The sequence below is a fragment of the Lepeophtheirus salmonis genome, chromosome Z, assembly GCF_016086655.4.
Source record: "Lepeophtheirus salmonis chromosome Z, UVic_Lsal_1.4, whole genome shotgun sequence".
Classification (NCBI taxonomy): domain Eukaryota; kingdom Metazoa; phylum Arthropoda; class Copepoda; order Siphonostomatoida; family Caligidae; genus Lepeophtheirus; species Lepeophtheirus salmonis.
In genome coordinates, this window is record NC_092584.1 from 18,308,514 (window position 1) to 18,375,283 (window position 66,770).

The 66,770-nt window shown below is 31.1% G+C and overlaps 1 protein-coding gene across 4 annotated transcripts; it reads right to left on the bottom strand.

Moving 5' to 3' along the window:
- Positions 1-9,479: 9,479 nt before the first annotated feature.
- Positions 9,480-50,349, bottom strand: LOC121130231 (uncharacterized). 4 transcript variants are annotated; one of them, XM_071893697.1, is made up of 4 exons: positions 49,919-50,333; positions 49,786-49,861; positions 11,958-12,178; positions 9,480-10,125 (listed from the first exon to the last, which is right to left on the bottom strand). In XM_071893697.1, the coding sequence occupies exons 3-4, from the start codon at positions 12,153-12,155 to the stop codon at positions 9,859-9,861; spliced, it is 465 nt and encodes a 154-aa protein (XP_071749798.1). In that variant the 5' UTR covers positions 12,156-12,178; positions 49,786-49,861; positions 49,919-50,333; the 3' UTR covers positions 9,480-9,858. The 4 variants fall into 4 exon arrangements, with proteins under 4 accessions (XP_071749798.1, XP_040581920.1, XP_071749796.1 ...); XM_040725986.2 differs by lacking the exon at positions 49,786-49,861 and having other exon boundaries at positions 49,919-50,349; XM_071893695.1 differs by lacking the exons at positions 49,786-49,861; positions 49,919-50,333 and adding an exon at positions 44,791-44,833.
- Positions 50,350-66,770: the final 16,421 nt, after the last annotated feature.

Consider the following 66,770-nt stretch of genomic DNA (forward strand, 5'->3'; position numbering starts at 1 on the left):
GGCAAGAGATCAAATCAATATTAATTAAGCAATGTGTGTCTTTCTATTTGTATGAATATATGGGTTAATTACTTTTGCCTTAAACTATTTTGCCATAGGGCATTTTGCCTTAAACCACTTCGCCGTAAGACATTTCCCCTTAAGGATATTTCGCCTTAAATATAAATAAATGTGGTTTATGCGTCGTTATTATTTTTTTTTTAGTTTAAATTGATGTCTCCCTTGAACTTTTTAAACAAAATATGTAATGTGTATTACTCTAAAAAGCATTAAATGGTTGTTTTTTGTTGGAATAATGATGGAATCACCCCCAAAATTACAATGCATACTATAAAAATCTTACTATGTAATGAGTTCGAACCCGAAACAAAACATTTAATATTATTAAAATAATAATAAACAAAGCTGACGATAACTTTTTGAATGGAAGAAATGCTAGACTCTTCTCCGTCATTAACTTATTAATTATCATTAGACATTATGGATTATTCATATTGGGAAAGAAGGATTCATGAATAGACGACCATGCATAACATGAGGCAAGATCAGGGATTTCCACTTCGTTATGATCCAGGATGTCCCAGAAGAAGAAGTGGTTGTCTGTGGTGAGGCAACCCACAGAAAGGATTCGAAGAGACACTCAGAGGTTGGGTCATAGGGGAGTATGAGGAAATGATAAATGTAGGAAAAAAAAAAAAAAAAAAACTCTAAAGCTCAGTACAGTTGGAACAATTTTGAATCGAAATAGAAAGGATGCTCTTCATCCTTTCATGAAATTTATTACTTATGCAAAGAGTACAAAATAGTTTGTTACTTATGGAACTCAAATACCTCGAATGGGAATTCATACCTTCAATGGATCTCAAGCCAAATACTGTAAACCATTACAAGCTTATGCATGAATAGCTAAACAACAAGAACGTATAAGCCCAATTTATTGATGTATTAAGGCGAAATGGCTTTAAGGCGAAATGGCCTTGGGTAAATAGTTTTAGTCAAAAGTACCGGTCACGGAATATGTGACAACAAGTCACTGGCTGTACTGTATAAAGTGCTCCATGAAGTATATAACAGACATATTTTGATCTAAGAAATAACAATGTGGTCGAATTTCTGACATATGTAGCTATGTGAATAGTGCACCCTGGAGTAAATCATATAAATATTTTTGCTATAAGAACTAATGATATAGTTGTATGAATGAAATATTGCAGGTTTTTGCATCAGCAATTTTTCTGTCTGTTATTGTTATTTGCTATCTTATGTACTTGTATGTATATCATTTCATAATCCATATTTAATGTGCATTTTCAGTATATGTGAGCGCTCTAAAGATAAAAGTACTCATCAGTTAGCCCAAAATATTATTATTATTTTTTTGTCAAACTCTTATAATTTTTCTTTCATACTTGAGGAGGGAACACGTCATATGAATTGATAAAAGTATCATTGTATATTGAGTAGTTCCGTGTGAATGTGTTCATGAAAAACGAAGAGTCACACTGAGGATATCTTGGATAATTATCTTCTATACGATAATTAGGAAAAAATTGGTCTTTTAGCTTTTGCCTAATTACTCCGGGCAATGCCAGTTACTACCAAGAGCATGTATGTTTATATTTCGGCACTAGGTCGCCTTAAAGTATTTGCCCTCAGAACATCTTGCCTTAAAACGATTTTTACTCGAGGATATTTAGGCTTAAAATATAAATAAATAATGATAGAACTATCCCCAAAATTTCAGTAATTTCATATGATCGAAATTTCACTGCATAATGAGTTCGAACCAGAGACAAGATATTTAATAAAGTTAGGGTAATAAGAAAAATAAAAATAAACAGGACAACGATTCGAACGGTAGAAGTGCTAATCACTACTCCCTTAATAAATATCATTGGACATGATGAATGTTATATTAACTCATGGATATTAAAAAAAAAGCATAAGATGAGGAAAACACATGAATGCATTATTATTCCAATAGAAAACAGACGTTTAATGCATTTGATTGTACTAAATATTTTATCATTCATAAAAAAATTCAAAGGGAAAACCAATTTCAACCAAAAGTAAACAATAGCGACGTAAAAACTTCATTTATTTATACCTTAAGGCGAAATAGTATTTAGATAATATAGTTTTAAGGCAAAATGAGTTAAGGCAAAAGTACCGGGTACTATAGTTTGGTTTTTTTCCCTTCTGTATAAAAGGCAGAATGTTAATTCATTTGTCACATCTTGTTTTTCTGTCGTCTTAACTCCAACTGGTGCTCTGATATTTTGTATGGATGACTATGACACGGTGTTGTCTCTTGCTATGACAAAAATATACAGTGGTTACATACTGTAGAAATTTCTGTTTTGTTTCTCCTAATCAGTGTTCTGAACGTTGATTGGTTGATTTAGAATTAGCTCTCGGTGCAATTCATGCAATGATTCAATAATGAACTACCAACTGATTTTAGGTTTTTTTTTCTTTTCCTGTATAGAGGGAATGTTGCAAGATGCAATAAAGGTAAGAACATGAAATTAGTCTGGCAAAAGTAACTAAAAACCGAGCTGGAACAAAATTCGGACTCATCACTAGTACTCGTATATATGTAACTAAATATTTGAGTAAGGCTCTATGATTTTCCTTCTTCATATGTACACAAGCATAATTCCATCTCACGTTCTTTAAATAGTGTAATTAATCTTCTCATAAGTAGGCAGATTTCTAGTTAATGTCCCAAGGAATTTGTTTGGCCTTTTGTGTAGACTCTAAGTAGATGTTATGTTTCTCTATAATAATATATTGCTTGGGTATACATATTAGTTCAGAATATGCAATTAAACATATTATGTCTTTAAACCCATAAACTTGGATATATAAAGAATAAACTGTCATATATTCTTCTCTGGAGGTGATTTTCGCTCCTTTTATATATTTTTTTTTCTCCAAATGATTTATGGTTATTATTATTTAAGAAAGTGGATAAATTTTTTCTAAAGTTCCAAGATAAAGGTGAGGTGTTGTTTGTTTTTTGTAATACATAAGGTTTTTAAAGTCCTACTTAAAAGTGTATTTTGTAACCATATGTACATAGCCTAACTTAACGACATTTAAACTTCCTAAAAGGCAATGTTTTGAAACGAAATATCTCGGAGTGTATATAGTTGTAAAAAAATATGAGTTACCGGTATGTTAAAAATAGAAATAATAAATGAATGGGGTCATCCTGACAATTGAAAGAATCTTTTGGAAGTAGAGCAGTTTAGCTATTATGACGTTTTGTTAGATCAGCTGCAAGTAGTCGTGAGTGGATAGAAGTGAAAAAAAAATTATACTCCGTATTTACAAGGACATACAAGCAATTACTATTCTACGGACGTCCATTATATTTTACAAGGGCTTGGTTTGCAGAGGTTTTTTTGAAAAAACAACTCAAAAATCCATAGCTATTCACAAAAAATTCCAATATTAAGAAAATTGAAAAAAAAAATCCAAAATCTAATTATTTTGCTCTGCTGCATAATTTACTCGAGTAACGAGAAAAATTCTGGTAAAAAGTAGCAAATTCCTTCATTTGAGGGAGCTTAACCCACTTTTTACGGACGCCCCTGTACTCCAACGTCGATCTTCAATTATACTCAGTGTCCAACAAGTGCTTACATTTATCATTCCTAAACAAAACCTTTATGACTTATATGTTCTCTCTTCAACAATTAAAAAATAACCATCACAGCTTTACATAATAAAAACTTATATTGAGGTTGCAATTAAAAAAAGTATATATCACTCTACAGATCATATTCTATACAACACTACCTATTAACAAATGAATAAAAAAAGAAAATGTGTACCATACGTTTTTTTTTTTTTTAAATTTCTAAACTGTGTTTTTTTTCTACAAAAATCCCATCTCTACGTCTTACAATATCAAATAAAATAACTATTAAGGGCAAATAAAATTTAATATTTCTGTAGTTTTAATAAGGACATATTAATATTAAGAAATATCATATATTTGTTGTCAGTTGTGGATTTGGTTCTGTTCTTAATGTTGTTTAGTTGCTTTTGAAGTACATTTTTGAAGCTGGGAAAAAATATCAGCAGTTTATTGAATACATATTCCATATGAAGGAAGATTTGGCTAATTACAAGCTGAGTTTGAGGTCTTTTTTCTACTTCTTTTGCGAGGAAAAATTGCAAATAATTTGATACCTATTATAGCTCTAGGTGATAATCCTCCCTCCGCCTATTGGGATGTTTGTCGCCTCTTTCCTTACAGTCTTTTTACATATACCTCTATCAGGTCTATGTTTCGAACAACCATCAGCAAGTACAGCAGATACTTATACTCTTGAATCGAATTCAATCCGAACTTGAGCCCAATATAAATCCTAACTCTTAGTGTTGTTGTGTTGATCCCAATTAATTTGGTCCAGTTCAGTCTTAGGGCTCGTCCTATTATTCCTTGAAAAGTTGATGGTTTTTAAGCCAAAAAAAAAATAAAGACCAACACAACACTACTTCAACTCGACTCGGACTTGAACTAAAACCGTCAAGCTTGGGATGGGAACATTATTTCTTGGAGTTAGTCCTACAGGGACCTACACTTATAACTCCAAAACTCACAGAGTTAATCTCCCTCATTCATGAGGACACACATAGGTGGGTACTTTACACTTATTTATTCACTCTTCAAGATGAGAAGAATGGCTTTTGAATAATTATCAGCAATTAAAAATTTCACACCCAATTTCCCTGCTATATAAATTACTAGCAGAAGTTGCCCACCATTGGCTGGGTTAAAAATAAGTTAATAATATGCAAAATGAATTGTTTGTATTCTTAAAGTACTTAATTTATTCATTTTTTTTTTGTTACATACTGTTGTAGAGCTTGCAATTAAAGGATATTCTTGGCATTCCTCTGTGCTAATCTTTCACTGACTCTTGTTGCTACTGTGTTATCCCTAATTTGTTTCCGAACTTTCCTCGTGCCACTACATTTTGGATCCGATTTGCTTACCCCTAGTAGCCTTCCTTTCGCTTTTAGTTAATTTTGAGGGGGTCAATAATTTATGCCTCCAGTTGGCACTTTTGTTCCTGCTACTACGTTTGCCTTTGCTCCAGTCAGGTTTGTCAACTCAGGATCATAGACGGAGAGGTTTATATCGAATCGAATCGAATTCACTCTCAAGATCATATTCTATACAACACTACCTATTAACAAATGAATAAAAAACAAAATGTGTACATATGCTGTTGGAGGAGTCACGTGTTATATGCCTGTCATGGTAATTATTATATTGACTTATCGTTTGGTTTATCGTGATATGCTTAGCTGTGCACAATGTGTGGTAGATTGTTCCAAGGAGAGCGCCGATGATGAGAGGATATTAAGGGGCATGTATTTTTTAATGTAATGTAGTTATCCTGATATAACTGGATAATAATGTTAAGACTTTTATGGATTCTAAGTTTGCCTTAAATACGAAGAATTATGATGCACTGACCATTCTGGCGGCGGGGTCTCTAAATTTGAACGTTCCTGCATAAAACCCAGAGGTCGTTGTAAAAAATATGTATAAGGATCTGATTGGAATCGAGAAAAAGTCATCAGATCTCTCATCAATAAAGTGGGCTCGTTGACTATAGAGCTGAGAGAGGGCAAGAACTTGTTACTTCGTCACACCAAGACTTAGCAAACAACCTTGACAAGAGAATATCTCTCTCCAATACCGCAGACAGAGATACAAAAATGATTTAGAGGTGCTATGTCCGTTGGTGGCTGCTGGTTCGGCTATAAACTACAGCCCCAAGAGCAAAAAAGTCCGGAGAGTATAGTTATACCTGTTTTAATGGATGCATCATATTACAATAACTGCACAGGCTACACTAATGGCGTGAAGTAGAGATCCGAGGCCATTCTGTACTTAATATAACATAGTTCGGCTGAGAGTATAGGGTCACATATTTTAATAACATAATCTTCACATTTATTTATAGCCTTCATAAAAATGTGGATTTTATCAGGATTTAGATATTGCCTACGTAATTTCCTTTTATACAATTATTCGGAACATTCATACCCACGTTTATGGACTAAAATATTTTGGTCTGGTTGAATGAGAGATGAAGAGGCCGTTTCAGTATCGCTATTGCAGGGTGGTTAGTTCCAAGCCTAATTCATTTTAGTAAATGCCCCAATACTTTCGTATCTCCTTAGATAATTGAATTATGATCTCCGTGTTTCCTTGAAGTGGTCTACTCGCTCCCATTCTCTGCAAATATTTTTGATCTTTATTTCTGGTACCAAGTCTTCCCATGGAGTTTGATTAATTGTGTACTCAAAGTATCCCTTACAGACTACATGTTATAGCAGTAGCTCGTGATACAATTGATCGTATATTGTTTTAATATGCATATATTCATAATTGATCCAGTAAATATTAAATAGTGATGCATGAGATATCCAAGTTCATAAAAACTAAATGAAAACAAAATTAGTTGTAAACTAAAACCACTTAGGAAATAAATAAATCGACAAATGTCGATTTATTTATTTATTATCATTGGAGATTGAAGAGTTGTAGATCTTGTAAATAGTATGAGGGTTCTTCATGAGACGATTCTCTCTGTTTACGATACGTATGATGTATAATGTGAGTATCTTCCCATAAATAAGGTAATTTGATGAAACGTATCCAGTAATAATTTATTTGAGTGTTAAGTTCGTCTTCAGTAAGGGATAAGACTAATACATACAGTATGAGTGAGAAAGTTAATTCATCTGAAAATATAAAAAAATAGGGACTAAATTATTTTTGATACTCATAAAATCCTGTTCATTCTTACCACGAAACACTAAACGGCTTGAGGCATACTTGATACTTCAAAAGGAAGTTAAGAGTTCTCATTAAGGTCCAAGTCAACCCATGATATATGTATTTGCCCTTATACTCAGCAATTTAATTTCCGTCTTCCGAACCTTCAATGAGCATCTTCTAAAAAGTAAAATCTATTCCACTTCATATTAACTCCTCTTAATTATATTTCCAAACTAAACCGCCCCTCTAGCGGACAAAAAACCATGACATTCTGTACTTTGGAAGATATTTAAAAGACTAAACTTACATTTTAAAAAAACTACATTAAAAATTGCAAATGTAATAAATGTGTATTTAATTTCATAAATAAACTTTTAATTAAAAAAAACCAACCTATTTTCTTGAGTTGAAGCAAGAGAGAGAAAGACAATGAAAATCTTGATTATAAGTCTGAATTTTTTTGGACAATGATAATGTTTCATCTTTATTTGAAATGAATGATAAACTGGATTTGAATTGCGTTCCAAAAGGAATTTTAGTTATTTGGCTTCAAAATGAAGCTCAATTTTGTTGCACGGAATAAGTTTGCCGGCAGGTCATAGATTCCCTTTCTATCTTAAAATTGGAGACCGCGACAGTGGAAAATTGAAATTCAATTATGGAAACCTTTTACTAATAAAGAAATTAGTTCGTGAAATGAAGCGACGCGTAAACTATATTATATTATTTGAGTAAGAAGAAAAGGACTAGGAGTCGATCCAAGGACTGAGAATGAGGTCGGGGAGATCGCATCTCATTATGCAAAGTACTACGATTGTTTCTATGATATGATCTCCTTCAGCCTCGTTCCTCAGTCTATGGGTCAACAACGAGCCCCTCCTCCTCCCCCTTCCACAAGAGAAAAACTCATAACCTTTTCCACATAATGATACCACCTTTTATCCACTTCATGATCCTCCCAAAGTCCTAATTGTACAAATATCTCGAAAAAGTCGAGGTCCTCTTCAAACGCAATTATATATTCGCTTCGCGAAGTTATTTCCTTTGTATTAAAAGGTTGGGATAATTGAATTTCAACTTTCCGCAGTCGTGTTCTCTAATTCCGAGATAGAAGGTATGACGTGTGAGCAAACCTACGAAGTGTACCCTTGTTATAAATAACAAGAAGTAAAAATTCAAAAATTAAATATCTTTATTACCTACTTATACACACACTATCAAACACAACCTACAAGAAGTTTCAAATATGTATTTTAGCTTTTAAAAATTGTATTATTCAAGTATTGGTAAAATAATCAGAAGCTATTAACTCATTCCTAAAGTCAATAAATTTATATAACTTTACAATATCCCTTAAAATAGTATTTAGATTATTATAAACTGTTGATATATTTTTCAAGATCTCCAATAATTAGATTCAGTTTGATCGTATCAGTTTATTTAAAATTCGAAAATTTATAAATCAAATTTTAAGGCTCCTATGAAAGAATTTATTCCCCTACTTTAGTTCATGTGCTTGTCTTAAATCTTCTTACTTTTTGAAGTCAAAATATGAAAACAATATAGATGAATATAAAATATTAAGTATTCTTTTATTTAGTTTATTGATATTATCCATGGATTTGCGTAAGAAAAACAGAAAGACAAGATTTTTTTAAACAGAAAAGTTGAAGTTACCCACTCCGGATCTAAATTATCGTCAAATGAATTGCTATATTATATATCCCCATATTTCCGTACACTTATGCTGATAGTGATCATTCTTCCTCCAAAAACTCAGCGTACTTGATTATAAAGATATCGTAGATATACAATGTAGCTACTTGCATATTCTTATGTCAATCCCTCGTATCATGTTAATTAGGGAAACTCGTATCCTATTAATCTTGGGAGTCAGAAAGGGCATTTCAATTGATGAAGGATCAGTTTGGTGTTTTTCATCTTCCTCTCTTGCTCAAGGAGGATAATATCCAGCATCCTTTACTACTATTAGTAAATAAACTTACAATCTAGAATAAAAACTTTGACATACTGAATTCCCAATTGAATCATGACCAATTTTCTTCAAACTTGTAATGAAGATTATATATGATGAGGCCATTACATTTTGAGAGGTTCAGGTGAAGATAACACAAAACGTTAATTAAAAATGCATAATCAACCATAATTTAGGAACAAATTAAGATAGTTAACTCAATTTGATTTTATGGCGGAGAGTTTGTGCTCTACAGAGTACCCATTCTTGTTTTAAATATTGTATCCTTAGCCTAAGAAAATGAATCTATTGGCAAACAAACCCCACCAATTGTGAAACAAAAAAAAAAGCTCTACATCTAATCATTTGTAAAATATTGGATCAGAAAATATTTTGATGTCAGCCCATATCTATCAAAAACATAGTATCTCAATCACAGTTGAAATTTTGTTGATGAACCTTATTTTGCTTATAGGTATACTTTGACATTCATAAAATGATATTTGCAGGAATCATTTATAATTTATTATGGAAGTATAGTTTTGAGCGCTATATATCAATTTCATCCTAATTATAAGCATGATGCAAGCCATGGTAAAGATTATAAGAAAAAATCTACATATATAATGAATGTGAAGTTAAGAAGAACAAGGTCTCGTCCATGTAAAGTCAATAAGTTGTAGACGACAGTATCTTATAGTATGTATGTATGTATTTCAATTATTTAAAAAAGTATCTAAAAATATATGCAATCAAAAAGAAAAGAAATGATGAATTATTTGACTATGTGGGTACGTTCACTTCGTGATATATAGGATATGCAACATGTTATATTAAACGCTATTCCACGAAATTAAAGACAAAATCGTTATGTTGGTGTTCTTTTTTTTTTTTTTTTTTTTTTTCTGGCTCTAACATTTTAAATCTATGTAAAGAAAAATAAATTTTTCACATATTGTTATGACATTAACTTCAGTAGTGTATTGTACATTCAAGTATTATCAATATACGAGGGGAAAATACAATCAAAGTGAATATTATATGAAGAGATTTATCATTTATATTGTGGCTATTCAGGATAAGGTGGAGGATAGTCCGGATTGTAGGGTGGGGAAGGTGGATAACTAGATTCCAAATTGATGTCTCCGGTTTTATCAGTCAAAATATTCAAATCTAGTTGGCTTTTGCTGTAACTAGATGTCGACATATTGTTTAACTGATTATCCAAGCTACGGAGTTTGTCTTGTAAATCACAGCTTCGTATATGAAGAGGCATCACCTCATCTTGTTTTTTAGAGCGTATTTTTTCGAGTTCCTCTTTGACAACGTCGACACGCTGTAAAGTAAAAAGAAAGATAGAATTGGTCAAAATAAGTTGTGTGTGGATATACAAAAAATATTATGTATTAGTACAAATGTTTTTAAATATTTTGAACGACACCATCAGTTGGCTATTTTTTTAACATAATCTATCCCAATGGAGCAGCAAATAAAAATAATGACTAGTTTATAAACATAAACCGTACGACGTCATCAAATATTCATTTTCAAAATGGGAAATACATGGTCGGGGATTAATTTTACAGGGAATGTACTTATAGGGCATAGTTGTAGATATAGATACTAAACAAAATAGAGCCACAACATGTATGTAGGTATGGTACTCGTATAGAAACGCAGGGTGTTTTTTTAACCAAAGTAGGTTCAAAAAAATTATCCATAAAATTTGTTTGTATTTATTAAAAAAATAATTAAATCACAACCCTATATTCAAAGGAATTACAGACATTTAAATTTAACCAACTTTTGTTTAATTAGTAATTAAATAATCAACTTGAAAAAGTATTTATATGAGTTTCTTTGAGTATTTATTCCACGCAGATTATATTCTTTACTTGGTTTACAAATACAATATTAAGATACACATATACCCGCATGTATAGTATATATACTAAACATTTTTAAAGATGAAGCCTATTTATACTTAGCAACACTAGTCCAATTAGAGTTGCTTTTTTTTTCTTCAAATTTTTGAACCAAGCTCAAAAACTTTAAATAATTTTGAAAAAACAGAGCAAATTTGCAGTAACTTTTTATCCCAATTTCAAAAAGTTTATTAACATCAGACTCTATAGTAGACAAGCCAAAGAAAAAGAATAAAGAGTGATAATAAATCTTCATGCACTTTATCCAATGAATTCAAAAGTTTCTGGAACTGGCTCCTTTCGATATCCAATCCGAACTATATCGCAATTGTTGTCCCATTATATACATAATTTTTACTCCAAGCAAGATTTAGTCCATCAACAATTTGACTAACAGCTACCAACATGCACTCCAGCTCTGGAGGACAAATACAATTGAACAAATTTTTTGCTAGTCCATGCAACTCCAACATTTTGGAATGCCTTCAAATAGTTATTAATCTACCAGACTCCACAAAACACCTCTCTCCTTTCAAAAACAACTCTCACAATACAAACAGCTGTATTTACTGTCATTATAGCCAATAAATGCAGAAATATTAGCTAATTACAAGTCAGTTCCACTGGTAAAAGTTACTTTTTCTGCATAAATCTACTCTAATATTACCCTGATATTCTCATCAATTTAGGATAATTAACCAACAATGACAATAGCCATCAATAGTATTTAGCAACTGCAAATTTATTTTGGAAAGGTGAAATAGTAGGAATAACAGTTTTTCTCCCAAAATTCACCCACAAACACCATCCAAATTTAGCTTAAAAATGTAATCATCAGTATTTTTTTTATAGTTCACCAGGCCTTTAATAAAGTCAGAAAAGATTTATTTGGCAAATCTTAATTATCAGTACAGTGTCTGATGTTGTTGAATTTCAACAAATATTTTTTTAAATTAATATTAAAAGTTAATGCCAAATTACACTGTTTCCCTGAAATTGTTGAAAAAGGAAATATGCGCAAACAAAGAAAGTCTGAGGGGATTAGATTCCTTTTATAGGCATTGCTGGACTCATTTGAGAGTAGAATACACCAAGGACAATCTTACTTATGTGGCTGGTGTTGTTATGTATAAATAAATTTAATGGGACATTTTTGATTCCGAATGAGATGACATCACTCTCAGTTTATTATAGAACCTTAAGCATCAATAAATAAAAAAAGCTCTATAACAAGCAACAATACCTTGTTTAATTTTTCCAATTCTAACTCTAGTTTAATTTCAGCTGGAGCAGTTTTTGCAAGCTTTTGTTGAATTATCTTTTCATTCTCATCAATTGCCTTTAGAAGCTCTTTCTTTTGTTTGTTCAAGATCTTAACAGCCTTGTCTTCATTTTTTTCAATCTTTCTCATTCGCTTTTCTAGTCCACTTAAACGATTCATATTGGGATCTGAAGTCGTGCGATCTAAAATACAAAAATGCAAGAGAAATAATATAATTTTATGTCTTCAAAAAAAAAAATCATAATAATAATAATAAAATCCCTAAAACATTTCCAATAAAAGAAATATCACATCAATAGTAATTTAATGTAAATATACATAAAATATTAGGGGGAAAAAAACATTTAACAAATATTTTAAATCCATTAACTACACTTTGATCAGGAACTTACTCGACATACTAAAGAAACAGATGTGACTGTATTTAGTTCACTAAATGTCCTGCATAAATGTGTCCTTTACAACAAGTATGAGACAAAATAAATTAAAAATTATGAGGTAGATTGAATTGATATCATTTTACATTTTTTTCGAATTCATTTTATATTTATGTAGGAGGAAATATTTTGTTCTAGGGATAGATCCGAAAATTTACACAAATACCGACATGTGTTTTTTTTTTGTTTTTTTCAACTGATAACAAAATACAAAGTTCATTGTTATGTTAATGATGTAATGACAAGAAATATAAATTAAAGGAACTGATGGGTACACTGTATAAGTTTGCCGGCACGTCAAACTTTCTACTTTCCATCTCGAAATTGGGTACCGCGTAAGCAGAAAGTTCAAATTCAATTATCAGTAGCTTTACATGATAGGGAAATAACTTTACTTAGTTAATGCGACGCGATAATAAAGTATGTACATTATTGGTAAGGATGAAAATAATATAATGATGGAAGAGCTTTTTATTGGTGCTAACTGAATATATTATTTTTATTTTTTAAAGATATAATTATGATTATTCTTGAGGACAGAGTATATGAGTACAAAGTAATCATGATTGGGGAGGTGTATGTTTATTTTCTTTCTCTCATGGCTACTTGCAGCTGATCTAATGAAACGTCAGTAAGGCTGAGCTGTTTACCTTTCAAACAACCTTCAAATTTCTTTTGTACAACATACTGGCGGATATTATTTTCATCCATGATATTGGAGTAAGAGGATAAGGATCACGACTCTTTCTAGATATTCGGAGTCATTGAGTATATCTCTTATGGAGTATTTGGAGGAGGGATCAGAGGGACTAGGATTCAATCCCTGGGCCAAAGGATGAGTCTGAACTTTTATTTAATTAAGTTTGAAGTAATTAGAATATTTACATCCTTTGAATTATAAATTCTAATGTATTTGCTTATGTCCGTCAAGATAAGCCTTCTGCAAAAATATCATTTGACAGGATGAAGGTCTTAGATTTTCTGAAAAACATCGTTGGAGACGAGGACACCCTCATCGGTAGACTTTGCACACAAGATCTTTGGATTCTTTGGAATGCCAAAGATCCTGCAGGAAAGTAGTAGAAGAAGGTAATCAAAATTTCCGTTGTACGGGAAGGTGGGTTCACAAATGGGTATTTCTTATTAAACAGTTATTGACGGATCCAATTTTCATTGGGAAATTTTGTTCTCAACATATTATCGATAATCCCGTAAATATTTGGAAGGAGGGGAGTGTTTTGGTAAGATTGGAGAAATAGATGAACCAAAATTTGGTATGACTAAATATCATGGAGGGAGATACTATAATGTCATTTGGCTCTTTGGAGATGTCGATCGGGATAATGAAGATTGCTTCTTAGTTTAAGTGGAAGATTGTTGAGCATGTTCTACCGGAGCAACTGTCCTTTTTGAAGATTGAGCAGCCTACTGTAACCTTATGAATTACTTCATTGTTTAATGTTGTACATTAGTGTAACTTTGTGGATCCATTAACTGTCCTGATACTACGGCGATCTTCGTGTAGTCACTTCAAAACTATGCTTAGGTGGTTAGAAATAATGAATACATGGTGGGTGTTTTTTTTCAGACACATCTCAACGAGTTTATTTGGAGAAAGTCTGTAAGGAATATTAACTCTTTTTATAAAATTATTGACGACATTATAGACCAATATCCGATTTCAGGGATTTATTAATTTATTTTCTTAATGTTCTTCTACTGTGCACTTGATTTTGTGTTTCATTAGTGAATGGATTTGATGGCATAGAAGTTCCTCTCCATGACAAGGCTTGACATAATTTTTAATTTGATATACTGTACCGACTGCTGAGTAATATGGACAGATTTTGACGTCATAGAGTATCACATGGGTACTCGTAACAATAACAGTTTGGAAAGGCGATATATAGCTACTCTTGGTAACAATTATACTCTAGGACGTCACTATTAAAAAGCATGGTGGAAGTCAAACATCAGTCGGAAAAGCGTTATAGTATAACCTTGTACATAAATGCCTATTACATTCATTTAGTCAATCGATCAATCAATCTGAATATGAGTTATGGAAGCTGTGGAAGAGCTATTTTATAAATATTATACCCAAATTTGGATTGTATATATCTGTATCCAATCATTCCCGTTGGGAAGGCTTACTCGTTAAACGAATTGAACATTATAACTGCTTCATATGCGATTATATCCGGTTTAAAAAAATAAAAATAAATTGTTATTTGTTCTTTTGTTAAATTTTGAAATCTACTAAATTGCTGTGGTAGCTAAATTTTTAAGTGTAGATTTTGCTTCCACAACATTTTTGAATATTGCTTTACTTTTGTAACTTCTAAATTTCTTGCTTATTAATGTTTATATATATTGGTCATTGCATAAAAAAAAATCATTTAAGTAAATTATGCTTCTTCCAACTTACAGTATGCCCTTCGAAACTTCTTATTACGAGAAGCATTCCTTAATAAAAATACACAGCGTAAAAACTCCTGCAATTGTCTAAGCCTACGTAGAAACTTATTTGAGCAATTGTGCTCGATAAAGCAATAACACAATTAACCGATACTTTATTTTATTACCTACTAAGATTTCATATTAGGTAAAAAAAAAATAAAGTTAGTACAAAAAACTGAAAATTAAGCGTAAAAATTATTAAATTATATTGAAAATGTCGAACAAGACTGAAAGAGACAGATTTGTACACTACAACTCCAGCCAAAGTTATTCCTGAATGTTATTATTATTTAATGATTCATGGTAGAATCAAGAAAAGTCGTTGTGCCTCACATAATCTGATAACTTCTCCTCTGGGCTCATCCCTGAGTCCACGGATCGACTCTGAGTCTTTCTCCTCCTGAATATTCCATAATAAACAACTTCAGAAACATCCTCCGCATAATGAAACCTACTAACTTCCTTGATTTTATGGATTTCCATCATGTGGCCAGTCAAAAAAAACAACAAGATAGAATGAAGTTTCCCATTGTTGTCTGTAGATTACAATTGTATTCTTCCACAAATTATAGTAAATTTCTATCATTAAATTATTCTGATTAATCCTTTGGACGTGCCACAAATGTCACTTACAGTAGCCAGAATGATATATTGATATATTTAATTTGAAAGGGACGATATTGGGGCCAATATAAATCTCTAATATCAAATAAAAGTTCTAAACTAAGGCTATAACTATTGTGTAATTTAACTAGTTTCACAAATTTGAATACCAATCCTATAATTAACTCAAATATATCCATGAAATATTGTCCACTATGAATCTATGCAGTAAATAATATCCAAGGATTTCCTTCTTTTCTTGTATTTTGTTTAAGATTGCTTAGTTTCGTTATTTGTGAAGAGGGATGTTCATCTATTTGTGCTACAAAGTGCACGGCTTCACTAGTTCTTAAGTATAATTTCCTCAAAAATAAGTGCATAAATGCTTTGAATGAGGAAGAAAGCAAACTAATTACTAAATCACATGAAGCATGTTTTGAGTTTACCTACATAAAAATTAAGTATTCTTGTTGAATGCATTTAAAGGGTATTAAGAATTCAAAGCACTATTAAAATTTGCACTTTTTCATGAAGGGCTTAAGTATTTGTACATGCATATTATATTGATAGAACTTATAGTTTAAGCTATAAATACTATAGGTGAATTAATATCCATGTATGAAACGTTTGTTGTAAGGTTATAACCTATTTATAAGGGAAGAGAAATATTTATACATAAATAAGTATAGATTGCTTGAGGTCGCTGATATCACATATTTGTAGGTCAGCTCTTGCCGGAGAATTTTATACAACTATAAATTTGAAAATCAATATATACGAGGGCGGTCGATTACCCGCACTGACTTAGACATAGCCGTGGGGTTTTTTTTTTGGTTTTTTTTATCACTTTTACAAAGTACAGGATCTATAAAGCCTACGTTTAAAGTTTGAAGACGCAACGTTTCTTCGTATTTGTTTGGTAGCTATCATTGAATTTGTTAAAATGGGGAAAATCGGTCATCGTTGTGTGATATATTACTTTCATTTAAAAAACCTCAGCCCAACCAATATTAAAGCTGGTGATCCTTAATCTACTCTGGGATTGTGCTCCTTTGCTTACACAAGTAAAATTTTGCCTAGCTGAGTTTAAACAAAGGCCGCATTAGCTGCCAAGATGAGCATTGCTGTAAACCTGAGGATTTCTTCAAGAGTTATCTTCTATATTTTTAAAGCAATTTTTTTATGTTTGTCGACTCGTAACTGCTCCAGTCCATGCTGGGTACTAATATCCATACGTGGACTAAATTCTCACTTCAACATGACCAATTCTATTTTTATCCAATTATGTTCAAACATTTGTGTATGGATTTATTTTTTTATTTAATCATAATAAATTCAAAAACGTTTATTTGATGTCAGTTAAATGAATTCCTATTAAGATACAACAATTCAGAAAAAGGTTACTCTTTAAATTTGCTAGCATTTTATAATGTTATTGAAAAAAAAGAAGATAATAATAACAACACTAACCTAGCTTACTTATTACGAAAATAAATTACAAATGAAATCCCTTTATCACCTTGAACATGAGTAGTGAAAGATTAATTTTTATCAGGTGATAGAGAATTGTAATTGAAGAGGAGAAGGAATTGATCAATAGAGTACAAATTTATTTATTTATGTAAATTAGATTGAAAGAATCGATTAGTCAGTATATTTGATAATGAGTAGTTACGTGCGTGATATGCTCTGATAAAGAGTGTTGTCAATCATTCTATCACTGTACAATACAATAATATACAAATATATATTATCGATACAATTGCAGATATGATATATAACATATGAGTGTTTTTCAATGAACAATATTAGACAACATACTCAAAGATAAAAAATAGAAGTTTATTAAATCAATTTATCTCCCCTTATGGATTAGTGAAAGCTCAATTGATGATTGTCTCTTATTAATATGTAAGGAGAGAGAGCTGGAATAATTCCAACAGGGGACGGTTGTAACATACTCTTTTTATCCAACGGTTGTCATCAGTAGAAAAATGCTTAGAATTATAATATTTACAGTGAAAGAAATATGTATTTTATCCCTTGCCGATTTTGTAAGTATGTCCAAAGATGAAGATTTATATGGGATTGAGATCCGGATACTAGCTAAGCCACTCCATGACCTTTGTTGCTTTTGAGTCATTGTCATGAAGACCCGTTACACAATCTATTTTCTGTGCCCTCTCCTGAGGGAATGAGACCCCGTACATAAGCCTGTCGTGATAATACATTTGTATCTATCCATATATAATTAGCAAAACATAATACACAATAAATACAATTTAAACACTAAATAAAAAGGATGGAAACCAGAGTGGACTTCAAGAAAGAGTATGCATTTGGCTCAGAGATACAGGCAACACTGCCAATTAGAACCTTTATGCAAAAAAAGTGCAAACTAGCAACAAAAGTATGACTGAATGGGGATGCCTCAACAGGTGAAATGTAAATCTGTAGCTTCTTTAGTCTTGCAGATTCCGAGCATGAAATACAAACAACAGATTATAAACTTTAGATATCCAGTTACTTTGAAGCGTGCAGATGGAATTTATTGCAGCCGCCGGAAAAATTATCATTCATTTTAATTTATCGCGCAATTAATCGATTTATTGGATATTGCGACAGGCTTACTCATCCATCCTCCCTTCGATGGGCTAAAGTCGTATATTTTCCTTAGCAGAGAAACACCCACAAAACATAATGTTTCCACCCCAATGCTTTACGCTGGGGATTCCGCTTTATAACATAATAAATTATATACTATGTAAAAATATAAAATGTTTTTATTATAATGAAAATATGATTTTTTTTACAGAACTTTAAAACCACAGTCCAAAAAATATACTAGGATCCCCATTAAAAATCAATTCTTAACTTTGCCTTGTCTCATCCTTCCGTTTTATTGTACAAACTTAAATTAATATTTGATTATCAACCTCACTTCTAAATTTTTTGACCTATAAGTAAAAATGAGCAGATATATCCAATTCCTTGCAATAACATGAAGCAACAATACCAAATTTGTCTCTACACATAATTGCATTTTATGCCAATATCAATGCATTTACAGGTTTATTTATTTATATAGTATATTGTATTAACAAAGTACTTTATCAATAAAATGAGCAATTATTTGGATAGCTGACAAATCTTAATTCATGTTATACTTCACTTGTGTTGTAAAATAAAAACGTCAGTAAATGTTGATAAATTTATCATTTTAGTCAAAAGTTTTCCACAGCCCCTGAATGTTACTCAAATGTTTAACTTTTTAGCAAAGGTTTATATATTTTATAATTAAAACTGTCTGGGAGGGTGAGTGAATGAAACTTTAATGATTGACTTTTTAAGTACACAATTAGAGGCATCCTAATATACATGCATATATATATATATATTTCCGTATGACTTACAGCTTTCGAGGTTCATTATATTATAAGCAACAATATATGATGGAATTAATCCTTTTTTTGGTTTTTTTCTCTTCATTATTTACAAGGTTATTCAACCTTTTTGTTGCATACTTTTAAAAAATGTCAAAATAAAAAATGTATTGTATTCGACAAGTACTTGAAATATATAATAAATTGTTTTAAAACATACAGAAAGAGGTCGAGAAATACTCTTGATACAAAAAAAAATTCAAAATGGATGATACAAAGAGTTGTAAATTATTTTCTTTTTTTTTCGAAGAAACAGTTTGAACAGTTATTTTTCATTTTCCACAGCTGTAATAGTTATCCATTAATAGGATTGCGAAAATTGTAGAAATCAAGGTTAGTATATAAAAAAAGTACCTGCTGCTAACCTGCAAGTTATTAGTGCTCTTTATTATAGGTACTATTTGATATACAAGAATAGTCACTAGGGCGCCCTCTATCCAGTCAAAACCTGCAGGATCACAAATAGAAAGTCGATCTTCTGTCAAAAAAAATCAAATTACTCCGTGGGTTCATTTTCTTGTGATATAAACTTGGCTTTGAGCTTGAATTCTTCACATTTGATCTTTTTTTCAGTCATAGCAACTTTACAATTCCAATTTTTTGCGGCAATACTAGCACCGTACATATACGGACAAGTCGTGCCGGACGTTGAACAGTCCCTATTTTGAAAATTCAAATATATTGGTGAAGAGGGAGACGCACAATAGTTCTTTTTGTGATCTCTGTCTCTTTATCAGAGTTGCCAAGATATACTTTTGATTCCAATTACCACTAATGAGGATTCAGATAATTCCCACATCCCTACTCATCAATTCCTGAGGGGAGAACATCTAAGTTTTAAATAACAATGTGTGTGAGGAAATAAACGAGGAAGAGTTTCACTGAGGTTGCGTTAGAGAGTGTTAATCCTTCTTGTAAATAATATGCTCTGCCGCCAAAAAATGAACGTTGTAACCTTAGCAATTTTAGTCAGGTAAAAAGCTCAGCTTTCATGACGTTTCATTGGATTAGCTGCGAGGAGCTATGAGAAGAAGGATTTAAACACAAATACTACTCTGTATCTAGCAATGATAGAGGCAGAAATTACTCCGATGTCGATCCTGAATTCTACACTGAGTATTTGCTGCAGGAGTTTAATTCTAAGTTCTTTGTTGGACTCAATGTTACTCGGCATCTTTCACAATCTAGTAATAAATTTATCTCATCTTTATATTCTATCCCTCTAAGAACAAAATAATAGTGATCATAGCTTTAGAAAATAAATAACATCTTTTTAGATTGCAACTACAAAAAGTAGAACTCTTCCATAATAACATTTTGTTTCTCTAGTGTAATAATCCCTTGTCGGATTCAAAGTAGAATAGTCAATGAGACTTGGTTATTTTCTACACATATCGACAGCTCATGTTTTTGACTTGATATATATATATATATATATTTTCCAAACCAAAATATAAAAAATAATTACAGACTAATAAAAGTTCATTCAACCAAATTATGCAGTGGAGTTTTAATTTTTTTTTTAATGTAAAAAACAAATACTATATACATATATAATCTTGTGGAAGGCCCTTCGGGTACGAATACTGGACTAGACCAATTAAATAAGGATCGACACAACACTAGTACAAAGATAATAATAATAATAATAAAAAAAAGCGAATTTAATAAGAATGGAATTCAAAATTAGAAAAGAAAAAACGCTTTCTTTTTTATCAGAGTAGTATATGTAGACTCGCAAAACTCCCTATCAAATGTTAATGCAAATAAATATTTATTCTAATGAATCTTTTTTAATTAAGATTTTCTATTTTTTTAAAATATAAATGTAGTTTTTATAAAAATAATAATAAATAAAATGGAATGAGTTAAAAGTTTACAAAAGAACTTCTGTCGATTTTCCATTACTGAAATTAATAAAAAGTATTCTATACATATTTTTTTTTGTACAATTATTACTTCTTTCCTTTAAAAAAGAATTACATACATAGGATTTATTTTAGTTCATTATTTGCATATTGAGTTTTAATTAAAAGGTATGTGCATGAATTATTAATTTCATATGCAAATATACATCAAACATAATTAATGTGTATCAACTATGTTTATATACTTAAAAATAATAGTTACTATTACTTGCAAATATAAATTATGAGGAGAGGGGGTGCAACAACATAAAAACAATCTTGAATAAAGTCCAATATATATTTTAGCTTCATCTATAGAGAGTTAAGAGAGCAAAGTTTATCTCTTTGGATTCTCTAAAAATATTTTTTGGTCCAAGAAATAACAATGGAGTCATATTAATGAAATCTTGGAGGCCCTTAAGTTAACCCACATTACATATATACAACCAAAGGTGAAAATCCAGTGTGGTATGGGCAAGTGAGAAAAAAATCCCCGAAAATCAATATGGTAACCCTGTCAATTTGAAAAATGTTTCGGAGAAGAGAAATAATAATGCTCATGAGGTTTCATTAGATTAGCTATAATCAGCTGTGACAAGGGAGGAAGGAAAAAAGGATATAAAGAAGGGCATTTGCTAGAATTACTACGATGTCGATCCCCAATTCGATTCTGACTCCAACAAGGGTTTGATTGAACTCAAAATCTAATACAACATATCTACATTATCTATATTATTCGAAGAAAAGTTGGTATGTTGATCGGTGCCCAATAATCCGAGTAATGTCGGTACTCCCACTAGTAAATTTCTATAAAGTATTTTTTTTTAAATAGTACTTTTTCCTAAACTCTCCATAAATTGTGTAAAAAGAGGAAATAACTGGAATCATCTGGTGGGCCAAAAGTAATACCGAACGATGCCGACTCCTGCAATAGGGTGTCTAATTGTCATCTTTTCCACACTTTGCAGTATCAAGTAGGATTCGTATCCTTTTTTCCAAAAAATCTTGCGGAAATGGTACTCCAAGGATACCATTGTGAAAAAACAGTGATACTTTGGATTATTATCTAGTCTCATGCCAGAAAAGTGCTTGTAAAATAAATTAAAAAAAAAAAAAACTTGAAATTTAAGGTATTACTGTGGACCCTCCGTATATACTAATAGAAATTTTGAATAAAACAAGTTTCAACCTACTTTTGATGACTTCACTTTCTAATTTGGTGTATTCATATATTTTACTGAAACAAACAAAACGATTTATACAAGACCCACACAATATGTTAAAAAAAATATCAATAATTAATCTGTTGATTGATTTCTATATTATTTTTAATATGATCGTCAACACAAAAAGCAAGCGAGAATTATTTTAGTTCAAAATTGAGTCTGGATTGCAGTTGTATTCTTCCGACGAATGATCCTCCATTTTTATCAACTAATCATTCTTACTTACCCTTTGGGTGTCCCACAAGTTTCACTTAAAGTAATCAAAACTGATCACCACAATAAAACAATGATCAATAATATTTGAAAGGGACCATATCGGGATCAATAGAAGTATCTTAAGTCAAATAAAGGTTCATAAATATAATTAATATTCTTGGCTATCATCAAACATCCCATAAATCTGAATAATTAGCCTATAATTGAATGAAATACGTCTGAAATATTGGCCTGTATATACATACGAAGTAAAAACAAATTGGATTTTCTCCTTTTCTTGATTTTGTTCAAGATTGTATTTATGTTGACACAGCACATATGTACAATAACTGTGCATATTGTATTGTGGAACATAATTTATTTTTAAGTTTGTGATTAATTTCATAATGTACAGTTACAGCAGCTCGTTGTAAGTGGCACACTTAATTACCACAACATGAAGAGATTTGTGCGTGGTTCAAGTTGATTTATCAAATCAACAATTATTAAAGGCAAATTTGGCTTCATGTACATAACATAATATATTGTTATGTCACAATGGTATTTCCCAAACCAACACACATTCCCATGTATTTTTCATCCGCTAATGATTTTCTACATCTCTAATCACGTCGTTACCTAACTAACACAACAACTTATAACATATTTTGTGTTCAGCTGTCGATTATCTACTTAATTTCTCTTAATCAGTGTTCTGAACGTTGATTGGTGGATTTGAGTTAGCTCTTGTTAAACTATGAACAATTATCAACGGTTATTGGATAATAATTTCACTTTGGATGAATAGCTAACTTTCAACTGATTTTTCGTCTTTTTTTATATTTGTATCAGGTGAAAGGTTGAGAGATTCAAAAATATAAAAAAGTGTACTATCTTTATATTAGTATTCTGGACGTTGATTATTTGAATTTGAAGAAATGTTTGTTTTTAAAAAATCAATTCCGGACCGGGTCTTAACAAAAAAAATAGTTTCGTTTCGACGTCGTCTCGTTATGCATAAAACATTCGTTGACGAATGCATTACATCAAGTCATAGCAGAGGAAATTAACTCTGATTTACAGCCGAAAATAATAAATTTTATTTCCTAGCTTTAGTCAAGGAGCACTCTTTTTGCTTTTCATTTTTTCAAACCAATTTGGTCAAAACTAAGATCCATTTTTATATTTAAAACAATCGTGTATTGAATATCGCCGTATAAAGTAGGACTTTCCAACCAGTGTGTCGTAGAGCTTCATATAAAGTGCCGCGAAGGCAGCCGTACCATACTATTCTTTATTACTATTTAGCAAATTAAACAGGTAAAGCCTAAAGGTGATAAGATGCCAAACCCAAAAACTCTCCACAGTGTTGAAAAATGAGCATATGGAACTATTAGAAGACAGCAAGAAGACTTTCTTTCATTCTGGATACGGGCTTTCTGTAAAAAAACGGCATTCAAATTTATGTCACTTTTATTTGAGTCAAGGTTGTTCATTGTGACTTTCACAAAATCAAGCGCAAGGAACAAAGTGAAAACATATTTGAATACTATTCCACGTGTAATCCTCTAACCAATCAAACAACGATTATTTCCCAGAGGCAATCCCAAATGCCTCATTGAGGAGTATTTTGGAAATTACAGCTAGCTGACATTGGCACAACACATATTTACATCCCACTTTATTATTTATTGTATAAACATTTTTGATTTTTGTGTTATTTCTTTAGGAAGGTGAGATTCGTAAATGTTTTGAAGATCACAACCTGATATTTATTCAATGTTTCCTTTTATTTCACAACTATTTCCCTACTACAAAAAAATCAGCCGTAATCGATCAGAAAAGGAATGAAAAAAAGTACATCTTCTATGTATAGAGTGGTCCTTAGTTTACCCATATAATCTAGTATCTAGTATTCCATTTAAAGTTCTATATATTATGACCCAGAACGCGTCAAATATTTTTTCTAGTCGACAATCTGAACAATATTTAAAATTTTCCATTGTTCTATATAGTTATACATATCTTCTACATTAATCAAGCAAAGCTTGTCAATTTCTTTAATTGTCTATGGATAACTCATACTTAACAACAAGCGTCTGTAACTATAGCTCACCGCGTCATATTAAAAAAGAACAGGAGAGTATATTTAAAAAAAAGGACTTTAGATGTGATTTTGCAACGAGCGCGTGTACCTAAAGCTCATCAGTTTATATTAAAAAAGAAAAGATACATATGTATATATTTGGAAGTAAATCCTAAGCATATTTTAGCATGCGAGTTTTTTTGTTGTTTAGCAATTTGGACATTTATTTTTATTTTTCTCAAACTGTTATCATTATTAGTTCATTCTTGAGGAGAGGACATCTAAGTATTATGCAATTACGTGTCTTCATGAACAACGTAGATTAACACTGAGGACTTCATGGGGAGTTATCTTCTATATTTATAAGGCAAAGTGTAATAGTACGTTGACACCTAATAACTCCTGCCAATGATAGTACTCAATAAAAGTATATATTTTTATCTTTCAAAATCTAATATCATACATATGAATATAATTGTACTTTTTACCTATCAATTATAGTTTTAAATGTATTGAGTCCGCATCATTAATAGTAATATGAAGCAAGGGATTGTGATATTTTTTCTTCATATCTTTGCAAAAAATGTACATATATACATATATAATATTACCCATGTATTATTTTACTCATAGAATCTCTCTAAAGAATCAAGTCTATCCATCTTTGTTGTATTATTTGCATTTTTGTGCTTTGTGGATCCTATAGATCAAAAGAATATTTTTTTGCATAGAGAAGAGGACATGTTCTATTTGCAAATACTATTGATATACCTTTAATATAATTAATAAATAATATTTATAAGCTACTTGTATGCAAATAACCCATATTTTTTATAGGTATTTGTATATAATGTTTCATTAGTATTGAGCAGTCCTTCAAAAAAAAATATTTGTGTACTCTGATATACTCTAAAGCAATGGTTTTCAAAGTACAGGCTCCGACCCAATACTGGGTCGCTTGCCAATTTAAAATATAAACATATTTTTCCTTAGTTTTAAAATAATATTAAAGTTGGACAAATAACTTATTTCCGGTAAGACTTATTTGTTTGTAGAGTTACATACTATGCACGACGCACTACACCTGATCACAGCGTAGCATTTTCGAATGTAGCTAATCCAACCCAACCATGTAACGTTACTGCATTCTGGATCCAAACACTGTCAGTTTGTTGTTGCTGGGTAACTGACTGAGAATTGATCATTTTGTTATCAGAAAAAGAAGTTCGGAATCAAATGCATCTACGTCAAATACAACAAGTGTAAGTACGCAGCCGGAAACAGGAAGTTCTAATTCTACTAATATTACTGCCAAATCCACGTCTGAACCATCAAGTAAAAAGAAAAATAAATAATGAACGCTACAGTATAATGATTCCTTTTGAAAATTTGGTTTCATAAATTGCGCTAACGCAAATCAGGATCCTAAGGGCCAGTGTGTTGTACGCAGCGAGGTGCTTGCTAACGAAAGTTTGAAACCAACAAAACTTAAAAGACATTCAGAAACAAAACACGGAGAACTCGTGGATAAGCCTATGGATTATTTTCAACGGAAGGAACGTGAATTAAAGTTATCGGCATAAGTTCTTACTTGCTCAACTATTTTGAATGACAAGGCACAACTGGCCTCAAATTTAGTTACATACCGTGTGGCAAAAAGCGAAAATGTATCATAAAGTGGCTGAAAACTTATTCTTCCATCCAGCATCTCTGGATATGGTGTGTACCTTTTTCGAAGACAAGTTTGCAGAAAAATTGAGAAGCAGTCCTCTCAGTGACAAGACAATGCCTTGGAGAATATATGACATTACAGAGCATATGGAAGCCCAGCTTATTACTCGGTTACTTTCAGGCGTGGATTTTGCTATCCAACTTGTCGAGAGTACATATATTTCAAATTGTGCGACCCTGTTAGATTATGTGAGGTATGTGTGGCAAGATGACTTTATGGAAGATTTGCTGTGTTGTCTGACTTTACCAACAACAAATACAACAGGACCACATATATTCGGAGCGCTGGATGACTGTATTGTTGGAAAATGCAAATTGAATTGGGGTAATTGCAAAAGAATACCAAGCGATGGTGCAGCAAATATGAACGTTAGAAATAGCGGAGTTGTGAAAATAATAACTGAGGCAGCTGGTAATGATGTTGTTTGGAATTACTGTTTCATTCACCGTGAAGATTGGGCATCCAAGGGTATTTCCCCTGATGTTATGGCCATACTGAAAGAAGTAGTGGAATTTTTTAATGCTATGAAAGGAAACTGGCTGAACAGCAGGCTTTTGAACCGGTATGCTCAAAAATGGGAGCAGAGTACACTCATATACTGTTTCACACTGAAGTACGGTGGCTGTCGAGGGGCAGAGTACTAGCAAGGGCGTACGAACTCAGGAATGAGATTCACATTTAAATTTGTTTAACAATGTCAATTGGTTAATAAAGTTGTCATATCTCTCTGACATTTTCTCAATTTTAAACGAACAAAATTTGAAGTTACAAGGAAGATGCAATGATTTATTCCGACACTACGAGCATATACAAGCATTCCAAAAGTCGTTAGATCTATGGCAAGCACGACTAAAAAAGTAATCGTCCCAGCTACTACATGTTCCCAACACTGTTACAACACACTAAGGAGAACCAAATCTGTGAAGAAAAAGTGAATGACATTAAAAGTGTCATAGAGTAACATCTCGCTGCTCTGTCTGACACTTTTAGTAACTACTTCCCTGCAGAGAGTTTTGAAAATCTGAAGGAAAAGCTTTGGGTGAACGATCCTTTTGCTTTCGAAAAACATGAATCAATTATGGAACTAAGCATGATGGATAAGCAAGAAAACGAGTTGCTTCAACACACCTGTGATATCACACTGAAAACAAGCCAAAAGTCATTAAATTTGTTATCGTTTTGGATCAGTGTTTTAAAAGAATATACAATGTTAAGTTAGATTAGTCTTCTATTGTTAACAATAGCCGAACAATAGCCTAGTACGAACTAGGATTTTCGACTTTGACAAGATTAAAAACAAAAGAAAGAACCCGAGTCAACAGCGACCTGACATGCGAGTAGCGCTTTCATCCTGTGATCCAGATTGCAGTGAGATCATGAACAGAAGGAAGGCCCACCCGTCAAATTAGGTAAGCAAAAGCTTTTTGATCGTTTTTTTAAATTTTTATTGAATTTAAAAATATTATACAAGTAACGTCAATGTCTAATTTTAATTATTACTTTAAGTAAAACAGTTAGAGCTAGTATGTATCAATTGCCAGGCTTTGTTGTGATTTTATGAAAACTAGTCAGAAGATATTATTTTTTTTGGGTCGCGGGGTTAAATGTTTCTCCGCGAAAAAAAAAATTGAAATCCACTGCTCTAATGTAAAGTTTGGTGACCTAAAAAACAAAATAAATACGAATTACACCTTCTTTTACTAATATTATGGAATATAGTGAACCATTGGAGCTCCAAAAAGAACCAACAAATTCAAGGACTCCAACCATACTGTCTATTAAAAATATATCTCCTCATGGCCGGTTTTAATATATATATATATCTGACCCTAACATGTGTTAAAAATATTTTATTAAATAGTTATGGAATCGGATTTTCATGTTGTATTCAATAAATTAACTATTACAGGGTGAAGCGAAAAAAATATTCTACACTTTCAATCTAGAATTTTATCAAGATGTATTTCAGCAATCAGTTGTTATAGGGTATGTCAATACTATAAAAATAACCAATATGATATCTTGCCTACTCTTATCATCGATGTAGTCCCCCTTGGCAGCAATGATGGCTTCCAGGCGGCCACGGAAGTTCTTGAACCCATTGCAGATGTAGTTGTCAGACATGCCATCCCAGTACTGGACGGACGGAGCAGGCTTTGGACTCATCATGCATCCAAAAAGTGAAGTCCAATGAGTTGGCATCCGGTGAGTAGGGGACACATTGTCTGTGGCCAGAAAGGAAAGTTGTCCTCCAACCACTTCTGGACCTTTTTGGACGTGTGTGCAGGCGCACCATCCTACTGGAGCACCACGTTTATATCCAAATTCATGTTAGAGATCTCCAACTGCTTTGCAATCTCCGTTGGTTTCTTGTCAGTGTCAAAAAGTGAACGGACCCAAATTCGTTGGTGACATTTTCTCGGCTTTTAAGACACTTAGGAAAATCTAGTTCTTTTTTGTTTATATTAAGTATTTGACCACAACAATTTTACCGCATTCACAAAAACCATGAATTATGTAGTAAAACGAAGTGTGAAGATTCTTTCGCCACACCCGTTACAATAGGGGAAAAAATTGGAACGTCCCTAATAGATTTAAAAAAAAATAAAAACATTCTAATAATCTCATGTGGATTTTCAGTACATGTTACTTTGATTATATTCAAATATTACTGTTGATCATTGGCATCAAGTAGTATTTAATGTTGATATTAAGTTTATATTTATTTTTAAAGACATTTGATGGAGTTTTATCAAGATTTCTTGGAATTTTCTACATTTTATGCAGTAAAAGTATCAACTATTAGCCGACCCAAGAAAGTGATATCTTCAATTATGATTCAATTTATGACGTCAGTGCAAACGCTCAATAATGACAACGTATTACGACTAGCGAAAACATGTGTGATTAATCATCTTTATAATTCCTTGGAGACTTATCAACTACAAAAGGTCAAAGTTGCATAATAGCTTTGTTTCCAAGTATTAAACACTCGGCTTGAAACTTAAATATACTGATTTTGCAATAAGAGGTGCTATAAGATTCTTTTTTTTTTAATGGTTGTTTTGTCATTTTTGAATCATGCAAAGGACAATATTTTAGAGACTCTCTATCACGGTCTTATATGAAAATAAAACATATTACAGCGTATTTTTCTTGTTTGTTTTCTATTTTTTGCTTATTTTCCCAAGAAGGCCTGTGTTGAAAAAAATCATTGGTTGGATTCGAATTAGTTATTCTTAAGCTTTTATGAAAATCCAAATAATATTGAATAATAATAATTCCATAGATGGGAAGAAAATAATTATCTAAGTACCAACTTATTTAGAACCTTTTTTCTGTTTTATTTAGTGAAAGGTTGTGAGATACAATAAAGGTAAGAATATACGTTATTTTGATCTACAGGCCGCTAAAGGGTAATTGAATATTGAAAAATATAGTTATAAGTATGTTATTTATATTGAAGTATAACGTTTTACATTGTAGAAGACTTTGTAGATTTCAATCCCGTCAACGTGTCCAATATTGGATGAAGGACAGCTCCTAAACAAGATATGAATACAAGTCAGAAGACATTGATTAATCCCTTGGATAGATAAGCCAATACAAAGAAATAGAAACCTTCAACTAATTCCTATATAAACAAAAATTGCAGCACGTAAAATCCAAAGGAAACAGTATTGGATCAGAGTTAAGCAGGCAAAGATTTGGGGACCCAACCTTGTCTTTATTTGAATTCTGAAGACTCTTTCGCATGTATGTAAAGAAGCCACATACTAACACCGTGTATAAGACAATTGGAGAAAGTTTACTTTAACTCAAGTCAAGGCACGATCTCAATGTGGGGGGACCTATTGGTGTTACTCAGTTTATCAAACATGTCCTTCTTTTATGTATGTATGTCATATAGATAGAATAATACAGTAGCGCTTCAAATATGTACAATACATAGATAGAAAGAAACCTTCAATCGATTAAGGATTCGAGGGGGAAATCCTAGGACTTAACACTGATTACTTGTGTTTACGATCTGATTCCTTTAGTAAAGTACAGTTATTTCAATAGAAATACCATAAAGTTGATACTTTAAGTTGGGATATCTCCATCATGGAGGGTTAAGCCCTTTGCATTATTATACACTTATGCTGATATTACTGTTATTTGACTATTCAATGATTATATAATCAATTGAAATACCAAATATATGAAGTGTCAACATAAAAACAACCTTGAACGTAAATCCTAAACATTAACCATACAGCCAATATTTCATAGACCTATTTGAGCCAATTATAGGCTTTGTATTCAAATTTGTGGGATGAGTTAAGAAACCCATAAACTGTAGCTATATTCTAGAATCTTTATTTGATTTAAAAGATTTATATTAGGCCCGATATGGCCCTTTTTAAATAAAATCCATCAATTTCTCATTCTATGTATGAGATATCAATCAATTTTAGCAACTTTTTTTTTTGTAATGTTCTTTTAATTGGTTAGATAGACTTTCACTGATTAATTAGAAGTAAAATCATGGAATTACATTTACTCCATCCAACCTAGGAACCTTTTGATGAAATCCATATAAATACTAATGTATATAACTTTCTCTAGGAATTACCTGGGTGCAAACATACACAAATTAAGTTCAAGAGAATAACTTATCCGAAGCATGTTGTCCATGAGCTACGGCGATTGCATTTGACTACTTTAAGTGCAATTTGTAGCAAATCCAAGGATTTATCAAAATTGACGATAATTTGACGAAGAATAAATACATATGTAGTCCACACTTAATTTTGAGAAAAAAACATGCTAACTAGCTTTTGTGTTGACGGGTCACATATATCTTTCAAAAAAATATTTTTTTAAAGCACATTTCAGTCACACTTTAAGAAAAAAATCATTGTTGGTGCCTGGGTACATATATCTAGCTAATCAATGATCGAAAATGATGGATAATTATTATTATAAAATAGAATGTGACTAAGTAACGCGTACATGGAAGAAATAAGGAATTCAAATGGATTTTGAATTGTAATATAATTGGTCTACATATGTTATTTTCCCCTTCGGTATAATTATTTGTAATCGTTTTGCTAAAGGTGTATTCACAATACATAGGAAAAAAAACCTACCTAATACAACGACGTAAAATTGATAATATTTGCAGAAAAAAACCTTTATAATGAACCCACGTTCATGATAAGAGTTGTACCAAATATTATCTGCTGGTATGTAAAAATAAAAGAAACCAAAAATTAACATAGTAATCCTGACAGTTTAAAGAATGTTCACGAGTCACGAGAGCACACGTACCTGCCATTCAAAATATATTTGAGTGACCTAAATCTGATAGGATAATGTAAAGAGACTATAAGGAAAGAGGCCGCCGGCATACCAATTGGGGTGGGGAGAGTTATTACCTAGAATTCTAAAAGGTCTAAAATTGTTTACTGCACTCACACCCCACACCTAAAAAAAAAATCAGTTTGTAATTAGCCAAATATTTCCGACTATGGAATAATTATTCAATAAATGTATAATTTTTTCCCCAGCTTAAAGAGTTACTTCAAGTATAACTAACCCACATTCATAAAAATTGAGAGCGGATAACAAATATATATGGCATTTTTTTTTTAATGTAAATAAGCTATCGCCGTGGTTTATGTTCATCTTTTGATTCGTAGCATTGTTAATGATGGGATTTTGTATATAAATATTACACTTATATCCTAAAGTACAAAAGTACTATCCCTGGACATTTTTAATTTATTTTTAGATAAAGGTTGTCGGAATGGATGAACTCGAACATTTTTTGTTTGCTTGTTTCATTGTAGTGTAACCGACTCGTAACTTTTTTCCTTACAGGCTATATATTTATGACGTCTAGAATAAAGCACCATTCCCCCCTTGTCGGTGTTTGTCCAAAACTTTATAGGCCCTTGAATTGGACGTCCTTAATTTTTAGATACCCTCCCCTGTATGTTATTTTCTATTTTTAGGGGCAGGGGGCTGCTTGTTTTTTGAATTTTTTTTTTTGGAAAAAAAAAAAAAAGAAATCCTTAAAAAAAAAATTTCTCCCCTATTTTCTCATTAAGTTTTTTTAGTATAAAACCAAAAACTCCTTCGTTTGGGAGATGCTACAGCCCCCCCCCACTTGCAGATGTCCGTACAGATATACTTCATATTGAAAAGGTTTTGTTGATCAGTGTGAAATAGTGATCAGTTCTCAATGACAACGAAATATCCCATACCTCCTTATCGTAAGAAATCTTAAATCAGTACCTCCCCCCTCTCTCCCAGTCAACTGGACGTCATAAATGCCTCACCCTTAGATATATTCGAAGTAATCTATATTAATATAGTTAGGATGGATGGATGTTTGGATTGATAGATATTTTGATTTTATAAGGACGGTGTGTAAAAATGAATAAAGTCTCGAAGGCGTTTAGGTCACTTCATATATTATACAGCCATATACTGTATGAGTTGAGGACTGATTTTTAAAAACGAGCATATCTAGCTAAAGCTTCTATTAGAAAAAAAGTACATTATACAACTTTTTTCGTGTAAAGCAAATATTATTATTACTTCATTCTTGAGGAGAGAACATGAAAGCATTGACTAACAACGTGGTAGGGTACTCATGAAAAACAGAATTAACTAATGGTTTCTTGAGGAATAGTCCTCTATAACATTAAGATAAAGTTTGTCTGTTTGTTCACGCCTAATAACTCCGAGAAAAGGGGTTACTACCTTTGGTGTATATTAAGATAAATTATGTCCAATCTGCACATCATATAATATTAATATGTAGTTGTTAATTTAAGAAAATACTTCACTAATATGCTATTGAACGTTTTTATTGACGACCTGAATTGCATCATAATTGAAGGAGAATCCGTCTTGGAGGCTAAAGGTTGATATTTTTACTACATGAAATGATCATATTTCCAATAAATCTAGACGAAATTCAATCAAATGGCTATAACAATAAAATAGACTTGACATCTGCATTGAATACTATTTAATGGCCATGATAACATTGATATTTGAATTCTACTCAAAATACTTATAACATGTCTAAATTTATATCATTTTTTTGTTGTTGATCGACTAGGGATAAGGAAAGTAGGATAATTAGAGGAAAATAGTTCATTCTTTCCATTGTAATAGTTAATTTTTATCTGCAATATGGAAATAAGATTGTCTAACGATTTAATAACATATTAGTGTCCGATATATAATAAAAACAGGCATTAGAGGGATATATTTTTGATAGAGATAGAAAATTTTAAGGTTCTGTTTTTTGGTCCTATTTTGACATCCAATATTGTTCCTTAATATTAATGAAAAAAGGTTTTTTATTCTTTTAAAACTTGTTTGTTTCTTCAGAATGGAGGAAATCAACAGTACTGACGTCACGGGAAAACGCTCTGTAGAATATTGATACTTAAGTAAGGTCCTAACTCTCAAGTCTCGACATCATTTAGGAAATGTTAACGGCATACTTATCAAAACGCCCCCCAAGGTATTACTCCACTTGTTTAAAAATTATCTTCATTTTTTTTTTTCAAAGGTATCCGTGGGAGACACTTCAATTAAATAATGATCTATCTTTCATAAGAAATGTGAACATAGGTAAATATGACAATAGAAATTATTAACTGCATTTATACAACTTTGTTACTTCTGATTTTGACAAGCTTTAATTTATTTTAAATGCAAGCAAAGAGGCATTTTTTTCACTCGAAGATACTTACAAACTTCATAGCATGCCAAACCTTAAATTCCATGCAGTAGTAATAATATGTCGAAATCATATCTTTGTTTGCAAATACTACAACAGATAATGTGGTTTGATTTTATTTTTCTTTGATAATAATGATTTATATATTGTTTGTTTCATGGCTCAATTACAGTATTCGCAATGACAAATAAGCTCCTGACGTTATAGCAAATGACCTTTTGATATAAAAGTATCAATTGCTATTATTTCTATAATATTATCCACATATTTCTTATTAGTCACATTTCCACTATAGAGAGGGTCATTAATTATATCAATTTTTCATGTTTTTATCTTTCTCTTTGAGGCATATCTGGAATTTACACATGTATCTCGCAACCTTTTCTTTAAAAATAATATATTTAGCTCACTATCCGTGTCTGGAGGATTTGCTTTGTACGTTTATCCCTCAGACAATAATAAAGTGAATATCACTCATAAATGTTACTCAGACATAACGTTAAAAGACGAAGCGTTGTGGGACAAAACTTAGAAATGACAACTTTTTTGAGGATATTTCAAAACAAAAATAATTTATGAAACAAAGAAAATGCAAAAACAAAAAGATCTGAGGGCATGATGAAATTGCAACCAATTAATATATATTTACGTTTTAAAAACTTCTTCGTAAGTATAGACTTTTGTAGTACATTTTATGAATGTGTTTAGTGTGTATATAGATCTAGTTGCAGTTATAACTAAAGTGTTCATGTTGATTGTATTGTGACTTCCAACTATTGTGGAATTATCAAAGCTAAAAAAGAAGGGAAAATACTTTTACATTATGGGTGGGTGCGCTGTGTATATCTAATTGATAATGAAAATCGCAATAATATCTATTGAAAATGTGAAAAATAGGAACATGAAGTTGCAGAGCGATTACAAACAACAATTTAATTAGCATCACCAAAATTCATGCCCTCAGAATTCTTTGCTTCTCAATTTTTTTTCTTTCAAAATATTATGATATAAATTTGTCGTTCTACATTTAGTCTTTTGACATTTTTGTCCTAGTACTACTTACAATAGATCTATTTCTAGGTTCCCTATGTACAATATTTCCTTATAAGAGGTATTTAGTTAATGAAGATGAACAATTTATATAAAATAAATGGGGATTAAGCCACATAATTTAATTATCTTGTGATCTTTTGATTTTATTACATTTATGAACCAATTTGTTTCTTTGTTATAAGGTCATGAAGAGATATTGAAATATCTACTTACATCATGGATTATCTACTAAATATATGTAGACTTCTATATCTACCATAGTCCCCAGCACTTTTAATTACCCGAAATAATAAAAAAAACTAACTAACACCAAAATGAAAATCTTCATCATAAACACTTGACTTGGACACTTTTACAGTGAAATGGAAATCAGGAGGATATTATTTCTCTCTGGTACCTCTCCTAACGAAGGTAATTTTGAGATTCAGAGACTCAACCCCATTCCCAGCAATTTTAGCAAGTCATCTGTTGAAGAGGGCACGAAAATTCAAGAATTATCAATCAACTCTCCTCTACGTCTAGGTATAGTGAGAGAGACTCTCTAGGACCCAGAAAAGTATTTCCCCCCTCCCTCCGATGTTCAAGCTAGAACTCTAATTGCATGGAAGCTCTAAAATTACAATGGCAATCTCTGAGCATGGAGACGGACCACATGAAAATTATGTTGGATGGCATTAGGCGCTCATCATGGAAGACCCAGAAATCTTGTTTTAATCGTTTTGAAAAGTTTGGTGGTAATCAAGTTTTAAACACTTTGAGGGCACGTGACGAACTGGTAACTAATTATCTGTTTATCTTTTTGAAACATAAATTATCTTTATTATAGATACATTTCCTCTCACCGTTCAATTATTTTGAGACATCAAGTAAATTGCCTCCAGTTACGAGGAGATCCCAAATATTGCTCGATTCATGAAAGGCATATTTAATAAAATGCCTCCTATACCTAAATATAAAGCTACACTTAAATTATGATAACAAACTTTTTAAGGTAAGGTAAATGAAACGGAGTGCCATTACCTTAAAACACTTTCGGTAATAAAATACAAATGACCATCTACATCATTTTGTAGAACCCACAAAAATAGATAAAAATAACTATTTGTCTTTTAAAATATCAAGTTTCTGAACGATTTAAAAACTCAATATAATCTACTAATTACAATTGATATACTTAAGTAAGGGAAACATAGTATATTCACTGATGATATAGACATATATTTATATAAATAATTTCACCAACTTAAATAATCAATCACTAATAAGGATTGTTCATTTCTGAAAGGTTCTGAGACTATATATTTCTTAAGATTCTCTACTTTACTTGATTTTTGTTCAAGAATAATTATATGTTGACGCATCACATTTGTAAAAATGTACAAAATGATACAATTTTACAACGTAGTCATTTAATACAAGCCTCAAACAAATTTGAAATCTATTTTCAATTTTAATTCATTACAATGAAGGCTATAAAATAATCAAATTATTCAGTTAAATTATCTATACTTATTGAAAATCTAGTGCGTCATCACAAAAGTAATCTTGAGTAAAAATCACGAAATGTAAAATAATATTTTATTACATCATAAAACGCCCCAATATTTTATAGACAATTTGTTGGCTTTATATTAAAAATCACTAGGACAGGTAGATATATCTAGATGGAAATGTTCGCTATAGTCTATAGCTTGCTTTGATTTTAATAGTCCTAAACATTAATAACACAAGTCATAATTTCGAATGTAGGGCCATCGACATCGGGTAGATATGGCCTCAAGTTTTTTCAAGAGAATATATTTGTAGAAGTTTGAATAATTGATTGAGGAATAAAAATGAAAATTCACTCATTGGAGCCCGTTAACAAAAGCAAGCTTGAATTATTATATTCAAAATTGAGTTAGTGTATTACATTTTTATACGAATTATCGTCCATTTCTATCAACATTTTTTTTCATATTAACCCTTTCGGTGAGTCACAAGTTGCACTTAAAAGTATGAAAAATTGATCATCACAATAAAAGAATTATAAATTGATAGTTTATATTTGAAAGAAGACATATCAGTGTAAATATTAGCCTCTTAACTCAAATAAAGGTTATAAACTATAGCAAAAACTGTAGGGCATCTTTAGTCATCCCTCAAATTTGATTAGTAAATCTATAATAGACTCAAATATGCCTTTGAAGTATTAGTATGTATGCATGTATGAAGTAAAAAAATTAATTGGGATTTTTTCCTTTTCTTGATTTATGTTCAAGATTGATTTTATGTAGACACAAAACATTTATGAGAAAAATCTAACTTCTTACTTTTGCGTTAACAAGCCATATTATGTAATTCTCACGACTTGGCCTAGGAATAAAAACCATAGAGTAGATTTTGCAAAGAGATTAGTTTAGAAAAAAATAGTGATGTCTCATGTCCTTGATAATAATTTGATTATCATTATTAAAACATCAATCATTAAGATCAAAAGTTGATCCATCCTTTATCTTACGTTCAAGTTAAATGCATATTTAACCACGCATATTTTATGCTTTCACAAGTTGAATTCGATTAAAGTAGTAGGAAATATTGTTGAATGAGAAACATTATATCCGTTTAGTTAGCACATTGATTTCCAACCTTTTACACTGCAGACAGGCCTATGACTATAGGAGGGTGCATTTGGGAAGGGTTCTACACTCCCCTGACTAGAGGCGTGTTGTCGTTTTTGTCAATAAAAAGAGTTCATTGTAAACTATTTTTGTTGTTATCAAAAATTTTCTGTATTCAAAATTGTGTCTTTATTTTTACGGAGAAAGAATTATGATTAAATGATTGAAAAGTTATTGTTTAGTCTATAAAAACATTTAACTGACAAAGATTTTTCAAAACTTTGTTCTTCAATTTGAAATCTTTCTCAGCTGCTGGTTAATACTCACATTTTGTAAATGTAGCTTGATTATCTTTGTTTATAGATGTTTATAGTGTTTATTTTATAAGTGTAGTTTATTAAACATATTAATTTTAGGAATGAAAGACAATTTTGTGTTTTTTCGTTGATTTATATAAAATACTAGCTGATCAACCTTAAAAAAAGAAAAATATTTCGATCTAAAAAGCTTTAGTTAATAAAAACTATTATTCGTCAAAATTGACAATAAAGATTCTTTCGCTTTTGAATATTACAGGATACGGCAACATAACTTCCTTCCTTATAAAGCGTGGCAATCATGTTGTAGAATTAGTAGCAAGGTGGGCGTGCTAGTTGTCTTGAAAATTGCTAGTTGCTATCATGTTTAGTGAGGAACGTGCGTTTGCTGGCGAAAATAAATATTGACAAAATGGTTCAACATAATATTTTAGAAAATTAAACTAATTGGAATTTATCTCATGAGTTTTAATCAGGGTGCAATTTATGAAATCCGCTCATTGCTTCAATTTCTAATTTACAAAAAACGATTTTTTCAATTCATTTTCATAATTTGATATTCGCAAAATTTTCTCAACCCCACAGATAATTATGAGCAAATGCTCAAATTGATGCTATCAGATCCAGCGATATACAAGGACTCCAAAATTATAAAATAAGATATGTTGCCTATTAAATTATGCAACTTTTTTATAGAAAAGTATCCCGTAAAAAATTCTTAATGAAAAGTAGCTTAATGAGAAACAAAAATAAAAACTTTTAGTCTTTTAACTTAAGAGTGGGAATCGAGTTTGAAAAACAATTTAGTCAAGAGTTTGTAGGTCTCGCGATTGACATTAAAGTATTATATATTAAAAAATCCAAATATGTTGGGAGTTAGACAATTATACGACACTACGGAATTATTATTCAATAAATGTTGAGAAGTGTTCATAGCTCAAAAAGAGCTCACTCTAATTAAACCAATCAACGTTCAGAACACTAATTAGGGGAAAAGAAGCAGAAACATCGACAGCTGAGGCCAAAATCCACTTTATATTTTTGTATAAGCGAGGTAACACCGTGTTTGAAGCAGTTGGTATATTTGTCTCGAGACTAAAAATCCCTTTAAGTAATACAAAAGATGATTGTATTAGCTTTTTATTAGTCTACTTTAAGACTAAATAGACTGTGATCTACCTCATATGATATTTTGGTGTATTTCACAACACTTGATAAAAACTATTATTATTATTAAAAATGGGATATTGGCTGGATTTTTTTTGTTGTGAATTAAATAAAAATTTAAATGAGTTAGGAAAATAATAATATATTTTTCTTTATAAAAATGATTTATTTTTAGATAAAGACAAATCTTACTTTCTAAATAAAAAAAATCAACTAAACATCGACACAGTCACGAAAAGGGACCCAAAAAGGCATCAAACTTCTACAAAAAAAAAATTAAGCCCCTTTATCATTATTTTTTTTTTTTTTTTTTTTTTTTTTTTTTTGGTACATCATATTAGAATCAGAAAAAAGGAGTCAAATTTGAAAAAAAATATTGAAGATAATTCTTAGAAAAATCGTTAAACCAACCCTGGTAACAGATACAATAATAAATAATTGAATACTATGTAGTACTGCTTAACATCCATCACATCTTGTCAGTTAAACAGTAAGTGATAGTATCCTATCACAACCTCTTAGAATATTAATATATATAAAAACGATAATTATGAATAATATTGTATCGGTCCTTATTTATTCGTTCCAGTCCAGTCTTAGAACTGTCGAGCCTTGGAATTTTCCATAAAAATATCGATGGTTTATTAAGACAAATAAGATATATGAAATATGTATTAAGATTATTGCACATATCTTACAAAAAATATTATTTTCTTCATTATAATACAATATTATACGAAAATATCATATTGTTACTTATTATATAATTTATTCCATTATATAACAGAATAATTAAACTAAGGAAAGACACCTTCATTGACGTCAGAAGGGATCCATTTTACCTTTGCAATGACCGACAAATGGGATTGGACTGGACTGGAATATGGACTGACGCAACACTAATTACAACTGTTCAAACATTATAAAATATTAAAAATGCAAGCTCAAACTAAATTCAGAAGAAAATGAAGTAATTTGTATTTTTACACAGAAATTCCAACTTCCTCTTAGTGTTAATAATTTGAGAACCAATCAAGTTTTGATTGGATAGAGGTCGTCGCCCTGGTGACTATTCTTGTATATCAAACAGTCCCTAGTCATGATACTTTGATAAGATACAAATATGGGCTTGACTCCTTTTTGAACGACATTGATGAAGAATTTCACTTGCAAATAGATAATAACATCATCCTCTAGAGGGTTTTTATTATTATTTTCATTGTTCAACTTCCTGTTGCAGGAATTTCACGGTTGAAATGTACCGTATTTTACACATTTTATGTATAGTACTTATTTGAAAGTGTTTGTTGTTGATACTATGATGGACTTGACGACTCGTGAAAATCAAATAGGTATTCTTTCGCTTAGTATAGTCTTCAATAGTGAAGGCATTTTCTTAATATAAAGGATTGACTGCTTAAAAAAGTAAGTAGGTATTGAAAATGGCTTGATATATGTATAGAGGGAAATATTTCATTCTAATCCAGGTTCATTCATTACCAAGGCTTGTCAAGTTTGTTTTATATATATAGTTGTTGCTTTTTTAAAGAGACATCCTGCAAACATTACTAATTCGAAATTAAATGAATGAACCCCTACTTTATAACTCAAATACATTTGTTTCTCAGGAGTCAGTCTTTTTGATCAAGTCAAACATTTACCAACAAGGGCTAAAACAAGATGCAAGTGAAACAAAAAAGCTTTCAGGGATACGGGTACATCTAACCATTTGTAAAATATCGGATCGGATCGGAAAATAATTTTCTGAAGATATCAAATTGGAAGATATTTTGATATCAGCCCATTTCTAGTAGGTATTTTGACCTGCTTAAAAGACCTAGAATAATTGCATTATTTAAGGCTAGCCGAACTACCCAGCATTGCTCAGAGTTATTAAGCGTGGATGAAATTAGTTTTTGTAATATAGATATTTACTCCTCTTTCTTTTTTAATATGACGCGCTGAGCTTTAGATACTCGTTGCTACATTGTTATTTCTTAGATCAATCAGTGCGAAAATATTAAAAGCATACTCAAAAACTAATTATCAGAATGCAAAGAAACTATAAATTAAAAGAAACTGTTTATAAATTGTACATATCTGATGTGTCAACACAAAAACAGTCTTGAATCAAAATCAAGAGAAGGACAAATTATGCATTTTATTTTCCCTAGGTACTCCTTAAATATGCCAATATTTGATTGGCATATTTTGATCAATTGTAGGTTTTGTATTCCAATTTCTAGGATAAGGTGAAATAACTAAGAATGTTAGATATACTTCCTTCATTTACTTAATGAAACTTAATTTGACTGCGATATAGCCTTTTAAGTAGAACTTGTGATCTTATAATTATGTATTATTTCTAGTTTCAGTGCAAATTGCGGTGCCTTCAATGGACTATTAAGTACAATTTTTTAAGAAAATGATTAGAAGATTACAAAATATGTAGTTCAGGCTAGATTTTGAGAAAAATAATTCTAGGTTGCTTTTGTATTGAGGGGTGTATTGACATATGTATAACCAAGTATATAAATTTCAATTAGTTTTGTGGGTATTTATCGTAAATCTTCAGTGTCAAAGTCAATGAACCCACCATAACAACATATCGCTGAATAATACAGTTTCTTAAAGCATCCTTCTATTTATAAAGTGGAAACTTATGAATTCATAAATAAAACGTCATATAATGCAAAAGAAAAAAAACCCTATGGATGCAGATTTATATTTTGATTAATGAACAGGTTGATTCATGGATTTATACGTATTTCGGGATATAAAGATTGATTTATAGTTAATGTGAATTAGATTCAATAAATAAATATTTGTAAATTACAACAGGAGATATCAACTCACAAATTGACCAGAGGTTGGAGCACGAGACTTGACTTGGACTGGAAAGTCGGGTTTTTTTTTTTTTTGACAGGATAAAAAGTACCCTTTATTTATATTTATGAGGACTTGAACTGGACTCGATAAAGATAATATAAGACTTAGGAAGTGTAGTCGCAATTTATTTATAAAACTTTGAACATTATCACCCTCAAATCTCAACAACTCCTTAACTTTCAAAATAAAGAGATTTTGTGATCAAATTTTTTATTTTTTTAAGAAGAGAGAAAATGCCCCAATTGTAACTTTTGTGCTTTCAAAATTTATTTTATCATGGCATTTCCACTCCTACAAACACAGATTTTAAATCAAAAAAATTGTAAAATTTTGAAAGTTAGAGTTGTTTAAGTTTCAAGATTATAACACGCTAAAGTTTTGAGACATATATTGTCTATACACTAAAACATATACACGCATGGCAGATGACGTAACCCACCTTCAGACTTGATTTGAATTTTTGAGCAAAGACTTGAATGAATCGAGTTGGATCTCCAGTATAAGGACCTTTTCTATGGCTATGATTTTTAGAGTATGTGAGAGTACCTAGATCTGGTTGAGTCACAAGCTTCAAATTCAATTCAAGTATCAATCTTTTAACTTATGTGTTGCAATTTAATTCGAAATTTTTAACCTTGAGTCTGAAATCTTTTTTATTTTTATAGGTCAATCTTTTTTATGGTTTTTTTTTATTTAAAGAAATCTTCTTACAAGGGGACCCTACAACCACGACAATACATTTTATGATAAACTTTACAGGATAGTAGTTGACTACAAGGGTAGTCTCAAGTGATTTAGCCCCAAATGATTAACACCTTTCATTTTTAGAATATATGTATCTTAGATAAAAAAGGGATAGACGCAACTCCGGCCCACTATAAACTGGATTCCAAGAAAACGACAACCAAACTTTATATAATATGTAATGTAACTGATTTTTTACTTTTATCTTTAACTAGCAAGTGTTAATAATGATAATTGTGGGCAGTATTCTAAGTCACCAATCGACTATTCCAATATTTAATTTGTTTCAAATAAATTTTACAACTTCATCTTTTAAACCAATCCTGGGGACGCGATACTGGATTAATTTCACATGTTAAATATGTTTGTGCAATAAATACAAATTACAACACTAATTGCTCCATGAATCTCACAATAAACGGAATAAACTGGTTGTGTGTTGTTTTTTTGCATTTACATAAAAAATTAAAGTCTTATTATAAAATAATAACAAAAGTATGTATAATTACCAAAAACAAAAGTATAAATCACGAGCTTGAAAGATTAATAGCATTTTTGCATCATATATACCAAAATTTTCCTCTTTTTTTTGCAACACAAAAATGTATTCGTTTAATTTGACTAACAATGACAAAATATATGAAGAGGAATGATTTTTAATTTTGTAATTAAAAACACATTGACCTGCTATTTTACTCTCATAGTCTTAATCATAGTGTTGAAGGGACAATGGATGGATGTTTCTCCTTAGTTTGAATGAAAAGCGTGACAAACTTAGCCATTATCTCGTAACATATACATATCTAGTCACGAAAGCTGTTACACAAGACGTGGAACATTTAGTATAGAAATCGATATTTAGTAACTTATTTAAAAATGAGTTGAAATGATTTCCGTCTTAAAGTACTCATATGCATATATCTAAAGAACTATATGCGAGTAGCTAGGAGATAAAAAAAAATAAACAGAGGTCCCAGTCTTCATCTTCCAAGAACTTGGGTTAGAATTACCCCGATGTCGATCCTCAATTTTACTCTTATAACTCCACAAGGAATCCTCAGTCTTTTATGAGAACAAGTACTTAATACATAGATGTTCTCTCCTCAAGAATTATAATTACAGCTTTGGACAATAAAAAACACTGTTCAGTCTTCAACTAGAAAAGTTATCACGCTCGTCCGAGATCATATTTTCTGCAACAATAGTTAGTGCTCAAGATTTTCATCCTCTTAGAAAATTGCAGGATTTTAGCATACGTTTTGTTGATCCAAAGTAGTTTTTCTACTTTTCAACATGTGCAAATATGTCATTCTAGTTCATTAAAAATAAAAGGCAGACAATTGGGCTTGATCCCATATCTTAAAGATTTGCAACTCGATTTGATTTCACAATCCAAGACTTGACTTGGACTTCGATAGCTATTTTATACTGTACTCAAGAAAAGCAATAAAACTTTGGATCCTATATTATAATTATAGCATTGTAATTAATTCAAAATAAATTTGAGGACTACTATTGGACGTCTTGAAAATAATTAACTAGTGAGCAAAGATTGGAGACTTAAATTGGATTCGCAGTATAAAGACTTCTTCCCTCCCCTTTACAGATGAAGGATGTTTATCAACAGTGTCCCACCGTAACCCCCGACTACACCAACACAGACGTGGTTCCTTGACCGATCTTTTTTCCCATAAGGTAACGGGAATCTATGTACCCACAGTTTATGTGGTCAATTTTGTCATTAAACATTGCTTAGATCGATAACAATTTCTCGTAGAAAAGGTTGAGACCCCTTAATTTAGAAAATGCATCCTGTATATTCCTCTAAACTGCAAAAATAAGGCATTTAAGATAAAATATTAAAAGAAATCAACATCTGGTTAAGATTTGAATGATTTCAATAGTTGAGACAATTGTGAAGATGAATCAAAATTAACCCTACAACATATAATTAAATTAGACATTACTTAAAAACATTGCGGGCATAATTATGGTGTTATTTGAATTAATTAAATGGAAGAAAGAAACCATAAATCTAAAAGTCTATTAATATTCTTCAAAATACTTAGTTAATGAATGATTAATCATTATTAAAATAAACATAAAACGACAATAACAATAATTTAAAAAAATTCAGGTATGGTTAATATCATCATGAAAATACTGGATTGATCACGGGCTTTACCTCTTGAATACAAAAATATACAGTACATTTCCTTGTAATCTGTCGATGTATCTGCTTCTTTTCCCCTAGGTAATTTTCTGAACTTTGATTGGTTGAATTAGAATTAGCTCTTTCTAAGCTGTGAACAATTCCAATTGTTATTGAATAAGTGTTCTATATTTGGAAAGAACTAACAACTGATTTTTTGTTTTTGTTTTCAATTTCTTTTCGGAGGAAAAGTTACTAAATACAATAAAGGTAACAACGTGTGATATATCGAAAATGTCTCCTTCATGAGCATAAATACATAAAGTACATAATTAGAAATATGTTTGGCTCAACGACTTATAAAAAAGAAAGTAGCTCAGCTCACAAGCAAACTCAATTTAGTTGAAACAACAACTTTCTACGAAGAACATAAAAAGAAAACATATTCTACATGTTGCTGTTTTTTGCAAATTGCAATGTATGAATAACAATCCATATATAGATTTAATTCACAGTATGAGGAAAAATGGGATTTGTTGCACTCAATTATGTTTTATTTTTTATAATATTTTACAGATTTTGATTCATTTAGTCCCCAAGTAGAATATGGAGTAGATGTGTTTTCATTAAGTATAATATAGAGATGGGGACTCAGACTCGAGTCTCACTTAAGCAAAATGCTATTTTTATTACAGCTCGGAACTTTCATACAAAAGAAACACAAATGATCCTAAAATATGTTGGTAGTGAGGCAATTATTCCCAAATATGCAATTAATATTTAATAATCTTTGAATATTGTTATCACGTATTTAGCATTTTTCTTTTCAATTATGGCATGATTGTTGGGAATGTTGCACAGCATAAAAGGAGCTAATTCTAATTCAACCAATCAACGTTCAGAACACCTATTAATACAAAAGCAGCTCAAACATCGAAGACTGACGAATAAATACACTGTATATTTTTGTGTCAGCGAGGTAAGGCTGTACCATATAAAAAGGTGAGACTAAGTGAAGAAAAACTGAGGTTTCAGTCAGTTATCCCCGCTAAGATGTCTTACAATAAAATTTTAGAGAAATTATAACGATATTAGGTATTTTAGAGCCTGAATATGTTATATATATCCTACCAGCAGTTGTAGATATACACGATAACAGCATTCTCAATCAGTCTATAGTTATCTATGAGAATCCTTCACAGCTTAACAAGATCTTATTCAAATTCAACCAATCAATATTCATGACATTGATAAAGAAGGAGAAAAATCGAGACTTGTCTCCAAAATGGTCACGTTTTTTAATACTATATCTGTTATTGAAACACCATTAATCTATTTAACTGATTTAATTTTATTATTGATGATCCTGACTGAATCATAGCTGAGGACCAGTTTTGAGTATTAACTGAGCAAAAGCAAAGGAAATTTTTTGAATTCAACAGGTAGTTGACCGAAACAATGGAACATATTATTTATACATCAATCACTCCAGATCCTGTATGGAATTATCCTATACTTCTATAAAAAATGAAGAGTTCCATAAAGAAAAATATGATCAACTGTAGACTATAGTAAATAACCTAAAAATATTTGAAGCGCCCTCTATGTTAATAACATAGCTATTTATTACTACTACAATTTGAATGTCTTGGTCAACTACAACGACGTTAACTTCTTCACATCATCATCACCTTATGTTTTTTATCTCCATGGTGGTAAAGCGTTAGTTAGTAATACATTACTGCCATTATATATTTTTTCTATTAGCTAATAGTAGGTAAAACGATATTACTTTCCTAAAGAAGTAAGAATTAATACAACAATTTTTTTTAATTGAGTAATATGTACTAGCTTATTACATATTCATTCGTTGTATCGTCATTAGTGTTGTGTCAGTCCTTATGTATTCGGTCCACTTCATTCTTAAAGACTGTTGGTTATTCGGGAATGTCAGACCTAGAACTGATTAAAAAACAATATATAAAGTTGTATGCCCTTATTAAGGACCGAGATTTATAAGTTTTTAGGACTGAATAAGGACTAACGCAACACTATATGTCAATACTTCAGTTATTAATTAAACGTCTTAATCCGATCAGAATACGAGCAACAAAGAGGTCAAGCAACTCAATTTCTTATATGATTTTAAGTATGCAAGCATCACAGAGAATGCAGCATAAATTATTTTTTAAAGGGTAGTACTACATATATATTAATTTACAAATATTCACCTAATCATAAGAAGCTCGTCGAATTGATTATAGCAATGGGCATCTCTTAAGGGGATACGGAAAAATAAATAATATTCAGTCAACTAGAAATAATACTCTTGATTCTAAGTAATAAGAAGTAAAACTAAATTACTTTTCCATGAAGTAATATGGAATGAGTAATTTATAATTCAACCAAGTATTATTACACAACACTACTGAGAACCCATACTTGATTCACCTTGACTCAACTTGGGCTCAAGTCAGAATAAGCAAAAATTATTAACAATGACCAATGTACTACTGAAAAATTGAGGATTGGACGTAGCCTTTTGTATTATAATTAATTTACAATACAGGACTCAAATAAATAACTAGGGATTTTTACTATGAGCTCAAAAGAAATCTAAAGACTCGATAAAAATATTTAAGGGCTAGACTAGCAGGCAAAGACACAGAGTTTAATTGGTAAGATGGAGTTGCACTGATTAAATATAAGTAAAAATTAAAGTATTACATTTACTCCATCAAACCTAGGAATCTTTTGGTGAAATCCATATACATAAAGTCTATTTTTTTTTCTCTAGGAGTCACATGGGTGCGAACTTACATTAAGTTCAAGAAAATGACTTATCCCGAGCACATTGTTCATGAGCTTTTTTAAGTTTAAATTAAACGCTTATTTATGAACATTTCTAAAAGTATTAGGTACCACTGAATTTCTTAGGCTCTCAGCCATCCAATGATATCTCACAATTAGAGAAAAGATAACAATGTAGACAACGCATAGTTGATTGTACAGTAGCGTAACGGTCAAATAGGGGGCCTCCTTGTTCCCTACGATCAAATCAACTGTCCGTTGTCTTTGCATAGACATCTTTATTTCATTTGGATCATGTTATATATAATTTAAAAGCATAGTGCCTAAGAAATTCAGTGGTACCAACTACATTTAGAAAATTGATAAATAAGAGTGTAATTTAAAATAGCGAGAATGAATCATTGCGACCCTGTGGATAAAGTCTCAGTTTGAGAGTTGATATCAAATTCTACTCAGACTTGCAATATAAGGACTTCCTCCAAACTCTACTACAATTTTTGGCTCAGAGTGTAAAGAATCACGACTCGATTGGGACTCGTGAATAGCTCTCGATTGTAATAAAACTTTAGTCAAATCTATAGTTAAAAATTGTCTTCCCATAAGTTGTCAGTACATAAAAAGATGAAAATAATGATTAGAACTAGAGGGTAATAATTATCAATTATTCGAACAGAAATTGGACACGGATTTTCAAAAGAAAGAAACAATAAGTAGCATGTTGAAATAAGATATCAATATTTTCATAATATTATTATATGTGAATATAATTTAATAATAAAAAAGATAATACTTGCCTTAAACAATGCCGGATATTAACAGTAATGTACATACATTTTGACCACGAATACATAATATATAATGCCTCACAACAGTTTTAATATTTTACATATTATAGGTATTTAAACAATATGGTTTATGGCTTCAAATTTATCTTCCGGAATAGTGGTAGACGTGGTTGTTCTTTCAAAGAATTTATATGTATACTTCATTATGGAGCCATTATCCCAGGGGCATTCGCGCAGAATGCAGCTACAGCCCCTCCAGCCCACTCCCCCAAAAATATATATACATATATGTACAGGGACACCCACAGGGGGAGGCTGCTCCCAAAACAAGAAATTTTTGAACAAATTATGGATATGAAGACAAAAAATTATTTATGAGGTAGAAAAAATTAATATGAAAAAAAAAAAAAAATTATATATATTTATATAATCCTGCAAATACCCCTGAGAAAATAAATATAATCGCGCAGACAACCATAAATCCATACAAAAAACATTGTATTTTATTAATCATTATACAATACACATGTAATATTTAGTATTTAAGTGATTAAATATAATTCGCATCAAGTCAGAGGCCTTAGTTAGTGGCATACATTATATATATTGAGCAATATAAAGATTGTCTGCATCCTAAAACCGGTTATATCTTGATATTATATTCGTTGGGGATTTTTCTTGATCTCTTATGCGAGACAAAGGGTATTTGTTCGTTACAATATTAAAATTATGGGTTCTTAAGAAGAAATATACATATGTAAACAATACAAATATGGTAGATTAAAAAATAGTCTAGAAATCGATAAATTTTGAGAAATATATTTTACGTCAACATAGAAACAATCTTAAACAAAAATCCAGAAAAGGAGCAAATCCTAATTTATTTTTTAACTTCATCTATTTCATTGACATATTTGAGTCCATTATAGTCTCTGTATTCAAATTTCTGGTATGAGTTAGTTGAGATACCCAATTGTTTGAACCTTAGTTTAGAATTGTTTTTTGGTTTAAGAGACTTGCATTAACCCAATATAGTCTTTAAAATAAAATATATCAATTTCTATTATTGTGAAGATCAATTTTGACATCTTTAAGTTCAAATTTGTAGCGTGTTCCTAAGGGTCAATAAGAATAATGTGTTGATAATATTTGACAAATATTCGTCAAAGAATACAAATGTAAACTACACTTAATTTTAAGAACAAGCATTCAAGTCTTGAAGGGCCCACATATGCAAAATTTGATTCGTTCCTTCTTCTATTTCATACATTTCATTGTGATTATAAATTAAACAAAAATAAAAACTTTGAAGGGGGGAATTCCAGGTTTGTATCTCAACGACAGTGACAAAGAATCAGCTTCCGGACATTCCACGAGAGAAATTTTGTAATGAAATCCTATTTACTTTTTTTGCTGCAAATATTACAATTACCAAGGTATTTGACACGCAGGTTTGTATTTTAACCCTGAAGCAGATGAAGGATCTTCATCTGAGTTCCTTATTCTTCCTGGATGGGCATGATGCTATTGTATATTTAAAGAAGAACGTAGAATCTTTGACGTACCTTAGAAACGATGAAAGGAGTGTGAAGGTGATTAGATCAGATCTATAATAATATTAGTTTAATATCACTTGTAACTTTTTACACATTAGATTATATTCAAAATGTAAACATGAAATTTATTATTGATCTGTGTCACGGAATCACTTGTGAGTTGTTCATGTAGCACGACACACTTTTCTACTGCTCACAAACGTAGGGTTTTTTTCTTCTTGTAGGTATATCTACAAAATATATACAAAAGTGCAACAGGTAGATTGAATAGGAAGAGACTGCCAGATAAACAAAAAAGAAAACAAAAACGTAGATTTTTAAAGTTCTATGTTTGCAGCTAGTAACTAATTTTATTTCGTTTTCTCCCAAGTAAATAAGTGAAAATTTCTTACTCACACGGCGACACTCGCGTTCAATGCTTTCCATACTAACATTATACAGGAGTACTCAGATGTAGTTACATAGGCGTAATTACAGTTTCAATATACGACGTCACGAAACCTTACTATTATTAGGTTGTCAGTGTTGTACGTACTTTATGCAGCATATGCTGCCTGTGTGCGCGTATCATCTTTTCAAATCATAACTGAGAAAAGAGGGCCTTTGTTTCCTTACATCAGAGCCGCACGCCCGGAGGCAACAAAGGGAAGCAACGTGAAGAGGAATGTCAAATTCAACTTACTCTATTTGTTATGAGCATGGAAAGTATATATATATATTTTCTGCTCAATCATTTTTTGTGAGTAGAGTTTAGTGATTAAATGTATAAATGATACCATTGTGGTGGTATATCCAGACACGCACTTTTGCTTGTCCAATGAACAAGAAGCTAAAGAAAACCAGTTTCATGACGTATCTAATCAGTTGCTGACTATTGAAGTTCTCTTGGTTATTCAACTGTATACATATTAACTATTGTAACTAGTAGCACCTGCTATTACTATCACAGTAATTCATTTTTTTTAAATATGAATTGTGAGATACACACGACATTTTTGGATTTTTGTGCAAGGAACACACACACATATTGTTCATTGCCAATTTGTAACATGGAATACATGAACTTATAAGACTATTGTGGTTTGTTAATATAATTCAGGGAGTCTTAGATAGATGGTGGCCTAACTATTGTTATCCCTACCTACTGATGTAGTCCCCATCCATCATTCTGTATGACATAATTACCTTAATTGTATCACCCTATACCAACAAAAATATGAAAGACCATATTTTTGTAAAAATCAAAATTTCGTGTATTTAAATGGTAATTTGTCTTTTAGCCTTTCTTACGAAAAGAAATAGTAAAAAAATCAAAGGATTTAACAATTTAATTAGATGAAAATAGAAATCATCAACAGAATAATTTGTTTTTGAATAACGTCAATAGAGGGTGTTGACTTGTAAGAATATATCCCCAAAGTAGTCTCCATATTAATTATTATATAATGTACTCAAAAAATATTTGATAGTTACGGATATAAGAAAAAGGATTTTTCTTGTATACATCATAGCTATTTATAGTTGCATTTCAGGAAATGCTGATGAGTCAAGAAAACAGGAATTATCCACACAAAGTGTGATGTTCACAGGGGTGTCCGCAGGTGATGTGCTAGATTAGTAGTAGCCGCTTACCCCCCCATTTTTTGTGAATACCTACGGATTTTTGAAAAAAATTCCAAAAACTTTTATATTTTATTTTTTGGGAATACATATGGATTTTTGAAACTTTTTTAGCCAAAAAAATCCAAAAACCAATCCCCTCCCCCTAAAAAAAATATATAATCCTGTGGACGCCCCTGGGCCATGATTTTAAGATTTATTTGAGGTTAATTTTAGTTGACAAATAGACTGCCCTAGTTCAAGGTTAATAGAAATACAAGGTTAGACAAGTCAATCATATAATTGAGCTTACTAGAATTTTTAAGTTTATGTATCTTACCGACTACTGAGAAGAAAAGGCAGATTTTGACAAAACATGCAACCACTAATACACTATGACATTAATGCTAAAAAGCGTGGTGGACGTCAAACATCAGTTGTACACGCGTTATGGTAGTATAACCTTGTCCCTTGTGTAGAAACAAGTTGGTGTTTTGTACCAGTTGTAACTTGTCTCTAAACATATTGTACAAGTTAGAAAAAATGAGATAGAAGCATTGTAAATGAAGACGAGGCTGTCAAATCTGAAGGAATCTTCTTGAGAATCAGAAATTTCTATCGAATATCACACTCTCACCCCACAAATTGTAGTTTTCATGAATGTGATATACTTAGAAAAATATAACTTCATTTCAAAGTTGAAATGTAGCCTGTCAACGCAAAAGCAAACTAAAATAATTTTTCTCAAAATTGAGAGTGGATTACACTTTTATTCTTCGTCGAATTATCGTCATTTTCTATGCACAAATTTTTCTTATTAACACATTGGTGTGTTGCAAATTGCACCCTCAAAGTAGCTAAAATTAATCGTCACATTATAAGACGGAGAAATTACCAGACTTTACATAGAATAACATATCAGGGCTAGTATAAGTTAATGAATTATGAATTTACTTATTTATGAATTATGATAATGAAATGGCTTATTTAAAACCAGAATGTTTTAAATGGGGCCTATCCACCTATTCAATAAGGGCCTAAAAAAGTCACAAGTGCTTGCAATATACACTTTTATGCCGTTTAATGTTTTATCTGAAGTTAAGTTATTATTCTTGTCCTTCACAATTGTCAGTACTTTAAATTTCAAAACTTGAGAGGTCATTTGAATGACGATATGAGGTTTGTGACGTCAAAGAAATGAAGATGTTATGTACAAGTACAATTGAACGTATTCTTGGTCATGTAGTAAAATTAGAAGTCTTGCGATCTTGAGTGCCCTGTGAAGAATTTGTAGCACTTTCGTGATAATTAGGTATAATGCTATGATTGAAATTCCGTTAGAAGGTCAATAAATTGAGGTTGTAATTAATGACTTTTTAGATAAAAAATACTAATTGATGTATATTCTGTGGTACATATTAATGTTCAAATACCCGCAGTTGGATAATACGAATAAGTAATACATACTAATATAAATAAAAGCAAAATGAATTGTTGGCATTAATTAAAAGCTAGTTGGTATCCAAATCACAGGTATTATAGCTAAATAGAATGGAATATAACATTCACAAATTGTAACTTGTACTAGTATAAGGCCCATGTATTTACTTTGTTCAATATAAAAAATGCAGTACGTGTGACTTATGACAATTCAGCTAGGAACTCTTTGCAGGTACCTGTAATTACATTGCAAATGTAGTATTTATTGCTTGTTTATCACAGGATCCTTTGTATGGATGTAGATCTGCTGTCATTGAATGAAAATCTGGAGTCTAAAGCTGCCAGTCGTATATTATATTTATCTCTAGCTATTCAAGATTAGCGAAATTACCTTATACACATGTATATTTTTTTAAATGTGTCTTAAACTACCCACACATAATATATTAACTAACTTTCACTAGTTTAATTGACTCAATTGACCAATGTCTCCCTATAACAGGCATGGAAACATACATTATAATAAATAAAAAGCAAAGCAAACATCACTTACGACAATTTCATTCTAACTTCTTGGACCAATGTTGTGTAGCAACTGAAATAACCCCCATTGTCATTTACACAAACAAATTTTCTTAGAGCGTTGCTTTAGAAAGTCACAGTTTACTTGAAGCTAGACTTCCTGAGAAAAACTTCATCAGAAATTGTATCACATTCATAAAAAAGGCACTAACGACGTATTGGTTCTGATCCCACGAACATATGCTTCTAAAACATATTTTTCCCAATAATATCGACTATTTAGTGTCTAAACCTCGATAACAGATTTATTGGCAATTGTTTCTCCTACATTGTATCCTTTGAAATTCCGGTCAAAATAGTCCAATAAAAGCTCAAGCAATCCGAAACCAGCCCTCTATTCAAGACAGGACATTCCAAATACCATGGGCCCTGAAGCTTGACAAGGATTGTTTCTCGGGGATTAACTATCTTTAGACGATATCTTTATATATGCATTCTTGAATTAATTTTAAAAAGACCTTCTTTCATTAAATCCCAAATTTTGAAATTAATTCTTTTAATGACTTATTATTTAGAAAAAAACAATATGCATAAAATTTATGTAATTATTACATGCCTTTGGAGTCATAGGTCTGAGTGCATTTTTAAAAATACAGGAGGTCCCCGCATAACTTGGTTTCAAACAAAGCGGATTTTGCATAACGCAGTATTCGGAATTGGGATTATTCTAACTCCCCATATAGTACGTATATAATCCCCTCATATTGCAGGTTTTTTTATATTATGATGATAAATTATAAAAAACTATACATTGAGGTAAAAAATAATTTTTTTAGTTCTTGTTGAGTTCGTTCATACTACGCTAATATATATTCATATACTAGAAGTGTATGATTTTGAATAGAGGTGAGGGTCCTGTGAGTATTTGATTCGATACTTAAACTTAAAAAAAAAAAAGGGTTATTACTTATTATACAAATTTACAATTGAAAAGGTTGCTAAATAAATATTGGTTAAGTTCCGATTATTTAAATTTTAAAGTATTGAAAGGACTAGATTAAGAATCCGGTAAATACCGAATTACAATTTAATTTTACAATTATTTTACAAATAGCATGTCTGGCATTTATTATTTAAATAATTTATGATAAAAATACTGTCCTACCCTTACTAAAAAACAAAGGAAAAATTATAAGAAGTGTACTATGAAAAATAATTTGTCCCATTTTACGGGTTCTAGTCCTAAAAAAGACCGTACTCGGATTTCATATAATGCAAATTTTTCTTGTTTACAAAAACCACGATCAATGGGATATATAATCAATTATACGACTATAATTCAATGTTAGTTTAATAGAATTTGAAATATGTATATGTATTTCAGTTGGGGGCACGGCATTGAGCCGAAAAATTGGCATTTGGGCATGTAACTATGTACATATGTAACTTTCCTCTTTATTGTAGGAAGCAAATCCTTTATTAAATCATGACGTCCTATAATTTTCCTTCAGATACATTTTTAATTATGGTTTAAGTTTATTTTATTGATTGGGCAAAGTGGCAGAACATACGATTTAATTAACGTTCTTAGTGGTGTTTTTATTAATGAAAGTTAAAATTGATGATCCCATATACATACCCTAAATTTCATTCATTGTCAGGGACTAAAAGATTAATTAAGGGTCAAAGAACTTTGAGAAATGGTCGTACAAGGTACCTTCGGTCTTTCAATGGTCATGTAATAATTAAATAGAGACTTTAAATCTCTTTTTTAGGGAGTATTTTTTATTATTTAAATCTTTTTGTTAAACCTTTACCCCCCCAAGAGGCCAATATGATCATCTTTTAAAAGATGCCCATTTAGTTGTTATTGATATGTAAATCAGGAATAAAGAGATGAAGAATTAGTTTTCTAACTAATGATCTGCCTGTGATGGAGTGATACAAGTGCCTATATCATTTTTCGTCAGTCTGTAGGCAATACAGTTATAGAATGAGATTGCACTGTGATTTATTTTTTGATAAACTGTAAATTATAATGAATTTCTATTAATCATTTCCTGTTTATACATAGAAAGAAAATGATTTCAATTTAGAAAATACGAATTTTTTATATTTTTTTAAATTGCTTGTGTATCTTAACCAAAGAGATTGAAGAGAAAAAAAAGTGCTGGTGTGAACATGGAGTTAATGTTGTCCTAGTTGACCAGAAAATTAAATGATAGTACAATTAAATAGCTACGTCTGTTAAGAACATAGAGGACGCTTCAAATATTTTTTTGTTCCTCACTGTATTTTACAATTGATTATATATTTATAATAAAACTCATCATTTTTTATAGAGGTATAGGATGATTCCATACAAGATAACTAGTGATTCATGTATAAGTAACAATTTTTCCATCGTCTTGCTCAGTGTAAGCACTCTATGTACTTTATCTCTATGGTCTGGATAGACTTTAAGCCCTCTTTTGTTCCGCCTAGTTTTTTTGTATCCAGAATCAATAGAAAAGTTACAAATCCATTTTGAGGAAACTTTTAAGGAAGGTTGTATATGTTAAAATGAAGAGACCATTAAATTTTGAGTGGTCAAGATCCAACAAAATATTAAAAACACAAAATCAACCATAACTTTTTTTCAAATTGTAATTCAAATTATATTTTGGGGAGTTAAAGTAAAGATATTTAAAAAAAAAAGATTTTAGAGGGAGGTTTACGGAATGTCCAAACAAGTTTTAATATGGTCTTCTTTAACAAAAAATTAATAAAAAATATTTTTTTCCATTTAAAACTCTCAATCAAATAAAATATTGATTTTTTTATATTTATTTTGTTTCATATTTTAAAAATAGGATCCTCTACCTAAAGTGCGGGAGTTAGCAGATAAATTGTTTATATAATGGCATCATATGTATTTTCAAGTACAACGACGTCATATGAAGTTTAAAAATAGATAGCTGCGATGAATTATAATCCCTTCATCTCTCTCAGAATACAAAATTCTGAATTCCAGCTCCTTTTGAGATGAATGATCAAGTTAAAAGCAGCTTCCTTCAATTCCATTTAACTTTCCTTGGTCCTCATTCTTGGAGGGCATAGAAGTCCACTCCTTCCATTCTGAATGAATTAATAATTGTCTGAGCCCTTAGAAATTGTATATATCGTGTACTTTTAAGATGTTTTTGAAATTTATTATAATAATTATTATAGTTCTCTTATCATGAACACAAATAAAAGGAGGATGCACTTTATCTGAGCTTATATTCAATTGGACTCAAGTATATTTATTGCAAAGAAAACTCGCATGACAACAAATGACCATATTCTGCGTTTTCTTTTGATGATAAAAATACATTTCAAACATCAGTCGTTTCAAGATATTTGTGTACAATGCAGTTAGAACTGGATTAATAGATTAAGTACATTAGGTAACCCGGAAATGTTTGGCCCCCTCCTACGACAATATTTATTAATTTGAATCTCAATTTCCAGCCCGTCAACACAAAGAAAAAACTAAAATGATTTTTCACAAAATTGATAGTGGATTACCAGGATTATTACAGATTACAGTCTGCAGGATTATATATATTTTATTGTGTGTAAAGTTAGGTCCAGGTAGCGGTACCTTATATTTGTGTTCGTGTAAAGGGTTGTGGGGATATTTTTGAGCTAAATAATTCCATGGGGTAAGGTGGGGCTTAATTAAGCGAGGCTCCAGGCTATAATGGTAAATGTATTAAATAAAAGCCAATATATTTTAGCTGTGAGGGTTATATATATTATTCCATAATTTTCAAAATATAGACAGGTCAAATATGTTGACAAAATATTGAGCAGCATGTTTCGTGTAAAGTGATTTAAAGTGTAATGACGCATGGATATTTGCTCAGTTTGTCCCTTAATCTTTTAAGAGTTACTTCAACATAGAATTAGCCATTGAAGGACAAACAAGTAGAACCTACTTGTCCATAAGTAATTCATGTATAATTATATTGAAAATCATCCATTTGCCAAATTTAAAATAGACCTTGAAAATAATATTTCTTGAAGATTAAATTTGATGAAATTTATTATATTACTTTTTTCAATCTAATTTATTAGTAGTAAAAAACTGATTATCATACGAAATGACTTTTAATCCAGGGCTGTCTAACAATGGGGGATGGGTCATGTCCACCTTAACATTTTTTTAGAATGAACAGTTATCATATTGAATGTTTTTTGTTGGGGATGGGGAATTAGTATAGGTTATAGAGGGAAGAAACTTGCTCTATAAATATAGAAAATAACTCTCCACAAATTCTAAGTGTTATTCTAAATTTTTCACACGTAGTTACTCAATACGTAGTTGAAAAAAAAGATGATAGCTGCTTGTGAAAAAAAAAAAAATTGCTCCGGTTCCCAACAATAACAAAACTTACACGCTAAATTTATATAGGGTCTATGGAAAGTCCTGTTAAATAAACTTTATGTGGTATGATTATGTTTAAACTCTAGTTACGTGAAAACTTAATCAAAACAAAGAGTTTTGAGTAAAAAATAACAGTTTTTTTAAGCCAAAAGAGAGGCTATAATCAAGGATTACCTCTAGGGCACATCTCGACCAGCCATCTTGATAAAATTGAATAGCCTGCAGGTCAATCCTATGCTGATCAAGAGAACATTGAAAGGTTCGACACAATTTATCAAGGACAGACCAAGACCAAGAACCTCACCATAATGGCCAAGGATATCTACATGAGTGCAACAACAATTACCTTGGGATTTGTCCCTACAAATTGAAGAGGCAACATCACCTCTCAAGCAAGGTCAAAGACTTGAGAAAAGCAATGTTATTCTTAAAAAGGTGAGGACTGGCAACACTCCAAACATTTTGTTCAATGATGAGGATATTTTCAATGCGGAATAGGCTTTTAAACCCAACAATGATCGGTTTCTGGCACAAAAAAAAGTGAGCGGGGTGACCATGGAGTCAACAGAGTGCAAAAGCCACAGTCTGTGATGGTTTGGGGTTCGTTACTGAGACAGGTTTACGTGCCGGCCGGTATGAAAATCAACAAAAGGAATACGTCAGTAGCATCCTGGAGGAAGGTCTTGTTCCTTGAATAAAACAGCACTTCCAGAATTAGCCATAGACCGTCTAAAAGGAGGGTGTCCCCTCCCATACATCCAGAGAGCCACAATGCTGATGTGAGGCCCATTTGAGTGGCTTCTGGGATAAGACATTCTGTCCTACCTCCAGCCCCGACCTCAACGTCATGTATGACTCCATAGGGTACATTCTTGAGAGCAGAGCATGTGTGACCCCCAGCAATAATTTAGATGGCCTGAAGGTCAAACTGGTGGATCCCTCGGACTATAATTATATGCAAATCATGTAATTAGTTTTACATTTGTAGTTTAATAACATTTAACAAAACTTTCCGTGGATCCTGTATACCAATTTTTCTTTTTTTTTTAAATGATGCGCTGAGTATCATATTAATGCTTTACTTAAGTTACATTCATTATTTTATATTTTAAATATGTACTCCCCATTTACATATGACACGCTGAGCTATAGCTACACAAAATCCCTTAAAAAGGTGTTCTTTTCAGATAGCAAATAAACAAAAAGACTGCTTTATTAATTAAAATTGAAAAAATAACTCATATGGTCATATGTTTTCAGTACTGGTCGACCTGAGGACTTTTTGAGAACCTTGAGCATTAGCTGGCTCAAAAGAATCCGTAATAGTAGAGCTGTTTGGCTAATATTAATTAAAATAAAGTACAAAAAGAACAGAGGGAGCATTTTGAAGGGAAACTTATTTAAAGGTCCTTTAGATATGTCAAGAGTGGTCAAAAATCTTTTTTAAGGTTAGTAAGATCCTTAAACCATAACAAGCCAATGAGTTACAACCCAAGACTGGCTACAAGGAATTAATACTATTCAATCCTCAATATAACCACCGCTGGAGAACTCAGGCTGGGGAATAAATTATAAGTAAGGCTTCCGAATATTATAACCCACCTGAGGACCAGTTCACTTGCGATGAAGCACACAGATGCTATGTGTTTTAGACAACCAACTCTTTTTTAAATAGATCTCGAGTCAATTAATAGTAGACTTAGATAAGGAGGGAACGACTAAATAGGAGAGAAACCTCACCAGAAAAGATAGTAACCAAACTGAGGGAGAGATAAGGCCTCCTGAAGTCTGACATTGATTAAAAACACTTTTAAAAAGTAACTTTACTTTCTCTAAGCTCCGTTACAGAATTTCTACCTTATCAATTTATACTAATAAGTCAAACAATCAAGATGATAGTATAAATTGCACATTCTGTAGCGAGAAATTAGAAACGTCAGTAGACAACATTCTCTATGAATGTGTTTAGATTTATCCTTTACTACGAATATGTAATTAAAAATAAAAAACAATCTACAAGTCAGTACCTCAAAAACTGATTGGGTAGTGGCCACGGATCCGAATCTTCCTAGATCTCTACAGGTAAAGGCCATCATGAACAAAATACTGGAAATATTTTAGTCATGCAGATACAATGAGAAACCCATTCCAATAAATTTGGAATGTGTAATCGTTAAAGAAGTCGACGTTTTAGTAAATTTCTACAACAATGTTCATTAACTGGGATTTTTAAATATTTTACTTTTAATTATCTAATAAGTTTTACTGAACAGAGGAATGTAGCAAAATCGACCATGTTTAGTTTGTGTATCATTTTAATCAAGTATAATTACACCTTAAACTATGAAAAGTGGGGACAGATAAAAATAAGTAAATAAAGTGATTTTTAGTCCCCCTCCCCACATAGTGTTTATTTCAAATATCTAGAGTTCCATGATTATGGGGTCCAAATTCGAACATGAGAGGGGCGAGGATGCAAAAAGGCACAAATACTTGGTTGCATACTTTGTGCATGGCCCCCAATACAAACATATTATAAGTCGGTATGCAACTTTTGTAGCGAATAGTTAGACTCTGTTCTTTTTTATTATTACTAAATAAAAATGTCTAATAAAATTATGAATTATCTATAAATCCAATTATAATTTCATCGCTGTAATTATGCTATTTAAACTATTTATAGCTTTCCTTTCTATTGCAGTGATACATATTTTGCTCTCCTAAAAATAATACAATAGACAACTGCTGTTAACAAGTGTAAGTCCTACATACTTAGAGATACTCATAATAGACAATGTATTTTTTTAATGACAATGCATATTCAAATTTAATGAATAGTATGAAAATAATGTTTTATACTAAATGATGACGATATTGTTACATTTCAATGGATAAATTATACATGCATATTAATCAAAGATGTAGTTTGTCAACGTAAAAACAATCTTGAACGAAGAACATAAAAAGGAAACAATCCCAATTAATTTTTTTACTCCATATTATATATTTTATATGAATAGCGAGTGGTCTATTAAAATCTGAGCACTTTGAATTTATAGCATTGAACAAAATATAAATTATTAATTAATAATAGAATTTCAAGAAAATTAAAAAGATAAATAGGTTTGTGTCTGATCATTAATGTGGCCGTCCTTAGCGACTGGTGACTTATAGGCGGCGGTGAAAGGCCTGGCTCCCGCTGCAGCTGTAGTCATCTCTCATTGCGTCCCAGTTCTACCTGATAGTGTCTTTGAGGGACTCGGTGTTTGGATGACGGACACTACAGGACTTCCCCTCGACATGCACCCAAAATGTTGGTATCAGGGTTCTAGGGTGTCAGAAGTGTCAAAGATAAAAAAGTTCAAAAGACCTCATTCTAAAGAGTCTTGCAAACGGATGCGATGGGTTTATTTCATTATTGGTGTAAAAGTTGCATCTCACCCACTTTATTGATAGGTCTCTGAACAGACTGGTTTGAAACCCTGATATCTCTTGCGTGGGACTTCATTGACTTGAGGGGATTGGCCAAGCCTATTTTCTTTAACTCCTTCGGCTCCATTTTGGCATTTCTTACAGAGCCCTTCTTCCTTTATAACGTTTCGGACTTGCTGAAGGAGTGCAGGGTAGTCCTGGAGATGCCCAGCGTGAAGAGTGTATGAATAGAAATTCGTCAATCACGTTCAAGAGTCATTTTTTCTACTTATATATATGTAAGCTAAAGAACTCAGATTTTTTTTTTGTGACTAATTGTTTATGCTTCAAAATATCGAAATATGAATTAATTTCAATCACTCAACCTTCATTAATCATTGAATTAGGAAGTATTTAGATTATATACGTTCTATATTTCATTAAGATATTTGAGGTAATTGTAGTCTTTTTATTCAAACTTGTGGTATGAATTTAGATACCCAAGAGTTTTTTATAATAGCTTAGAAACGCAGTGCCTCCAAGGGGTTATTGACTATAATTCGTCGAAAAAATAAATGTAATACACACTCAATTTTGAGCAAGTTATGTCATTCTAGCTTTGTATATTCGTTCTTTATAAGTTTATATTGTTGTTTTTTTTTAAGTCACATAATATTATATCCATTAAAGTATTTATTTGATATGATAATGAACATCATATGTAAGTTAAAATGATATTAGATTAGGATAGGTGTATTTCAAATCAATGTTGATTGTAATAAGAGTAGAGTATATTATACATAATAGTTGAAAAGTAATCACATGAATTTGTCAGATAGACGTTCAGTATTCGCCTAGTTCTTATTGTAATTTTTGTTTCAAAATATCAATATGGATATAATGTGTAAAAATGATCCTTTTGATAAAAATGAGGAAATATACAGTTTGAGTCATGTTACTCACTGTTTATAAATTGTACAGGGCACTCGAAGTTAATAATTTAAATTTTGTATGAAAATAATATAAATATTACCTACTAAATAGAAAATTTTTCTACAAATATATATTTTTCAAAAATTTATAATTTATTATCCCCTTAAGCCATTATTAAAAAAGATGTATACAGTATTATTGTATTATTGAATTCCTTTATAATATTTATAAGATCTAAAAAAATTTCGTTTTTATATGTAAAAAATTCAAATGATTCAAAGCGAGTGGTTTGTTCCAGGAACCATTTTTTGACAGGCGCGCGCGAGTTCCGTCAAATTCATACGTCATTTTTACTCAGTATTGTTTTACAATACTTCATGGAAAAATATGTGCCCCAAGAACGTGTACAAATTGTTGAAATTGTACTATGAAAATGAGCGTTCTGTGAAAGAAGTTTTTAACAAATGACACCCAACTTATGGTCCACATAATCGACTTACAGAATCTACAATTCACAGAATAATCGAAAAATTTCAAGGGCAGCAACTTGCTGGGATGTCCCGTCGTCAGGTAGACCATGTACAGCTCGCCGTGCAGAAAATATTGCAGGTGTTATCGCACCATGGTAACATACTTTTCGATACCTCAAATTGAAGCACAGCGCGCGTAACAATGGACTTATTGGGGGACATCATTTTGGTGAGCAATTAATTTCACGTTTTGGCCCGGTGAATTGGCCACGAAGATCGTGTGATATCACACCTTTGGACTTTTTCTTGGGGCTACGTAAAAGCAAAAGTCTATGTGGATAAACCAGCGACGATTGAAGCATTGGAAGCAAACATTGTGCGAGTTATTCGGGAGATTCCGGTCACAATGCTCGAACTCGTCATCAAAAATTGGTGGGAAAGGATGGATCATTTAAAGGCCAGTTGCGGCTACAAATAAAGGGGATTATTTTCTATAAATAATTATTAAAATAATTGTTTTTTCGGTTCATAATAAAGTTTTGACCACAATATAATATTTTATGTGTTTTATTTCTACAATCCAAAAACCGCTCGTTTTGAATCACCCTTTAAAAGAATCATTTTAAGTAAAATGGGTATTAGAAATTCATATATTACAGTTAAAGTTGGGCAAAAAGTATGGATAAATAACTATTTTGAGATTAGAAAAGAATAAATTGTTGCTGCGTATGCTGTTTCTTCTTTTTTGTTCCTTCTTTGCAAAGTCATTGTACTGATAATAACACATTCCATTATAGAGTCTCTTGTTTGCAGTTTACCTTGTAGTAATACAATTAATATAAATTGATCAATGAAATCCGTTAAGAAATATAGGGTTATTTTCTACTCTAGAAATCCTCATTTCTAGAGTAGAAACACTTCATATTATATCCTCCAAAATCATAACATAATAGGTAGCTGATTTTGAAAAGTAAACTTTAATCAAGAATACCATATGCCTTGCTCCCGTCCTCTCCTTGTCCTAAAAATAGTCATTCATGTCATAAAGAGGTAAAAGATATATAGGTTAAAAAGGTATTAGTACTATCTATGATTTTCTTGGGCGGTACTCCACGAAGAGGAATTCAACTTAGCCGTCCCAGAGCGATGTGCTATACCTAACGGATGCCATAAGCAAGATATACAATGATTAATTCCACTTTTTTACATTTCAAAATACTTTTTCAAATTAGTTTAGAACTTATCTTACACATAGAGGACAAAAAGTGGGCCACTAGTTTCTTCTCTTAAAGACTTGGGTATGATCATTAGGTTTTCAATATTACATAGTCAATAAATATTACTTTTTTGTCACTTAAGGATTAGCTATGGTTCATAAGCTCCAAGAAATGGTGTTCAGAAAACTCATAAAACGGCAAAAACAACGGCTTAAATGGTCACAACAATAGGGGGTAGTTGTATTGGGTGTAGCATTATAATTAGCAATTGTGTGTATCCTTCATGATAATAGTATATTGTTATATAAGCATAAATAATCGGGGGGAAATCTTTTTTTGATGCTCTTAATAAGGAGTAATATCACCGGGCATTACTACATAATTACCTTTTGCTCTAAATCTTTACGATGTCATGTTAGAAAACTACATTAGTCAAGAATGGTTGCCTGAATTGTTCTATCAGTTATAAAGGAGTCTTATTTTTATATCTATGATAAGTAATTAAGGTTTAAATTTTGACTGCATGGATTACCTTTTCTTTTTTTAGATAAACATGAAATAAATGAAAATGGGATTCTAAAAGCTGTTCGTACTAAGATTGGAAGAAGATATGGATTTAAATCTAACATTATTTTATGATTTTGACATTTACTTTACTATTAATAATTATTAAGGTCTCATCGGTAGAGATATATCTATCCTGTGCACAATTGTATATGCAACTTGCACATGAGGAAAAAAGGGTGATGATATTTTTGATTAAACTCCACGTCTGGTTTGTGTTTTGCAACCTAAAGTTAGGATAGTCCGATGTTAGAACAAGAAAATATTATTTGGTTTCAATCTATTATTTCAATATTCTGTATTTATAATTTATTGTTATTATTAGTTGTATAATTCTAATTGTTTAATTTTGTATATTTAACTTAAATGTATGATGGTTTATTTTTTAGTATGTAGATTATATTTAATTTAAGCCTTCTATTTTAAACTTGGAACTACAAAGATATTTCGAAATACTCTTTCTTTGTCGTTTTATTAGTTATTATTCTGAGAATATGGTTCATAATGAATTACAATTTCATGGAGTACGACGTTTTCACATCTACTGTAACGGATAAAAACCGTCTAAGTCAATTATGCGTAGTACATCTTTATAAAACATTTGATAATAAATACTTTCGTTATACCCTCAAAGTCATAATAAAGCAGGCAACTGATAAATACTGATGTGATTATCGGTGAGAATCACATCAGTATTTTAAACAATGATACTATATGTCTTTTAGAAAGTCCATTGAAAAGAAATTTACTCCTCAATCAATTAAGAATAAATACCACTTCTTGGACTATAAAAATACCATAAATTATTATCTTTCTATTCGAAAATTCCTTTCTTAACAACAAACTGTCGATAGCAAATGACTAATGACAGGTCGTCGTTATTAATGAGATAATTAATTTATCAATGAGAATAAACGTTTGTACATTTAGGAAGCTAATTTTTTTTTTTTAACTTTAAAAATTTCATTAAATGTAGACCTGGTTATTAAGTTCTTGTACAAGATAAAAATAGACATCATCATTTTTTGGACGGATATATCCCTAATAATAATCTTCTCTCACGGCGTTACCTCACTAACACAAAAAACCCCTGTTGTCAGCCGTCGATGCCCTCGTCTCACCTGATAGGTCATGGCTAATTCATAATTTATTCTTTTTGATAAATAAACGAAGTAATAAGTTGTTCTATGTATACTTATGCTGCGTTTCAAAAAGGAGAGGAATCCAATTTTTAGTTGATCCCTCGTTGTATATATATATTCAATTATTCTATTATTTCTTTGAATAAATTTTGGCTATCAAATCCAAATCCAAATGTATAGCTTCGTTTGTAATAAAATATTACTTGGTAATATTATAATACAGTATCGAATAAAATAATATGTAGATTTGAATAATATGTAGATTTTAATAATATGTAATTCATTTTAAAAATGGTGAAGAAATAATATAACAGTGATGGTTTATGAGTATATAAGATATAAATAGTGGTTGGTATAATTGACTTATTTGGCTAACTTTGGATTTCGAACTTTTTTTTTTTTTTCTTTTTTAAAGAAAGATTGCGTGATACAATAAAGGTAACGATGTGCTCTATCTTTTTAACAAATTCAGTCCATCAATCAGAAAAGCTATGTCATTATTCATTCAAAAACCATTGAAAGCAGAGCGCGAGGAGAAGGCTGGAGCGAGAATTATGTCACACCTACGGGGAGCAGCAAAAAAAATCTTTACACTTCGTTTTCGCTACATGAATCAAGGTTTTTGTGAATGCAGTAAAAATTTTCCGGTCAAATACTAAAAAAACAAAAAATGAAATAAACAAAAAAACTAAATCTTCCTAAGTGTCATCAATTCATATGACGTGTTCCCTCCTCAAGAATAGAAGAATAATAATAAGATTTTGAGAAGTAAAAAAGTAGAATAAACTGATGAGGGGGAAATGTTTCTAAGAGCGCGAGGAGAAGGAGGAAGCGAGCCTTGTGATGCCACTGATTAAAACAATGTCTTTCTTATGATTTTTGAGGGAATAAAAATAATTATTTGATAAATAAGTTTCATTTCATTAATTGAGGTACAAAATACGTTAAAGTCTATAAAATTAATCATGAACTATATTCCCATGACATTACTAAATTATTAATGAACAAACAGAGTATAGTATTTCAAAATATAATTTTAGTTCCAAACTTAAAAAAGGAAGGATTCAGCAAGAAATAATTGTATTAATTATTAATAACAACAGTATATGATAAATAAACAAACTTACCAAAAATATACATATATCAAAATTA

What these genes read in the sequence shown, in the direction of transcription:
- LOC121130231 (XM_071893695.1), bottom strand. Translation starts at nt 44,818, where the DNA reads ATGTACTGTATATTTTTGTATTCAAGAG. An exon ending in TATATTTTTGTATTCAAGAG is followed by an intron (nt 12,179 to 44,790) that starts GTAAAGCCCGTG and finishes TTTGTATTTTAG; the next exon opens with ATCGCACGACTTCAGATCCC. An exon ending in AATTGGAAAAATTAAACAAG is followed by an intron (nt 10,126 to 11,957) that starts GTATTGTTGCTT and finishes TTTACTTTACAG; the next exon opens with CGTGTCGACGTTGTCAAAGA.